The 62158-nt window shown below is 45.4% G+C and overlaps 1 long non-coding RNA gene across 1 annotated transcript; it reads right to left on the bottom strand.

Moving 5' to 3' along the window:
• Positions 1–2213: 2213 nt before the first annotated feature.
• LOC141173164 (uncharacterized) lies at positions 2214–31572 on the bottom strand. The gene is made up of 3 exons (XR_012252600.1): positions 31457–31572; positions 4797–4909; positions 2214–2326 (listed from the first exon to the last, which is right to left on the bottom strand). It is a non-coding gene; the product is annotated as an uncharacterized lncRNA (long non-coding RNA).
• Between the last annotated feature and the right edge of the window lie 30586 nt (positions 31573–62158).

The following is a 62158-nucleotide window of genomic DNA, read 5'->3' as shown; positions in this document are numbered from 1 at the left end:
CTTATCACAGGAGGGGGTGTGGTCGGACTACTGCTCACATTCTAGCTAGTCATAGCAGTGATAATGTCCTGGTGATAAAAAGTTCACTGTAAGTAAACGAGAGCACACAGCTTGATAAGTGACACATCGCTGAATTCAGTGTTTTAACCCCTATCTCATGCGGTCCTCAGATTACATAGCAAAAACCTGCAAACAGATTCCCTTTAATGGCTATTTTAGACTGGCATCTTAGACTTCTATGCACGCAGAACATTCATTTATATAATTATTCTGTGTTTACAGACCATCATGTTATCGGCAGCACATCACTTGTTTACACATTACAATGTGCTGCCAAGAAGAAAAATTTTTAAGCTTGCTTAAAAATTATCCGACCCAAAGAACAAGCACTGCGCTCATTCGCCGGGTGATTTCTAGCCTGTTTACACTTGGCAAATAATAGAGAATGTTTCAAAGCTGTAGCAAAGAGAAAAGTTCATATGGGGTAATGAAACATATGGACAGGAGTTGTCACTTTGGTCAGAGGATTCAGTAGCGGCAAATATGCACACTAGCTTTTCCTTAGTAGAGAATCTCATAAAACGTTTCAAATTGGGTTTAATAATCACGGAAGTCCCATTCTGATGTGTTGTTGAAAAGCTAATAACTTCACAGGTAGACCTTCAATTGATTGTGGAGAAGTCTCTCCTTAAAGGCTTTTTCCATTACTTTGATATTGATGACAATGAGAATTGTGGGGCCGACCCATCAGTTGTTCTAAGCGTCTTGCGAATATGTAATTCTTGATGAGAGGTTCTATAAGCTTCTGCCTTCTTCTAAGTGGTTATACCTGAGACAATGAGATCAAAGAAGCAGGAAATTTATCTCTTCCATGGAAAATTCACTTGTAATATTCTCATGGAATCAAAAGCACAAAAAGTACAAAAGGTCTTTGGGTGTCCATAATTTATTACTTTAGATCTACTATAGAAATGTGTCGATATTCACATAATAGCTCCAAAGGACAAGTCTCCATTAAAAGCTTTACTGTATCTTGAGGGAGTATTGACAAGGAGGCACTTGACCAATTCTAGGTATCTTTCAGGTAAAGTAAGTCCGAGAGCATGTATTACAAAAAACGAGGATTTTGCTTCAGCATTGACGTTTTAGGTGCCCCATAAAACCAAAGAGTTCCCATTAATCTCACCATTGGAAGAAACTTCTAACCAACACCATTTTTTTAGAATGAGTAGTTCAAAGTTTAACTAAACTTTCATTTTTTTTATTTAACAATGTTTTCCAGCATGGAAAGTTCTGAAACTTTGACAATCACTTTATAAGGGGATTTGTAAAAAAAATTAATGTAAGTGATTTCCAGAAGATTTTAGATTGCCCACCACTACTCAATGAAGCTCCTTGTATTACCAGACTATAGAGTTGAGCAAAAAGATTAGCAGGACGCTGGTCCAGCCACCAAGTTAGTAGTCTGCGGCCACCGGACCAGAGCACCGAGAAGCTCCTACTATCTACATCGGCAACTTTTCTGGTTAATATGCCTTGCGACGTGATTATATCGTGGCACAAAACATGCATGATGCTGTGGAGAAGAGGTACCGGAGAAGCTGCAGGACAAGCGAGTGGCAGCTGGACCATGGTCCTGCAAATCTTTTGCTCAACTCTACCATAGTGAGAATTTAAATTTGTAGTGTCGTTAAATATGAAATTTTCAATTTTGCATTAAGCTCTACAAAGCTGGAATCGGACCGTCGTTGGCGCACAAGGAGAAAATTACTATTTATTTTTTATATAAATATCAATTTATTTCTTACGATCAGGCTCGAGGAAGCCACATTCCACCTTAAGATATAGGTAACAAACATTAACGAATGACATGCGTTGAAAGCATGGGACTGTAAAATGTGCCTATTGAAGATAATGATACGTAACTGAAAACGGTATTCAATGGAAATTACTAGTAAACATTCAGATTGCAATTAATGGGCTTTGCCCATCTCCAGTCCCCGACAGAATTTTTAATGCAGCATTCTTTCCAGGAATTTCAAGTCTCCACCAAATATATCCTAAACCGAGTTCAGATTTAAGTTCGATCTGCGCTTGCCAAAGCGTAACCCAAAAGAGTTAATGTTGTAACCAACTTGGGCTTGTCGTGACTGTCGACCGTTTAGGTAATTGGCCAGTAATTCCTCCAGTGAATGCTTTAAGTTTTCCGTGTCGTCTGTCTCGTAACGTGGACTCTGGAATTCCACACATGAAGCACTTTTGACAATTTCCATCAGATCACAAATGTTTAACGTTGGCCCCACATCTCTCTCGAAAACTGTGTTCACTGGAAAAAAACGAATAATGGCTTGTCATTGATAAAAATTTATTCTTAAAAAATATACTGCAAACAATTACCTAAAAAAAATAAGTGAACCCTAGTACATACTGTAGGCCACATTTGGCCTATAAGACTGTGTGACACTGAATGCAGATACAGCTGGAAGCAATGATGGAAGAGGGAGCCTTCAACTGACGCCTCCTCCACCTTCATTCTCCCTGTGTGTCTGATGCCACAGCGTAGCAGGCACAGTTACGTCATTACATTGCGACCGCTGTGCCAAGCAGTGCAGACCACATGCTGCAAAGACCAGAGCAGTGGGGAGATGTGAGTTTTTTTAATCAATTAGTACTTTGTGGGGGCCATCATACTGTTTGTAGGGCCATATACTATTTGGAGGGCTATTTGTGGGGGCACCATGCTACTTTGAGGTCCATCATTCTATTTGGAGGGCTATTTGTGGGGCCATCATGCCACTTGGAGGGCATCATACCATTTGGAGTGCTATGTGGGGACCATAATACTATTTGCATGGCTATGTGGGGGCCATCATACTATTTGGAGTGCTATGTGGGGACCATCATACTATTTGGGAGGCATCATACTATTTAAAAGGCTATTTGCCGGACCATCATACTAGTTGGAGGGCTATTTCTGGGATCATCAAACTATTTGGAGGGCTATTTGTGGGGCCATCATGCTACTTGGGGGCCATCATACTATTTGGAGTGCTATCTGGGGACCATCATACTATTTGGGAGGCATCATACTATTTAAAGGGCTATTTGCAGGGCCATCATACTAGTTGGAGGGCTATTTCTGGGATCATCAAACTATTTAGAGGGCTATTTGTGGGGCCATCATTTAATTGGAGGGCTATTTGTGGGGTCATCATACTGTTTGGAGGGCTATTTGCAAGGCCATAATGCTATGGGGGGCCATTAAACTGTTTAGAGAGCTGTGTGGGGCCAATTATATTGTTTGGAGGGCTGTGCAGGGTCCATTATACTGTGTGGAGGGTTATGTGGGGGCCATTATACTGTCTGAAGGGCTATGTGGGGGGCATTATACTGTTTGGAGGGTTAGTGGATGCCATTATGTGTGCAGGTCATTATACTGTGTAAAGGGTTGTATGGGGGCCACTATACTGTATGGAAGGCCATCATACTGTATGGAGGACTATGTAGGGGCCATCATATTGCGTAGAAGGCTGTGTTGGGGTCATCATACTGTGCTTGGGGGGCATCATACTCTGTTGGGGTCACTGTGGGAGTTTAATTATTTGCAGGGGGTACAGTATGAATATTTTTTGGAGGGGGGAGGAAATCAGGACTTCTGCTATGGGACCCCATGATTTCTGTGTATGCTCCTGCAGGAAAGGAATTGCTTTACCCGATAGAAAGAATCACCTGCGATTCAATGTTGTAATGTCTGTATATCTGTATAGTTTTTTGCTTCCTCCCCTGCCCAGGAGATGTGGTATAATCAGACCATGTTCCTGTACGGTCAGACGCAGCCATTACACAGTACACAGCAGGGGCACATGTATAAGATTATCTCAGCACAGGAACATTTTTGTTTAACACATCCAATTGTGGAACCAGAGATCTTCTCTTTGGGCATTTCTTTTTTCCCCTCTGACATTGGTCAATCAAAAAATGGCAGCACCCACAAAACAGTTATGTGGTACATTCCCAGTTGGTTGAAAGGAAATTATGCTTCTTTATTTACAGGGGAGGTAACTTTGGAATGAAGGAAAAGAAAAACTGTTCCAAAGTCAGTGAAGCAGCGACAACTGTAGGAGATACTCAGTTTATCTTAAAAAATCCAATGAAAGGTCTCCTTTAAGGTGCATTTAGATAAGTTGATTTAGGTCCGTTAATGAGCGCTGATCGAACGTATACAAGTCAATCAATGCTCGAATACATAGGCCAACGATTACTGTTAGAAATAGAATAATTCTTAATATTATCCTTCTGTCCCCATATGGCTCCATATCATTGGCAGCACATTCCTTGTTTACACAGGTTTGATTTTTATGTTGGCCTTAATGATCTAATCACCCAACTTATGAGTCCATCTAAGCCCGTCTAAATGCACTTTTAGGCTGATAGGGCTTAAGTGATAATTCAGAGTAAAGGCTCATTCAGATATGCCTACAAATCGGTCCAATCCACAATGCGCAGACTAACCACAGCTCTTCTGACCCAAGCATAACAGCCATATAGAAATATATGAAGCCGTCATGCTCCGCTCAGGAGGTCTGTGGCCAGTCCATGCATTGTAATCCTCGATCGGACCCATTTGCACAGATGTCTGAATGAACCCTAAGACACATTGAACCTAAAGGATTTTGATTTTGGCTGAATAGGTCTAAGGTTGCACATCTTTTTGACATCAGTATTAATTATATATTGATAAAAAAAATTGATTAAAAATATATTATTGATTTAGAAATACTAGTATTGCTACTCACCTACAGTCCTCAGGTCAGATCCAGGTAATATTGGTATGGCTTTTGAAGAACAGGTCAACCAGCAGATGGCCATTACTGTCACACTACGTAGTAGTCTCATGGTTATTCTGAGCCTTTGTATCACAAGCAAAATTGGTATAAAACATACCGTAGTTAGTGGAGGAGTCAACAAAAAGTATCAATAATATGGAAAACTATTAAAGAAATGAATCTAATGGTTAAAATCACAAGGCTAATAACTAGAATAAAAAGGGTTTGCTAAACTTTTTTTTAAAACAATCCATGATTTTAAAATGCTCAAATATTTTTCCTTTTTAAACCTTCCCCTAAGGAACACTCCAAAACTGCCTATTTTGGGTGTGTTTTTTCTTAACCTCCCCTATTTTGCAAACCTATTTCTGAAATTTTTTTGAACTTTTAGCAAGTATGCTGATCTTATATTAAACGTAAAAGAAATCATTCATGAGTATGAGTAGTGTGTGAACCACGAACCATCTATGTGTGACACGGAGAGCACATGGACCCATTATAGCCAATATGGCAGTGTATTATGGTGGTTTTCCGATGTTCTGCATGGAAAATATTGCAGCAAGCACTACTTTGGTCTGTTTTACGGACAGGTATAAGTCATGCAATGAAAGGCAGCTCCGCCACCCATCTCAAACATGGATGATCCAACATAGCTGCATGGTACCAGTTACAGCCACAATTTATGATTGTTAGCAGCCTGATTTTCAATATGGCCATCCGAACCCAGCCTTTGGCTATACATTGCACAAAGTAGACACAGGGGTCTACTGTACTGTAATAAGACAAGTAAAATGTTATGTTAAATTTCTATAAATATAAGCTTTGCATGGTTCCATTTTTTTTAATAAATCAATCAAAGGATTTGTTCAAGATTGGAAAAACAAGGCTTTTTTTTACAAAAATAGAGCCACACTAATCCAAAGGTGGTATATGACATTGTAGCTCATCTCCATCACCTTCAATGGTGTGGTCTACTTTATATAGATATCATATAGAAATGTTCTTATTGAGAGCACCAAATTGGCACAGAGTGAATTATAAGCCATGCAATGCTCCTTTGGAAAAAAGTATGCAAATCGCCTCTTCAAAGAGGAAGAGAACAGGGTATCCAGTGTCACCTACTGGAGGTAGCAATCCTAGAAGTTAATATTGACCGTTTAACAACTTAGCGCAAATGGATGTAATTGTATGTCTACGCTGGGGTCCGCAAGTAGGCAGGAGCCGAGTTCTCTCCACATGCGGTAGATTCTGGTTATGATACATACAGTATTTGCCATCTGTCAATAACAGCAGCAGCCGGAGCTGAGCTCTGATCTCTGCTGTTAACCATTTAGATACCGCTGTCAGAAATTGACAGCGGCTTCTAAATGGTTAACAGCAGAGATGCCACTATCAATCTCTGACAGCAAAATTTAAATGGAACGCTCACCGGTATGAGCTGATGGGTTACCCTGTCAGTCAGAGGCCTGCTAAAGACCCCCGCGGCTGTCATCTTGGTACTCCTGTGAAGTTCAGCCACAGGCTAAGTTTCATAGGAGTCTACAATTTACACTATGTACTATAATACAATTATATTGCAGCATATAGTATAATCAATCAGGCTATCGCAGGTTCAAGTCCCGTAGTTGGACTAAAATATAAAAACATTGTATTTACCCCAAAATGGTATCAGATTGGCATGCAAAAAACAAGTCCTCACAAAGCTCCATTGACAGAAGAAAAATGTCTTAGTAAGTGGAGTCACAAACCACATTTTTTTAGAAACTTTTTTTTTTTAAATAATAATAATAAAAAAAAGTCCATGCAAGTTTGGTATTGCAATAATTACACAGATCTGTAAATTAATGGTGTTTTTTTTAACCATACTATGAACACTGTAAAAATAAAAAACAAACAAAAACCAATGGAAAAATTTGCACTTATTTCACCATTTCATCGCAATTGGATTTTTTTAGCTGTTTCCTGGTACATTTTATGGCAAAATGAATGGTGCGTTTCAAACCTACAACTCGTTCCACAAAAACAAGCCCTTAAATAGCGATGTCAACTAAAAAATTGGAAAGTTATAGCTCTTATGAAAAGGCAGGGGAAAAAACAAAAGAGCAGAAATGAAAAGTGGCCTGGGAATGAAAGAGTTAAAGGGAACCTGTCAACTGACCTAGCCCCACCAAAACCTCCAGCATGTCTTTATTGCCCCATTTATCTACTCTCTAACAAGCCCCTTTTCATGTCTTAGCGATTGGTGAATGACCATATAATTAATTTTAAAACCGCATTACTACAAAATACTATTGTCTCTCCACAATCTCAAAATCATCTCCTCCCTCTGTCTGCAATCTTTCCTCAACTGAATTCCTCTCTCTAATAACCTACCTACTCCTGATATTGCCATCTCCGTTTGTGGTTCTACCATTACTCCCCAGCAGCATGCTCGTTATATTTGGGTTATATTGACTCAGGTCTTTCCTTCACTCCCTTTATCTAAACAATTGCTCATATCATCTTCACCTCAAAAACATCTCCAGAATTCGTCTTTTTCTTATTTTTTACTTAAAAGCAAAAACTCTTACTGTTGCTCAGATTCATTCTCATCTGGACTACTGCAAAGCTCTATTAATCGGTCTCCCTCTTACTAAACTCACCCTCCTCCAATATATTTCAAGTGCAGCAGCCAGGATCATATCTCGTTCCAGCCGTTACACCGATGCCTCTACCCTGTGCCAGTGCTTGCACTGGTTGCCCATCTACTATAAAGTACTGTACCATATAGAATTATCTCTCTCAACCACAAAGCTCCCCACAGTTCGCACCACCCAACATCTTCTCCCTCATCTCTGTCTACCACCCTACCCGTTCCTCTAATGGCCTAAAATAATATCCTTAATAATCCGAAATGCATCCTACCATATTTAAAACTTCTCTTGAGCTGCAATAGTGCTCAAGAATGCACTACCCCATACAAATCAGTAAATTTCTAGTCTTCACATGTTCAAGTGTGCTCTACAAATACAGTTCTGGTTAAATGTTGAATTATGTGTTAGTCAAGGTACTCATAGTGACCGTCCCGGGTATTGAATGCCGTCTTCCACTCGTCTCCTTGACGGATACGGACCAGGTTATATGCTCCTCGTAGATCCAGCTTGGAGAAGATCTTGGCGCCCTTGAGACGGTCAAACAATTCGGAGATGAGCGGCAGGGGGTATTTGTTTTTTACTGTGATGAGATTGAGTCCTCTGTAGTCAATACAGGGACGTAGCGAGCCGTCTTTCTTTTTGACAAAGAAGAATCCGGCTCCAGCCGGGGAGGTAGATTTTCGGATAAATCCCCTAGCCAGATTCTCTTCAATGTACTCAGACATGGACCGGGTCTCGGCTGCAGACAACGGGTAGATACGCCCACGGGGAGGAGTGGCGCCAGGTACCAGGTCGATCGGGCAGTCATATGGCCTATGGGGTGGCAACGTCTCTGCTTCCTTCTTACCGAAGACGTCCGCATAGGGCCAGTAAGGAGCCGGAAGACCTGGTAAATTAGCTGGAGTAGGCGGAGGGCGAGCTGGGCGAACCGGAACCAGGCAGGTCCTATGGCAGTCTGGACCCCATCGGAGTACTTCACCGGATCGCCAGTTCAATACGGGTTCGTGTGTCTGGAGCCAAGGTTGACCTAGCAACAGGGAGTGAGAAAGTCCGGACAGCACATGGAATGAGATTTCCTCAGAGTGCAGCATTCCCACCTGCAGGGTTATGGGTTCAGTGACGAGCAGGATGGTCTCCGAGAGAAGTCTTCCATCCACGGAGGCGACTGACAATGGTTCAGCCAGGGGCTTGGTGGGAATACGGTATCTCTCTACCAGAGACTGGGAGATGAGGTTTCCAGCAGCTCCAGAATCCAGGTGGCCGAGTTCAAAGTGACAGTTTTCTCCCCAAGCAATAGAGACCGGTAAAGTCAGAGACGGAGAGGGCTTACTTTTGTCTAGGACGACCTCTCCGAGCGGTTCTAGACACTGGCGTTTCCCGGCTTTTCCGGGCAGGAACGGATGAAGTGCTCCATACTGCCACAATAGAAACAGCTTCCCTCGGCTCGGCGAGATTCTTGGCGAGATCTGACCATCTTGGTCTGGTCGATCTGCATAGGTTCAGGTGAGGGCGCCCGCGGAGTGACTGGTTGAGAGGCAGGTCTCAGGGAAGTAGGAGCAGAGCAAGAAAAGTCTTTCTCCCAGGCAGTCTCTTTGGCACGTTCTTGGAACCGGATGCCAATCCGGGTAGCTAGTGACACCAGGTCATCCAGAGTGGTAGGAATGTCCCGACCAGCTAATTCGTCCTTAATCCGACCGGAAAGACCCTCCCAGAAGACGGACACCAGAGCCTCATTTTCCCAGGTAAGCTCAGAAGTGAGGGTGCGGAACCGTATGGCATATTGGCCCACGGTGAGACTCCCTTGGCGGAGACGTAGCAGAGAGGAGGCAGAAGAGGTTTTCCGTCCAGGTTCATCGAAGACTTTCCGGAAAGCAGCGAGGAAAGACAGCAGGTCGGACACCAGGGGATCCCCTCTCTCCCACAGGGGATTTAGCCATGCCAGTGCCTCCCCAGTGAGATGGGACATGATGAAGGCCACCTTGGCCCGGTCGGAGATGAACTGGTATGCCAATAGCTCAAAGTGCAGGGTGCACTGGTTTATGAAATCCCGAGCTAAAGTAGGTTCGCCGGCAAAGCGTGGAGGTGCCAGAAGCCGAGGTCCATAGTACCATGAAGGGACTGGATTGCGGTACCGCAGGAATGGGCACGGCTGGACCAGAGGTAGACAAAGACGAGTCACACAATGCGCCTAGATGAGAGTTAACGGACCGTAGATAGGACAGTACCACCTCCTGCTGAGTTTTCTGACGTAAGACTTCCTGGTGCAGATTGGAGATCTGGGGACCACCGGGTTCCATGGCCCGAGCAAACTGTAATGGGTCTGGGAGGTGGAACCTCTGAGCAACTATACATGGGGGCAGTCCTTGTAAGGAAGCGGGTGGCTCCCAGGGAAGGCGGGCAGGTAGTCACGGCTAGTGACGGGGACAGTCTCTGGGTAGAAGGGCAGGAGGTCACGGCAAGTGACGGGGACAGTCTCTAGACAGGCGGGTGGTCACGGCAAGTGACGGCAGAGCCTCCAGGTAGGCTAGCAGGCAGGGAGCAGGTGGACGCTCCCAGGTGAGCGGGCAAGAGTCTCTGGACAGGCAGGTGGTCACAGCACGTGACGGCGGAGCCTCCAGGTAGGCTAGCAGGCAGGTAGCAGGTGAGCGCTCCCAGGTGAGCGGGCAAGAGTCTCTGGACAGGCAGGTGGTCACAGCACGTGACGGCGGAGCCTCCAGGTAGGATAGCAGGCAGGTAGCAGGTGAGCGCTCCCAGGTGAGCGGGCAAGAGTCTCTGGACAGGCAGGTGGTCACAGCACGTGACGGCGGAGCCTCCAGGTAGGCTAGCAGACAGGTAGTAGGTGAGCGCTCCCAGGTGAGCGGGCTGGCTGGTCCATAGACAGACTGACAGGTGTCGGAAGGCAGATCGTCGGACCGCAGGCTTGCAAGCAGGTAAGCGGATATCAGGCAGGTATCAAGCAGGAATCTGGCAGGTGACTGGCAGGTAACAAGCAGGAATCTGGCAGGTGACTGGCAGGTAACAAGCAGGAATCTGGCAGGTGACTGGCAGGTAACTGGTAACGGAACCTGAGGGCTGAAGCAGAGTGAAGGCTTTGCAACAACATTGCTCGGGCACCTCCATTTTGGAGGAGGTGCCTTATATATGGGAGGTCCTCCGGCAATTGGCCGGGGACTCCTTAGGACGGCGCGCGCGGTCTCTTTAAGAGAGGGGGAGCGCGCGCGCGCGCGCCCTAAGCACACTGCCGGGGAAGGAGCGCGTGCCGGAAGCAGTGGGGAGAGAAGCGCTGGAGGACGCCGCGCCTGGAGCGGGGAGGTGAGAGGGACGGCGTCTCTGCCTAGTACGGGGCAGAGACGCCGATGCTACAGTCTGTAATGTCTGATATTGTCTGTAGATGTCCCCTCTAAATTTTTAAGTGCTGCGGGATATATTGGCTCTAAATAAATTATTATTATTAATTGCGCTTGCGATATGCTAATTAGTGGGTGAGTAGTAGAGCATGATGGGAGAAATTAATTTCCCCAGGCCACTCCTTCCTATCATCATGTTATCACACCCATATGGGCAAGACTCATATGATTTGCAAGAGTAACTGCACTGCTGTCTCTTTACAAATCTCACGCAGACGCGCAATGTTCTGCCGTGGTGGGAAAGCGCATTGAGGCTGTGTGCCCACGTAGCATTTTTCAAGCGTATATGCTGCGGAATTTCCGCAGCGTAAACGCTTGAAAAACGCATGTATATCCGCACCCCATGGTCCCCAATGGCATTCCGCAATGTCAATGCCCATGCTGCGGATTTTTCCGCAGCGTATATGCTGCGGTCAAAAATCCGCAGCATGTTCATTAATTTTGCGGAAGCGCAGCGGAATCAATGTGCGGATGGTACCCAAGTCTAGATGAGAGGAGACTCTCATCCAGACCTGGGTACCAAAGAACCTGTAAAAAAAAGAATAAAATAAAGTTTATACTTATCTTCTGATGTTTTCCCTCCGTCGCGCTGTTGTCTGAAGGACCTGCCACGTCATTGAGTCATGTGACCCACCACATGACTCAATGACGTCACCGCAGGTCCTGCACACAACAGCGTGAGCCGCTCAAGCCTCCGGACGGGGCAGAGAATGCATCAGAAGGTGAGTATAAAGTTTATTTTTTTATTTTTTACCATTCTGAACAAGTTGTCAAGCACTTTTCCAAGTGATGCTTGGAGAAGTGCTTGATAACCCGCATGCGGAAATGCATGCAAAGACGCCTCACAAACGCTTCTACCTGGCGGGAAAACCGCATGTAATATCCGCATGCGATTTTCCCGCCAGGGAGAAGCGTAAAAAATATGCTTCAGGTCCGCAACGTGGGCACATAGCCTGAAACTTGTTGTATGCTCCTCGGCTTCATCAGCGCTCTGCACATTCCCATGGAGGCAGCCTTAGTGCAAGACTCACAAGCCAGCTGCGGAGATCTTATAGCCCCTATATTCCACCATTGAAACTCACAACCCGTTCATTGTGTGTTTCTTTGGTGGTATATAGGGGCTGTAAGGCCAGTCTTACATTCATTTGCAGATAAATTTGGAACTTCTCAACTGCTGGCTGACTCCACTGGCTCCTTAGGCATGCACAATGCACCAATAAATCCAGAGAACATTCCCAGGGATGTAGATTATAATGTGAATGCAGAAATTTTGCAAATCATGTGATGTAAATTTTGCAAATCATGTCAGCAACAACCATAAGGAAAATCAACGCCCCTATGACTAGTCACCCACTAATTTGCATATCGAGAGTGCTGTTTTTAAATTTATTTTATGATTATTCCCCAATCGCTAAGCCACGAAAAGGGACCTTCTAGGAAGTAGATATTGGGTGCAATTGTTACGCTCGCGCCCGGACAGACTGGCGTGAGCGTGATTAGTGATCCCACTGTACCATGAACCGAGGAGTGCCTGGAGGGGCGTAACTAAGTATCAACGCGATCCGACCAAGGTCGCACGGCGGCTCAGTCGACTCCATGAACCAAGGAGGAACCGAGCAGAGGGACCTGGTGCTACACCAGGTCAGACCCCGGTCACAGCTGTTGACCCACACCGGGGAATGCAGGAACAGACAGGTTAGTCTGGCATACAGGCAGGTATGCAGACAGGAGGATACTGGTAAGCACGGCTGGTATGCAAACAGGTGGGTACTGGCAAGCACAGCTGGTATGCAGACAGGTGGACACTGGCAAGCACGGCTGGTATGCAGACAGGTGGGCACTGGCAAGCACGGCTGGAGTGCAGACAGGGAGATACTGGCAAGCACGGCTGGAGTGCAGACAGGGATGTACTAGCAGGTTGGAGCGCAGGCTGGATAGGGTCCAGTACAGACTGGGAGACAGGAACAGAGCCGCAGATGCGGTAGACAAGCAGAGTAAAGCGAAAACGCCGGAGCGGAGGACGAGGCAGAGCAGAGAGGAACCGCCGGTGCGGTGAGCAAGCAGAGCGGAGCGAAAACTGCAGGTGCGGTGGGCAAGGCAGAGCAGAGCGGAACCACCAGAGTGGTGGACAAGGCAGAGCAGAGAGGAACCGCCAGAGCGGTGGTCAAGGCAGAGCAGGGAGGAACCGCCGGAGCGGTGGACAAGGCAGAGCAGAGTGAAACCACAGGTGCGGTGGACAAGGCAGAGCAGAGCGAAACCGCAGGTGCAGTGGACAAGGCAGAGCAGAGCGGAACCGCAAGTGTGGTGGACAAGGCAGAGCAGAGCGAAACCACTGGTGCGGTGGACAAGGCAGAGCAGAGTGAAACCGCAGGTGCAGTGGACAAGGCAGAGCAGAGTGGAACCGCCGGAGCGGTGGGCAAGGCAGAGCAGAGAGAAGCCGTCGGAGTGATGGGCAAATCAGAGCAGAGGGAAACCGCTGGCGCGGTGAGCAAGAAGAGCCGAACAGGGCTGAGGGTGCAGGCAGAGAGGACAGGACTCTGTTCACATGGAACAGACTGGAAAATACAGGAAGATGGCTAGAACACAGGAGGTAGATACGGAGGAAGGGAAAAGGGACAAGCAGAACCAGATACACACAAGGTACTTACTATGAAGCAGCGAGTGGACACAAAACTCACAAACAGAAGTACAGAGACAACGAGTTGGAGTTAGGTGCAGGTTGAGACACTGCAAGAAAAGGGAAGGTATAGACATAGAGACAAACAGGTAACAGGCTAGGAGACAGTTCAGACAGGAACTGATACTGCAATGAGATACAAGAACGAGCCTGGGTATACTGCCCCCAGGGTGGCGGAAACAGACTAGAAATCAGAGATAACAGGTCTGGGTATGCAGCCCCCAGAGTAGCGGAAGCAGACTAGAAGTCAGAGATAACAGGTCTGGGTATGCAGCCCCCAGAGTGGCAGAAACAGACAAGAAGTCAGAGATAACAGGTCTGGGTATGCAGCCCCCAGAGTGGCGGAAACAGACTAGAAGTCAGAGATAACAGGCCTGGGTATGCAGCCCCCAGGGTGGCAGAAACAGACAAGATACAGGACAGGACCTGGTAATACAGTTGCAAAGACAAACTGAGTGAAGTTATTGCTCAGGCACCTCCTTCTGGGTGGAGGGGGTTTAAATATCCAGTGACTCACAGCAATAGGCTGGGGATGCATTAGGAGAGTGCCCACAGCAGCTATAAGAATCAGGAAGTAACCGGGCCACTGCCCTAAGCAATCAGACAAGAGATATGCACACAGCATGAACTGGAGCAAGGTCTGCAGGCTGGACTGATGGGTAAGATTGCGGTCTTGCATAGTGGGAGGTGGTGCACTATGCAAGCACACCGCCAGGGATGTTACAGCAATAAAGACATGTGGGAGTTTTAGGGGGCTAGAGAAGCTGACATTTTTCCTTTAAATACCTTTGACAGATGACAAAGGATATAAAGCCAAATGAGAACCTTCATGAAAATGCAAAGAACTCATTTTGTAAAACAGCTAATTGGATCTTGCACCTCAGCAGTAAAAAGAAGTAGAATGCTTGGCTTGGTCCAATCGAATTTGAGTCAAATTTTATGAAATTCACGGGTCTTGGTGAATTTGAACAATTTGCACGCTACCCAAAAAAATGCTTGCCACTATTTTACACATTGCAGAAGATTGTATCAGTCACAGAAGTCTTACTTGACCTCAGGGGTGGCCACACTGGTTTCCTTATAATGCCTTGCCGTCTGTATAAAAGCCACAGCAGTAGTGCCAGACTCAGTGTGATTGATTAGTGATATTGTGTTGCTAGCATCTGACCTGCTTCATTTGAATTATACATTTTTTTCTTCATTCGTGATTCATAATGCCCTAGAGAGCAGCAGCAAGCCAACACACTATGTTTTACAAAAAACATCTAAAATCAGTGTCAGTGAGAGATGGCGTGCTTGCTTGTTGCAATTGACTGTACAGAGTTTTCACATTTCCCATCCAATCCTACTACTGGGATGCCAGTGCAGGCCTAAGACAGTTGGATATCTCCTTGCCTGTTCCATCATACTTTATACTGTGCGGTTGCTGCCATTTCCACTGCCTCTACCATAGACAGCCACGCATCTCCTGCTGTCCATTGTGTTCTATAGCTAACCTGTACTACTGCTGGGAATCCGACTCTGTAGAGGGTAAATAAACCTACTACCTCTCCCCCAAAAAATTACTTTCTAAACAGCAAACCTGTTGCAACTCCAAAAACAAAGATAATTTTTGAATCACTTGATAAAAAGGCATTGTTTCTTAATTGTCTGAACAACAAACCTAGTGCAGATCCCAAAATAGGAATACATTCTAGATGGTTTGTTAAAAGGCATTTGCTTGTTCACTTTTCAAACAGCACACTTGTTGCTGCTGCCAAATATGGGATAATTTTTGATAGGCTTGATAAAAAGCTATTGACTCATTAACAAACAACAGACCTCTTGCTACTCCCCAAACATGGATAATTTTTGGACCACTATAAAAAATATGTGTCTTCTTCTGTGTACACCGCCTATCTATAAACACCAGAACAATATTTGTCAATGCTGTGCATTACTAAACTGGCATTTGGTTATCACCAGTTACCATATGGTCATCTATATACAGTTGAAACCAGAACTTTACATACACTATATAAAAAGACACATATTCATGTTTTTCTCAATATCCTACATGAAATCAGAATAAACCTTTCCCGTTTTAGGACAATTAGGATTACCATAATTTTTAATATTTGCCAAATGCTAGAATAATGAGAGAGAGGGAATGTTTTAAGGCATTTTTATTACTTACTGCAAAGTCAAAAGTTTACATACATTTCAATAGTATTTGGTACCATTGCCCTTAAACTGAATGACTTGAGTCAAACGTTTGGGATATCCTTCCACAAGCTTCTCACAATAGTTGGTCGGAATTTGGGCCCATTCCTCCTGACAAAACTGGTGTAACTGATCCAGGTTTGTAGGTCGCGTTGCTCCCACCTGCCTTTTCAGCTTTGCCCATAAATTTTCAATAGGATTGAGATCAGGGCTTTGTGATGGCCACCCCAAAACATTGACTTTGCTATCCTTAAGCCAATTTGTTACCATTTTGGCAGTATGCTTCAGGTCATTGTCCATTTGGAAGACCCTTTCTGCCCCAGGTTTAACTTTCTTGCCGATGTCTTGGGATGTTGCTTCAGTATTGCCACATAATCTTCTTTTCTCATGATGTCATCTATTTTGTGAAGTGCACCAGTCCTTCCTGCAGCAAAATAACCCCACAACATGATGCTGTTACCCCCGTGTTTCACAGTTGGGATGGTGTTCTTAGGCTTCCAAGCTTCTCTCTTTTTCCTCCAAACGTAACGATGGTCATTATGCCCAAAAAGTTAAATTTTAGTTTCATCAGACCACAGGACATGTCTCCAAAATTTAATGTCTTTGTTTCTGTGTGCATTTGCAAACATTAATCTGGCTTTTTTATGTTTCTTTTTTAGTAATGGCTTCTTCCTGGCAGAGTGGCCTTTCAGTCCATGTTGATACAGTACTCGTTTTACTGTGGATATTGACACAATCTTACCAGCTTCCGCCATCATCTTCACAAGGTCTTTTGCTTTTGTCCTTGGGTTGATATGCACATGTCGGACCAAAGCATGTTCATCTCTGGGACATAGAACCCGTCTCCTTCCTGAGCGGTATGATGGCTGGACATTCCCATCTTGTTTGTACTTGCGTATAATTGTTTGTACAGATGAATGAGGCACCTTCAGGTATCTTAAAATTGTACCCAAGGATGAGCCAGACTTGTGCAAGTCCACAATGCTCTTCCTGATATCTTGGCTGATTTCTTTAGACTTTTCCATGATGCTACACAAATAAGCAGTGTGTTTCAGGTGTGCATTAAAATACATCCACAGGTGTGTCTCTAATTAACTCAGATGTTGCCAAAAAAAGAAGCTTCCAAACACATGACATCATCATATGGGCAGTCCAGAATTGTTTAAAGGCATAGTAATCATAGTGTATGTAAACTTTTGACTTTGCAGTAAGTAATAAAAATGCCTTAAAACATTCTCTCTCTCTCATTATTCTGGCATTTGTCAAATATTAAAAATTATGTTAATCCTAATTCACCTAAAACGGGAAAGGTTTATTCTGATGTCATGTCAGATACTGAGAAAAACATGTATATGTGTCTTTTTATATAGTGTATGGAAACTTCTGGTTTCAATTGTATGTTGAGATCAATTGGTTGTATTTGTGTTAAAGAGCTTGAAAGGGGTTTAATGCCGAGATTCATATACAGTGCCTACAAGTAGTATTCAACCCCCTGCAGATTTAGCTGGTTGACACATGCGGAATTAACTTGGCATTGTGACATTTGTACTGTAGATCAGCCTGGAAGTGGGAAATGCACTGCAGCAAATTTTTTTTTGTTTTGTTTTGTTTGTTTTTTTTTAAAACGTTAAAAGTTAATTCAGAGTGTCATTTATTATTCAACCCCTCAAACCACAAGAATTCTGTTTGGTCCCCCTAAAGTATTAAGAAGTAGTTCAGGCACCAAGAATAATGAGCTTCACATGTGTGGATTAAAGATCTCTTTTGCCAGCCTTTTCTGACTATTTAAGACCCTCCCCAAACTTGTGAACAGCACTCAGACATGGTTAACATGGGAAAGACAAAGGAGCATTCCAAGGCCATCAGAGACAAGATCGTGGAGGGTCACAACGCTGGCAAGGGGTACAAAACCCTTTCCAAGGAGTTGGGCCTACCTGTCTCCACTGTTGGGAGCATCATCCGTAAGTGGAAGGCTTATGGAACTACTGTTAGCCTTCCACGGCCAGGACAGCCTTTGAAAGTGTCCTCCCGTGCCGAGGCCAGGCTTGTCCGAAGAGTCAAGGCTAACCCAAGGACAACAAGGAAGGAGCTCCGGGAAGATCTCATGGCAGTGGGGACATTGGTTTCAGTCAATACCATAAGTAACGTACTCCACCGCAATGGTCTCCGTTCCAGACGAGCCCATAAGGTACCTTTACTTTCAAAGCGTCATGTCAAGGCTCGTCTACAGTTTGCTCATGATCACTTGGAGGACTCTGAGACAGACTGGTTCAAGGTTCTATGGTCTGATGAGACCAAGATCGAAATCTTTGGTGCCAACCACACACGTGACGTTTGGAGACTGGATGGCACTGCATACGACCCCAAGAATACCATCCCTACAGTCAAGCATGGTGGTGGCAGCATCATGCTGTGGGGCTGTTTCTCTGCCAAGGGGCCTGGCCATCTGGTCCGCATCCATGGGAAGATGGATAGCACGGCCTACCTGGAGATTTTGGCCAAGAACCTCCGCTCCTCCATCAAGGATCTTAAGATGGGTCGTAATTTCATCTTCCAACAAGACAACGACCCAAAGCACACAGCCAAGAAAACCAAGGCCTGGTTCAAGAGGGAAAAAGTCAAGGTGTTGGAGTGGCCTAGTCAGTCTCCTGACCTTAACCCAATTGAAAACTTGTGGAAGGAGCTCAAGAATAAAGTCCACATGAGACACCCAAAGAACCTAGATAACTTGGAGAAGATCTGCATGGAGGAGTGGGCCAAGATAACTCCACAGACCTGTGCCGGCCTGATCAGGTCTTATAAAAGACGATTATTAGCTGTAATTGCAAACAAGGGTTATTCCACAAAATATTAAACATAGGGGTTGTATAATAATTGACCCACACTTTTATGTTTAAAATTTAATAAAATTCAACTGAGCAACATAACTTTTTGGTTTGTAAGATTTATGCTTCTGTTCATAAAACCTACTCTCGTTTGCAGTTTGAAGGCTCTAACTTATTTGCATCTTATCAAACCAGCTAAATCTGCAGGGGGTTGAATACTACTTGTAGGCACTGTAGGTTTTTTTATGCTTTACTACTTTTGCACAAGAAAATCATTTTATTATTTTTTTTATGTGGTTTGCATCACATTCTGAGAGTCATACCTTTTTTCCTTTTTTTTTCATTTACAAAGCTTTTTGAGGAATTCTTTTTTGTGTTACCACTTTGAGATATATTACTTTTTATCACATTCCATTTTATGTCAAGCAGGATGACAAAAAAAACTACAATCTATGCATCTATCTATCTATCTATGAATCTAGAAATAAAAATTGGAACAGCACAAATACCTTGTAGAAAAAATAGGGTGCCCTCAAGGAAATATCCAGTTATAAAATAGATCAAAAAAATGAAAAAAAGAGGTAGCACTCCAAAATTAGCAAAAAGAAAAAAGGACCTTTAATAGCCCATGTGGCGTGTCCTTTAGTGATGAGCGAGCATACTTGCAAGTACTCGGTACTCGCCCAAGTATCTCAGTACTCGAGATGCTCGGAGCTCGCCGAGTACTTGCGAGATGCTCAGGCGGATGCTCAGGTCCCCTCCCTGCATGTTTGGTGCTCTTTAGAGCGCCAATCAACATGCACGGATTGCCTGCCACTCATTGTAATGCTGCAGTCATGGTGGTTGTGGCATTACAGTGATTGGCTGGCCGCACAGCATCATCAGGTCTATATCAGATCTGGCGCCGCTGAGCTCGTCAGTCTACTCCGCAAATCAGGCAGTGTAGGGAGAGGTGCTGCTGAGCTAGGGAGAGTTTTGCTTGTGTATTAGGTAGTGTAGGGAGAAAACCCGTACATTACACATATCCATCTTAACAAACAGTCCTTCTGAGGACTAATCCATCTGTAGAGATATCAGGCAGGCAGTGTATATAGGCAGGCAGTGTATATAGCAGACTGCAGTGCATATGTAACATGTTGACATGTCTTTTTAGACAGAGAGCAGTGCCACCATTTACACCATTAAGGCCTGTTCTGGAGAACCACCATCTGCAGTGCCCGGAGCATACAGTCATTCACCCCGTGGCCGGAGTTCATATTACTGACAGTATAAATTTCTCCTGCAATGACTTAGTCCGGCCATTAGGGGTCAGAAAGAAACAAGTAAAGAAAAAGCCCGGGAAACACAGAACCAGGAAGTCCTCTGAGGAGTCGAGACGTGTCTGATGCCCAGGGGGACGTTTGGGAGCTTGTACAGACTGCAGCCAGACGGTGTGTCCAAGAAGTAGCTGTGCCTTGTGAGTAATTGAGATATGTGACCGGTCACCAACTGTGTAGTCAGTTAGGGAAAGCTATTAGTGATTCCAGTAGTGCTGAGAACTGCCTGGTGTATATCACTGCTGATGGACTGATCAGGCTTGATCCGGAGATTGTGAAGGATCTGGTATACTAAGACTGTGTACATGGATACTACAAAGGAGCCTAGTTGTGAACTACACTTTGAGACTGAGATTGATTCTAATTCCTGCTTACACCTGGATGTGCTGGAGAGCTTGGTGAGAAAGAGAAGCTGATCAAACCCTGTGGCCAGAGATCAGGGTCTAATGATAGGTTTAGTTTGTTAACTGTTTGTATATGTATTAAGTCTGAGAGATTTCTCTTTGCTCTTGTAAGAAGAGAAACTGTACACTGTATAGGTAACGCATTGGCTAAATATATAAATTAGTGTTTTCTAAGGGGAAAACAAGGGTACCCAGATCCCATTGTATTAGTGTGGGAGGGGGGTGTAAGGTTATATTCCTGGGAGGACCACGTGCCACATCCGCAGTAACATCCTGGGTAGGCCCTGTACTGAATAAGGGTGGGAGAGGCATAGCCCAGGGGTAGTTTGGCTCATTCCTGCGAGATTGGCACTTGGGCTCTCTCGGGCTGCATAACTTGTATTTTGTGTTAGTGGCTGTTGTGGTCCATGTTTTGTAGAATCATTTAACCCTGACATTTGTGTGACCAGTATAAAGAAAATAATTTGCCACTATATGAAGTCGGAGTCATTCATAGTAGCGCCATATCCTTCATACACATTCGACCGGCATTAGGGTCGTTACACATATAGCACAGGAGGCTCCATTCCAGTTCTGCCTTCTGCTGCTGTTAGATCTTTTTTGACAAAGGCCCAGGTCTCAGGGGCCAGGAATACTTTTTTTTGGATCTTAATCCTCATTATTTGCTTAAAAAGCAATCCAGAGAACACAGTTTTTCTGTGCCATTTGCTTGTTGGCACTGCAGAACACAGCCAGGTCCTTTCCATATTACAGCGCTAAAAATCCAGCTATTTAAAACTGTGTTTTCTCCATCACACGGATTACATATACGTTTTCAGAAAATACTGCCATTTCTAACCTCCATTACAAATTTGTTTCTGTGTGTCAGGGAAGCAATTGATACCAGTTTGCTGTTCAAAATAGTTACCTACAGGCCAGGTATTTAAAACTGTGGTTTTCTCCGTCACACGGATCACATATAAGTTCGCTCCAAATTCAGTCATTTGTAGTGAGCGTGGAAGATACTGTCCTCCATTTAAAATGGGCGAGGCACGTGGCAAGGGATGGGGAACTGGACGTGATGGTGATGGTGCATGCAGAGGCCGAGGAAAAGGCCGTGGGCAAGCTGAAATTGTGCCACAACAAACACCCACATCTTCTCGTGTGACCTTCCTCTCCCAATTCCTAGGGGACCGCAGCAAACCACTATTGAACCCAGAGCAGTGTCAAAAGGTTGTTGTTGGATAGCGGATAATGCTTCCAGTCATGTAGCCACCACCACCACCCTGTCTTCCACACGGTCAAGTCTCAGTAGCCGTGAGTCTGGACCGCATATTCCTCACCCTGATCCTCCTTCCTCCCACCATGCCGAGTGCCCGGAGACAAATGATCCTACACTTGGACACTCTGAAGAGCTGTTCACTTTTCCATTTTTAGATTAGGGCCTCTCGAACGGTCCACTTGAAACGGGGCAAGAGGAGATTACAAGTAGCGATACCAAAATATTTGAGCAGCCACGGTCACATGAAGGCGACGGTGGGAAAGTGTCACAACAGGTGGACGACGATGAGACACAATTGCCAGAAAGTCAGGAGGAGGACCAGAGTGCGGAAGTGGAAGACGAGGTGGTGGATGATATAGTAACTGACCCAACCTGGCAGGAGGACATGCAGAGCAAGGACAGCAGCACACAGGGGGAGGGAGGCAGAGCACCCCAATAGGCAGAAAGAAGCAGTGTGGTGACCGCAGACAGAAGGCAGGCAACCGTTCCCCGTAACACCAACACAAAGAAAGTTGCCAGTACAACTTTTAGGTCTTCCCGAGTCTGGTTGTTTTTAAAGACTCTGCCAAAAAACCCAAAAAGGCCATTTGCACCACCTGCCAGGCCAGCATCAGCAGGGGTGGCAAAACAACCAGCCTGACCACCACCAGCATGATCAGGCACATGGCAGCAAAGCTCCCGACTTTGCTGGCCGAACCCCAGGGTCCAGGAATAGTGTCTGCAGGTGGCACCATTGCTTCTTCCGCTGTTGTGCATGCAATCCAATCCCCTGTCCATGGTGTATGCGAAGATGCCTCCTGCCCTGCACCTGTCGTTGCACACTCTCAAGTAGCAGCATCAGGAAGCACGTCCTGGTCCTTGCCCCAGTGCAGCGTTCAGTTGTCCATACCCTAGTCCTTGGAATGCAAGCGCAAATACGCAGCCAATGCCCCACAGGCCACACTACTAAATTCTTACATTTCATGACTGCTTGCTCTCGAAATGTTGCCTTTTTGGAGACGGAAGCATTCCGCAACCTGATGGTGGCGGCCGTCCCCGGGCACTCGGTCCCCAGCCGCCACTATTTTTCCCAGTGTGCCGTACCCGCATTACACAAGCACGTGTCCCAAAACATTAGCTGTGCCCTCAACAACGCAGCTACAGGGAAAGTCCACCTAACCACGGACACATGGACAAGTGCTTGTGGGCAGGGACGGTACATCTCGCTGATGGTACACTGGGTTAACATAGTGGAAGCTGGGACCCAGTCGGACCTTGGGACGGAACACGTCCTCCCGACGCCAAGGATTGCGGGCCCTAGGTCAATCAGGGTTGCTTCCACGGACTACAGCATCTGCACCTCATCCTCCTCAGCCTCCCCCTCCTCTTCAGCCTCCATCTCCGAAATGACCACATCAGTCACAAGCTGGAAGCACTGCAGCACTGCTTCGGCCAAGCGGCAACAGGCTGTGCTGAAGCTAATACGCTTAGGTGACAAACCACACAATGCTGAAGAGTTGTGGACAGCTCTGAAAGGGCAGGCAGATCCGTGGCTCACACCGCTGAACCTACAGCCAGGCATGGTCGTGTGTGACAATAGTCGGAACCTGGTGGCGGCTCTGAGGCGAGGCAAGCTCACACACATACCATGCCTGGCCCATGTGCTTAACCTCATGGTTCAGCGGTTTCTAAAATCCTACCTGGATCTGCCGGATCTGCTTGTTAAAGTATGCCAACTGTGTGCACATGTTAGAAAGTCACCTACAGCTTCCACCGCCCTTGCTGGGTTTCAGCTTCTGGCTCACAGACTGGTGTGTGATGCCCCCACGCGTTGGAACTCTACACTACAGATGTTGGGAAGGATTTGTGAGCAGAAGAGGGCATTTGTTGAGTACCAGCAACAACAAGGCCATTGGTATTCAGTTCAGACTCCACACATAAGACTTCAGGAGTGGACATGGATGTCAGACATATGTACCATCCTCCAAAACTTTGAGGACTCCACCAATGTGGTGAGAAGCGATGACGCCATAATTAGCATCACCATCCCGCTTCTCTGTCTTCTGAAATGCTCTCTGCTCACAATCAAAGAGGATGCATTGCAGGCGGAGCACGATGAGATGGAGCAAGGAACCATGCAGGGTGATTACACACAGCCCAGCCTCATCTCATCCCACCGTGGATTGGGGGACAATGAGGAAGAGGAGGGGGAGGAAGAACAGGAGCTAGTTTCATGCGCTATAGACGGTACTACCTGCACAGCTGTCATACCGTCTGTTCAGCGTGGATGGCCAGAGGACAGAGAGTAGGACGAGGAGGAGAGCATGGTCAGTCATCCTCTTGGTGAGGACACGGAAGTCTTGCCTGTTAGTAGTCTGGCACGGATGGCTGAGTTTATGTTACGCTGCCTTTCCCATGACCCCCGCGTTCTCAAAATTTTTGGTGACATTCATTACTGGTCGGTGACACTTCTAGACCCACAGTACAAGGAGAACTTTATATCTCTTATTCCTGAGGCGGACAGGTCTGCAAAAATGGGGCTATACCAGAAGGCCCTTGTTGCAGAACTATTAAAAAAATTCCCATCTGAAAACGTTGGCAGCAGAGGTCACGCTTCGTTGGACAACCAAGGAGTACAGGCGAGAGAGACACAACTTCAATCCAGCAGAGGCAGGGGAACACTGTCAAAGTTCTGGGAGAATTTTCTCAGCCCCTCCCATCGCACAAGCCCTGTGGCGAGGGATACTCTCACAAGGAGTGCAAAGTTTGGGAAGATGCTGAGGGAGTACCTTGCCGACCGTACCAATGTCCTCCGTGATTCCTCTGTGCCTTATAATTATTGGGTATCCAAGCTGGATACGTGGAATGAACTGGCTCTCTATGCCTTGGAGGTCCTGGCCTGCCCTTGCCCCCAGCTTTTCATCAGAGCGGGTTTTTAGTGCCGCTGGTAGAATTATAACTGATAAGCGCATCCGCCTGTCAACTGAAAATGCTGACAGGCTGACTCTTATAAAAATGAACAAGGGCTGGATTGGGCTAGACTTCTCAACACCACCGAATGATAGCAGCATAACATAAACTCAAATACAGTGTATTTTCTTGGGAGGTGTTTTTCCCATGCACCTTTTCACACCCAGACATGGGTATACGCTTCATGATTTGGGCTATTTGCTCTTGTCCTCCTCCTTCTCCTCATCCTCCACCACCATATCACCATGGTGACCGTGGTCCATGATGCAACACCCAAATAATTTTTTTAAAGGGTGTTTATGATGCCCGTAAAAAAATCGTTTTATACAGCATGTTCATGTATACCCCCCAGGGGTAAATGTTTGTCAGACCATACACTTAGTGCATGGGCATTACAAGTATAGGAGACCCGCTCCTTTCTAATGGGAACATTTTTTATGAGGCCCTCCTCCACGTCTCTTCCAAGGGGCATTGGAGTGCCTCCCAATTTTTGGCAGCCCTTACATTCACTGCATAGATCAACACTTTGGGAGACCCACTTCTTAATGGGAACATTTTTTCATGAGGCCCTCTACGTCTCTTCCAAGGGGCATTGGAGTGCCTTCAAATTTTTGGGAACCCTTGCATTCACTGCACAGGCAAGCACAATGGGAGACCCACTTCCTAATAATGGGAACATTTTTTCATGAGGCCCTCCACGTCTCTTCCAAGGGGCATTGGAGTGCCTCCAAATTTTTGGCAACCCTTGCATTCACTGCATAGGCAAACACAATGGGAGACCCACTTCCTAATAATGGGAACATTGTTTTCAGGAGTCCCTTTGATCTCCACGTCTCTTCCAATGGGCATTGGAGTGCCTCCAAATTTTTGGCAACCCTTGCATTCACTGCATAGGCAAACACAATGGGAGACCTACTTCCTAATAATGGGAACATTGTTTTCAGGAGGCCCTCCTCTAAGTCTCTTCAAAGTGGTATCGGAGTGCGTCCAAATTTTGGGCAGCCCTGCCACTCACTGCATACGCAATAACAGTATAGGAGACCCACTCTGTAGTAATGGGAGCAATAAAACATAGACGGCTGATGGCTCACTAAGAATAGTGAGGGCCGACTGCTGGCCCTATAAAAATAGGTTTTGTGACTTTCAGAGTCCCTCCTTCATAACTTAAACAGGATGTGTCTGATGATGTGTCACACACCACATGGCCAGATAAGGTTGTACAATGTTAAAATGACATTTCCTGGTGAATACATTTGTCACGGTTGAAATCAATACAAAAGTGAAAAAACGCATCAAAAACGCTACGTGTGAACATAGCCCAAGGTGTGGAGGAGCATTTTTGTTTGTGGTTATTTATTTTGCTTTATATACAAGTTATTACCCTGGAAAGGATGTTCCTTAACATATTTCCCAGGAAAATCCATTTTGGTTTTGTTTTAGTATGTTTTATTCTGAGTCCGTAAAAGTGGTGTAATACTCTGACCACGTTCTTGACAGAAGTGATCTGGGAGTCAGAGATGCTTCCAGGGGTCTTCCCCATGCTGTCCCCATGTCATTTGAGCACTGTTCCCATCAATTTGGGCAATTTTTAGGCCCTCTGCAGACCGCTGGGGGGAGCTGCCTGAAAAATGCTCGAGTTTCCCATAAACTTACATTGGGCTCGTTGCTCGGATCGAGCACCCGAGCATTCCAATTTGCTCGACTCGAGCAACGAGCACCCGAGCATTTTAGTGCTCGTTCATCACTAGTGGCAATGTTTCGGTTACTTGAGAAAGGTTCATGGGCTATTAAAGGTCCTTTTTTCTTTTTGCTAATTTTGGAGTGCTACCTATTTTTCATTTCTTATCTATCTATCTATTATCTATCTATCATCTATCTATCTATCTATCTATCTATCTATCATCTATCTATCTATCATCTCCCGCCTCGATTACTGCAACCTCCTGCTCTGTGGCCTCCCTTCCAACACTCTCGCACCCCTCCAATCCATCCTAAACTCTGCTGCCCGACTAATCCACCTGTCCCCCCGCTATTCTCCGGCCTCTCCTCTCTGTCAATCTCTTCACTGGCTTCCCATTGCCCAGAGACTCCAGTTCAAAACCCTAACCATGACATACAAAGCCACCCACAACCTGTCTCCTCCATATATCTCTGACCTAGTCTCCCGCTACATACCCGCACGCAACCTCCGATCCTCACAAGATCTCCTTCTCTACTCCCCTCTAATCTCCTCCTCCCACAATCGCATACAAGATTTCTCCCGAGCTTCCCCTCTACTCTGGAACTCTCTACCCCAACACATCAGACTCTCGTCGACCGTGGAAACCTTCAAAAAGAGCCTGAAGACGCTCCTCTTTCGACAAGCCTACAAGCTGCAGTATCCACCACTCCACAAATAATGCTGCACGACCAGCTCTACCCTCACCTACTGTATCCTCACTAGTGTTGAGCGATACCTTCCGATATCAGGAAATATCGTATCGGATTGGATCGGACCGATACCCAAAAAGTATCGGATATCGCCGATTCCGATACCGGAAACCAATGCAAGTCAATGGGACACAAATATCGGAATGAAAATAAACCCTTTCTTTCCTTGTAGGTTAATTCTACATGAAGTAAAACAACTAAGAATAATGTAGAATGTATTACGTGAAAAGCCGGCAATTCATCAGCGGCATACACCGGTACCCGACAATTTACAACAGAAAGAATAGAGCTTCACACACAGATTAGATAGATAGAAACATGTCAGTCACATATATATGAAGTACAGTGACAGTGTTGCTTACTGTACTTGTCATTTAGTGTAAAGAATTTATTTAAAAAAATAATTGTGTTTTCATGCACTGTCTCTTTAAAAAAGCCGGCCGACAATTCAGCATCTGTACCCGACAATTTATAACAGACAGAATAGAGCTTCACACATAGATTAGATAGATAGAAACATGTCAGTCACATATATATGAAGTACAGTGACAGTGTTGCTTACTGTACTTGTCATTTAGTGTAAAGGATTTATTTAAAAATATAATAGTGTTTTCATGCACCGTCTCTTTAAAAAAGCCGGCCGGCAATTCAGCAGCGGTACCCGACAATTTAGAATAGAAGGAATAGAGAATCATACATAGATTAGATAGATAGAAACATGTCAGTCACATATATATGAAGTACAGTGACAGTGTTGATTACTGTACTTGTCATTTAGTGTTAAAATAAAGGATTTATTTAAAAAAAAATTGGCGTGGGGTTCCCCTTAATTTTAGTCTCTAGCGGAGGTTAAGCAGACGGCTGGGGCAGATGTTTGAAGCCTGGGAAGTGGGTAATACCCACGGAGCTTCCCAGACTACTAATATCAGCCCCCAGCTGAATACCTAGCCTTTACTAGCTATTAAAATGGGGGACTCCCCCCAAAAAATGACGTGGGGTACCCCCTATTTAATAGCTAGCAAAGGCTAGGCAGACAGCTGGGGGCTGATATTAATAGCCCAGGAAGGGTGCCATGAATATTGGCCCCCTCCCAGGCTAGAAACACCAGCCGTCAGCCGCCCCAGAAATGGCGCATCCATAGGATGCGCCAACTCTGGCACTTAGCCTCGCTCTTCCACGCTGCCCTGGTGTGGTGGCAGGGGGTAATAGGGTTGGGGTTCATGTCAGCGACAGCTGCCATGAAGCCCAGGTTAGTAATGATGGGCGTCTATAAGACACCCCCATTACTAACCTACAAAGTGTTAAAAAGAAAAAACACACTACACCCAGAAAAAAATAATTTATTTGAAATAAAACACACCATTTTATTTAATTCTTAGTTTACTAAAAAAAAATAGTTACCTGTCCACGTTCCTGCGCTGATCTCCCATGCACAGCTGTCACATCTGGAGATGGTGACAGCTGTGCATGGCTGCTGTAAGCTCACACTGCCGGGAACACGTCCGGGAGCCACTGACTGAGGTCACCGGAGTGCATTCAGGCAGCGCAGCTCCGGAGACCTCCTTTACGGCACTGCTGTACCGTGGGAATTTCTCACGATACAGCAGGGCCGTAAAGGAGCTAACCGGAGCAGCGCTGGCTGACTCCGGCGAACCCGCTTATGCAATGACGGGGCTGCTTTACGGCCCCGTCATTCTAGCGGCGGCAGCGGTTCAGAGCGGTCACATTCTATGTGGCTGCTCTAAACTGGAGATCTTCGTGGGACACTCGTGGACTACTACGGAGGGCTAAGGATAAGGTTGTGGTTTATTATTTTATATTTTATTACAGGAGATCGATGGCTTCGGGGAATTAGGTGTCTAGGTGAGTATAGGTGTAGTTTTTTATTTTTTACTTTATTTTAGGTGGCGATCGGCGGGGACAGGTAATGTATGAACTAATTTATTGTAGGCAACCACTGGCCACCAATGACATGTATTTAAAATTTATTGGGGACACAGTAGGGCAATTTAAATAGCAGGATCAGGCTGATGGGAACTACTGCTCCCATCGAGCTGATCCTGCTGGCACGAGTGGACGGGGGACAGACATAGGCCGATGGGAGTAGTAGTGTCACATCGGCCTATGTCTGCCTGCACGCACACACCCGCAGACATCGCACAGACACCGCACACACTCGCAGACATCGCGCAGACACCGCACACACCCGCAGACATCACACAGACACCGCACACACTCGCAGACATCGCACAGACACTGCACACACTCGCAGACATCGCACAGACACCGCGCACACCCGCACACATCGCACAGACACCGCACACACCCGCAGACATCGCACACACCCGCAGACATCGCACAGACACCCCGCACACACTCGCAGACACACGCACAGACACCCCGCACACACTCGCAGACACACGCACAGACACCCACACACACCAATCATGACGGGTCTGGGAGGTGAGGCTAACCTGTGCGGCCATGGGAAAGTTCATGTGAGTTCATGCAATGCAGTCAAGCATGAACTCACATGAACCCTCTGAGGGCACCGCGGCTACTTCAAATGAACAGCTGATCAGCATCACCTGATACCTCAGCTGTCCATTTGAAATAACCGGCGGGAAAGCGCAGCACAGAATGGGAAAGCCAGCGGTGAAGTCTTTTCACTGCCGGCTTCCCCGCCCGGGTCCTTCGCTCCCCGGTCCTTGGTGCTGCGCTCCCCGCCCGGTCCTAACTTATGATCGGGATGGGAGGTGGCGAGGGGAGCGGAGGATCGGGGTGGGAGGCTGCAGGGAAGCAGTATGGGGCTGTGTGATTGTTTAAAAGCCGGCGGCTTTTTACCGCCCGCCGGCTTTTAAAAGATCAGGAGAATTCTCCTACGCTGGGATGGCATTCTGATGACAGGCTGGATCTCAGCTGAGCGCTGCCATCCAGCTTGTCATCCTTCAGAGACACTGCAGAGAGCAGGCATTATGGGAACTTCCGATTCCGGTATTCGATATTGTAAAAGTATCGGAATTAAGTATCGGAATTCCGATACCGCGAATATCGGCAGATACCCGATATTTCAGTATCGGAATGCTCAACACTAATCCTCACCCATCCCTTGTAGATTGTGAGCCCTCGCGGGCAGGGTCCTCGCTCCTCCTGTACCAGTCGCCATCACATTGTGTTCAAGATTATTGTAATTGTTCTTGTATGTATACACCTTCTTCACATGTAAAGTGCCATGGAATAAATGGCGCTATAATAATAAATAATAATAATAATAATAATAATCTATCTATCTATCTATCATTTATCTATCTATCATCTATCTATATATTATCTATCTATCTATTATCTATCTATCATCTATCTATATATCTATCTATTATCTATCTATCTATTATATATCTATCTATCTATCATCTATCTATCTATCTATCATCTATCTATATATTATCTATCTATCTATTATCTATCTATCATCTATCTATCTATATATCTATCTATTATCTATCTATATATTATCTATCTATCTATTATCTATCTATCATCTATCTATATATCTATCTATTATCTATCTATCTATTATATATCTATCTATCTATCATCTATCTATCTATCTATCTATCTATATATTATCTATCTATCTATTATCTATCTATCATCTATCTATCTATCTATCTATATATCTATCTATTATCTATCTATATATTATATATCTATCTATTATCTATCTATCTATCTGTCTATCTATCTATCATCTATCTATTATCTATCTCATATCTATCTATTATCTATCTATCTATATATCTATCTATCTATTATCTATCTCATATATATCTATCTATCTATCTAGCACATATCTTTTATCTATTATCTATCTATCTAATATCTTTCTATCTTTTACATATAAGCGTAAGGCTGTATTCACACATTCAGTTTTTTTCTATTAGTCAAAGCCAGTTATGGATCGAAAAGGAAGTAAAAATGCAAAGGAAGGAAACATTTTACATCTTCTCTCTCTGCAACAAAAATCACAAGTGTGTGTCTCAAACCTGATGGAGCTTGATCTTAACAACATGATTAATTCTCATTAGCATTTAATATTTATGCCAATATTGCTACACAGAAAACAGAGAGGAATGCTATTGCAAAATATTTATTCTCGAGATTTGTCTATGGGGCTGAATTATTTTCATTCATATATCTTTTGATTCATGCAGATAATTATTGCATTATATATTTTTTGAATTATATTAAGCACAATACTAATTGGTTAATAAATAATATTATTTATTAGGGGTTTTGTCATATATATATATATATCAATCTATCTATATATATATATATATATATATATCTATATCTATATAGATAGATAGATAGATAGATAGATATGTCTATATATACTGTGTGTATATATATATATTTATATATATATATATATATATAAATATATATATTCTAATGAAATTAAAGATATATATATATAAATACATAGCACATTGATGTAACTTGTAAATGCAATTACTCACATTTAAATTCCAGAACTTCTTGCTCTGTTGCTACGAAGGCTTGAAGAACACGCGGAGCAGGGCACAGGGTTCCTATACTGGGGAGGGATAATGTCAGAGAAGTAAGCTGAAGCCTGGGAGACTTGTGTATCACTGTGTCTTTTATAAGGACAATAATAGACTCAGGAGAGCCATGCAACAATGAAATTGCACAAGGTATATATCATAGTTCAATGCAATGAGGTCCTCAGCACTTGCTATTTTCAAGAGTCTGACGCAAAAGGTCCTTACAATGGATTTGCAAGAGGTTGCACTCATTGTCTGTTCTTTGGTGGAGAAACATGCTCAGAAATGATACATCTGTTTATTTGTTAATGAACGGTCTACTTGGGTTCATATACTATGCATTTGGTGTGGAGTGGCCTAATGTATGGTTGCCGGACCCCTCTTTTCTAGACTAACTAGGATCTGTTTTTCAACACGAAAACTCCAGGCCGTATGTTGCTGTTGTTACTGTGAGCAGCCTGAGTGACTGCAGCGTCTCCTGACTAGTGTTGAGCCACCCCTGTAGTGTTCGAGTTCGGTTCGGTTCATCGAACACCCGTGTGTTCACCGAACTGTTCGTCGAACTGTTCGTCGAACACCTTCGAACACCGTTAAAACCAATGGCAGGCAAACAAAAACACATAGAAACACATAGAAAACATCTTCAAAGGTGTCCAAAAGCTGACAAACTGTTCTGAAGACACAATTAACACATGGAAAAGTGACAAGTACATATAGTCATGCGAAAAGAAAAGAGGTGGAGGAGTAAAAAGAGGGGGAGACACAGATATAGGCATGTCATGCCCTTCTAAAATCCAAAAAGTGAGAAGCCGACACGTTCAGTCTGCTCCTGCCCGTGCCACCTCCGTGTTGCCGGGTTTGTGCCAGAGCCGCGGTGAACCCTGACGGCCAGCCCCCCTCTCCCAATACTGGTGCCTGTCCGCTGGTGGGTCGAGCGAGCCCCCCTGTGGTGGAGGCAGCTCTAAGCTTTTTAATTTAAATTGTCTCTCTAATTTGAATGAGTACACTTTAAATCCATTTACAAGGATCTATTGGAGGGCAAGTCTCATGCCAGCAGCCGCGTAATTCCAGCTCCAGTAGCGTCCACTAAAGCTGCTTCAGTTAAAAAGCTTTTATAAGGATCAAGCTCGGCTGTCCACCGCAAGGCATCCTACTGCCAGTCCCAGCCCCTATGCCTTGGGGTGCCTCCTGATGCTCTTCACTGAGTATCCCGTGGTCCCGAAGCATTTCCTTTGAAAAAATTAAGTGTCAAAACTACAGGTGGTGTAGCTTGCTTAACAGCCGGGATAATCCGCTGACTAGCAGACACTGCTACTAGGCACAAAGTATTTCCTGGGCTAGATGCAGTTAAAAATTTGTAATTAGATACTCTCGTTGGATGCTGAGAAAGCATTCCATAGAGTCTCCTGGCACGCCATATATGATTCTCTTAAAAAGCTTGGGGTAGGGATCTAGGGGACCATTTTATAGCCAAAAGCACGGCCCTGTATCGCAATACGTCACCTAGGCTGAAGATAAATGTAACTGTATTACCCTGAGGGCTCGGTTGCTACAGAGGTATTGCACCTCACCCAGAGGTGTGATATCTCACTCTCAGGTAAGGATGGAGTGTGGATCAGGACCCGACACCTGCATGCATTACACCACATTGCCGTGGGGCAGGGCGACCAATATGCCCCTGAGATGGGCACGACAGTCCCTGTCCCTGGCTGGAGTGGGGGGAGGGAACACTGAGGAAGGGGAACCCTGTAGTGCAGGAGCAGGGAGGAAGCAGTTCCTGGGTGCATTGAGAAGGGAATATAAAAGGTGGGCACCATCTTAGTTCAGTGCAGAGAAGTATGAGCAGAAGTGGCAGGGAGCAGGGGCTCTGCATGAGCTCTGCTCCGGAGGCGGGCCTAGTAACAGAGGCCCAGGCCTGGAAGAGGGAGAAGGAAGGAAGAGGAGCAGAGAAGGCTCCAGGAACGAGGAATGAAGGGATCCCAGGGGTGCGGACGGGCGAGTCGCCACCGTACGCCCGAATCCACCTGCGTGGAGGGGTCAGGCCAAAGGGGGAGACCGGTCCCCGAAACTAGTGGAGGCAGGAAACGACCCTCAGCTAGAAACCGGAGGCTGTGACATTTTATGTGGCGCAGCCCCTCGCTACACCCGCTAGGAAGGCACCACATAGGGTCAGGGAAACTGGCGCCAAGTTTACCAAGAGGAGGCCCGAGGCAGCCGGACAGAAGGGTTGGTAAGAAAGGCCAGACAAAGGACACACAAAGGGGGTCCTGTGAAGCGCTCCAAAGTTATCTGGGAGTTGTCTGAGCCCCTCACCTGGTGAGCACAGTACGACGTGGGCAGCCGTTACCTGCAGACGTGGTCTGGATAATAAGAACTGTGAGTAAAGGCCCTGGACTGCATCACTGACTCCGTGTCGTTACTGCTGCTGCCCTGCACCATCACCCCCATCCTCCGCATACACTGCCCTGAGGCTATACTCCTCCCGTGGGGAGTTATGCTACGCTCTGCTGCACCCACAACACCAGCCTCAGCGGTCTGCCCTGGAGCGGCGGTTCACTCTGACCGCAATCCACGGGTGGTGTAGTCGGACATTTAAACATCAAAACCACATAAATAGTTCCGCCACTGGTTTGACCGCCCTGAGCCACGGAACCGGGTCGCCGCCACGGAGACTACAACCACCAGCATCCACCAAAAAGGGTCCGGCTCCGGGTGTCCCAAGGCCCAGGGGGCGCGTCAGAACATTTTCATCACCTTTCACAATCACCAATGGGACAAGGCAGAGATGTTCTCTGTCCCCTCTCTTATTCATCCTAGTGACGGAGCACCTGCTCTCATCAATTCGCCATAACCCCAATATTAGGTGGATTGAGGTGGGAGGCACCGAGTACAAGTGCTCTCTATTTGCTGATGATGTCCTAGTATATATCACTCAATCACATATATCCATCCATGCTGTTATGGCTGAAATAGATCACTTTGTTACATGGTCAAATTTTAAAATCAATGCAGCGAAGTCTGAGGCCCTCGATGTCTCCCTCCCCAAATCCATATAGGATTCCATCCAGTCCAACTTTCCCTTTGCCTGGCCCTCACAGGGTATCAAATACTTAGGAATTCCTATTCATAGAGACCTCTCCCATCTATGTTATCTTAATTTTGGGCCCTTTATTGAACAACTCCATACAGACCACGGTTGGCAAGTTAGAACTGTAAGATTCACTACGTGAACCACTGGTGTTTTGTGGAAAAGCACATGTACACTGTGTTCCAAATTATTATGCAAAAAGTGTTTAGGAGTGATAAGGGAAGAATTTGTTTGTTTGTCAGTTAAACTCATTGATGGTGATGTGTGTCAGGGCTCTTTATATCACTGTAAGCAATTGCAGACACCTGTGCTAATTAGTTTGGCAGGTGTGTCCAATGAAAGGCAAGACTACTTAAGAAGGCTGTCTCACATTATTAAGCAGCCTACATTTTCTGCCAAAATGGGAAAGAAAAAGGATGTGTCGGCTGCTGAGAAGCAACAAATTGTGGAGTGTTTAGGTCAAGGCATGACTACAATCAACATTGTGCGATGATCAGGATGAAGTGTCTTGGCAATCAAGAAGTATGTAGCTGATTCACAGTACACACGTGTGCGTGCTGATAAGGGCAAATTGAGGACTCTTTCCTACAAGCAATTACGTCAGGTTGAAAGAGCAGCGGCAAAAAAGCCTTGTCATAGCAGCAGACAAGTTTTTGAAGCTGCTGGTGCCTCCAACGTCCCCCGAACAACAAGATGCAGGGTCCTTCAGAGGTTTGCAGCTGTGCATACGCCATCCTGTCGACCTCCTCTATCCACTTCACACAAGCAGAAACGGCTCCAGTGGGCCAAACATTACATGAAGACTGATTTCAAAACTGTTTTGTTCACGGATGAGTGCCATGCAGCGCTCGATGGTCCAGATGGATGGAGTGGAGGATGGCTGGTTGATGGACACCCCACGCAAACACGGCTACAGCGCCAACAAGGAGGAGGTGGAGTAATGTTTTGGGCTGGAATCATGGGGAGAGAGAGATTGTCGGCCCCTTTAGGATCCCTGAAGGCGCTAAAGATGAACTCCATAATGTATGTGGATTTTCTCAAACAGCACTTCCTGCCATGGTTCAAGAAGAAGAACCGTGTATTTCACAGCAAGATCATTTTTTTGCATGATAATGCACCATCTCATGCTGCACATAAAACATCTGCATCTCTGGCTGATATGGGCATAAAAGGGGACAAACTTATGGTGTGACCCCCATGCTCCCCTGACCTCTACCCCATTCAGAACCTCTGGAGCATCATCAAAAGGAGTGTCTATGATGGCGGGAGGCAGTTCACATCTAAGCAACAGCTCTGGGAGGGTATTCTGTCCTCATGCAAAACAATTGAAGCAGAAACCATCCAAAACCTGACAAATTCAATGGACGAGAGAGTTCAGAAGCTCCTTTCGAACAAGGGGTCCTATGTGAAAATGTAGCATCACCTAGAATAAAGTTTTGAGTTGAAAACTGTTTGATTTCAGTTTCTAATAACCTGCTAATGCTTATAATTTCAAAAATGACCATTTTTTTGGTCTTTATTAAAATGAAAAGGTTGATCGAAAAGTTTGGCGGATCTAAGAGTGTGGCAACCCAGTAGTCATGATTACTTCGAATTCTGACAATATGAGGGTCATGTTGCAGGTAGTGCAGCAAGAAGGCACTTATGTGTCTTGCGCATCTCGGAGCCCCAAAATTATTTTCCGGGCTAGATGCAGCTAAAAATTATTATTAATTTTAAATCTGGTGGAGCTTAGTATAGATGGTCTAATAGGATCAGTGCTGCACACTGCTACAAAGCCCAAATTATTTTCCAGCCAAGATACAGATAAACATGATTAGTAATTTTAAATCTGGTGGAGCTTATTATAGATGGCCTAATAGAATCAGTGCTGCACACTGCTACAAAGCCCAAATTATTTTCCAGCCAAGATACAGATAAACATGATTAGTAATTTGAAAGCTTAAAACGGTTGGTAGGGTGATTTTAACCAATCATCCATCTTTTACTCTCCCCAGGATGACACAGGGGTAGAAAAGTCGTTTCGGATCCATGATTTGTTCATCTTTATGAACGTGAGTCTGTCTACATTATCAGTGGAGAGCCGCGTGCGCTTATCTGTCAGCACACCACCAGCAGCGCTGAACACACGTTCAGACAGAACGCTGGCTGCGGGGCATGACAAGATCTCCAAGGCGTAAGTGGATAGCTCCGGCCATTTATCCAGATTGGAAGCCCAAAAGAGCAAGGGTCCAGTGACACAGTCATGGCTTCAATGTTTACTTGGAGATACTCCTGTACCATCGTCTCTAGGCGTTGACTATGTGTCAGACTTCTTGTCTCCTGTGGCCTTGCAAAGGATGGGCTAAAAAAGTGGTGAAATGATTGCGCAAAATTGATGTTACCAGCAGATACTGTGGTTCTGTTATGGTTTGAGTGCTGAACACTTGACGGTCCCACGGTTGGCAAGTTGGAACTGTGAGATTCACTACGTGCACCACTGGTGTTTTGTGGAAAAGCACATGTAAGATTCTGCAACAGTCTCTGCTGATACTCCTGCATGCGTGCATCCCTTTCTATGGCAGGAATAATTTCTGCAAATTTACTTTTGTACCGGGGATCTAACAGTGTGGCAACCCAGTAGTCAGGATTATTTCTAATTCTCACAATTCGAGGGTCATGTTGCAGGTAGTGCAGCAAGAAGGCACTCATGTGTGTTGCGCATCCAGGAGCACCAAGTCCCTGTTGTGTTGGTGGCGAGGTAACAATCATGTTTCCTTCCTCTGTCCTCTCCCCCCAACCTCGCACAACAGAAATGTGATCAAGGTCTCCCTCATCTGATGAGTCTTCCATCAGTTCGTCCTCCACTTCTTCCTGGGCTCCTGCACCTTCCTCACTAGTTTGGCTGCTACCATGCGCCCTGGTAAAACCATCTCCCCCACCCTCACATGCCTGCCGCCTTGGTGCTGCCGACCGTCTGGACCTTGCAGATGTTAGCCCTTCCGCATACAACTCCTCCTCCTCTACTTCCTCCACCTCCTCTTGTGCCACCACCTGACTCCGAATTCTGTTTAACATGTGCTCCAGCATGTAAATCACCGGAATAGTCATGCTGATAATGGCATCGTCAGCACTAAACATCTTCGTCGCCATTTCAAAACTGTGCAGAAGGGTGCATAGGTCCCTGATCTGAGATCACTCCTCCAGCGTGATTTGCCCCACGTCTGGATCTCGTTGGCCCAGGCTATACGTCAGAACGTATTGCACCAGGGCTTGTCGGTGCTGCCACAGTCGCTGCAACATGTGCAGAGTTGAATTCCACCGGGTAGGCACATCGCATTTTAGCCGGTGAAGTGGCAGGCCCAACGACTTCTGTAGAGATGTAAGTCGCTGAGCTGCGGGATGCGAACGGCGGAAGTGAGCACACAGCGACTGTGCCCTCTGCAGAAGGCCATCTAGTCTGGGATAGTGGGCTAAAAATTGCTGGACAACCAGGCTCAACACGTGAGCCATACAAGGCACGTGTGTGACATCGCCCCGGCGAAGGGCCGCACCCAGGTTTTCAGCATTGTTGCACACGGCCTTCCCTGGTTTCAGGTCCAGTGGAGACAACCATTCATGAAATTGGTTCTCCAGAGCTGACCACAACTCCTCAGCTGTGTGACTCACATTTCCCAGACATTTCAAAGTAAAAACCGCCTGATGACGTTGAGCCCTACTGCCAGCATAGTAAGGAGGTGTGCAGGATCCCTTCTGCGCAGTTAGAAAGCTTGTGGCATGACCAGACAGGCTTTGGGTGCAGGTGGAAGACCGAGAGGAGGTTGAGGAGGCAGAAGCAGTGGAGGAACTTTGACATAAAGAGGATTGACGCACAACTCGTGGGGACGGCAAGACTTGGACAGCAGCCCCTTGTCCTGCTGTCACCATAGTTACCCAGTGCCCAGTCAGCGACATGTAACGCCCCTGTCCATGCCTACTCGTCCAAGTGTCTGTGGTGAAATGCACCCTGTCACACACAGAGTTTCTCAAAGAAGCGGTGATGAATCACTCCTTCCTCTCACAGACATAAATTCCTTGCACGATGCAGACGTTGCTGCTGCTTCATATAACACCACAATAGCTGCAGCTCTAGACTCGATCGCCCCTCTCACACACACCACACCTCGCACATTCAACAGGCAACCCTGGCACACTAAACTTACCAAAGAACTGCGCCGGGCCTCCAGGGTTGCGGAGCGGAGATGGAAAAGGTCTCACTCCATCGAGCACTTCATCGCATTCAAGCAATCCCTCACTAATTTCAAGTCCGCACTCACTACAGCAAAACAAACCTACTTCTCATCTCTCATATCCTCCCTATCTCACAACCCTAAACAGCTATTTAACACTTTCAACTCTCTCCTTCGTCCCCCAGCACCTCCTCCCTCTTCTCTCATCTCAGCCGACGACTTTGCCTCATTCTTCAAACAGAAGATTGACACCATCAGACAAAACTTTGGCCTAAAGTCCACACAACCCCTCCTCATATCTACTCAACCCTCCTCCTCCAAACCCCACTTCTCCACCATTACAGAAGGTCAAGTCTCCTCTTTACTCTCCAAATCACACCTCACCACCTGCGAACTTGACCCAATCCCATCCCACCTCATCACTAACCTCACCTCAGTCTTCATCCCAACCCTAACCCACCTCTTCAATCTATCACTAACAACCGGAGTCTTCCCCTCATGTTTCAAACATGCCGCAATCACACCCATCCTCAAAAAGCCCTCCCTTGACCCTTCCTCTCTGACCAGCTACCGCCCCATATCACTCCTCCCCTTTGCCTCAAAACTTCTAGAACAACATGTCCACCTTGAACTGTCCTCCCACCTCTCCTCCTGCTCCCTCTTCGACCGTCTACAATCTGGCTTCCGACCGCATCACTCGACTGAAACTGCCCTGACCAAAGTCACCAACGACCTGCTAAATGCCAAATCCAAGCGACACTACTCCATCCTCCTCCTTCTGGACCTGTCATCTGCCTTTGACACAGTGGACCATTCCCTCTTACTCCAGATTCTCTCATCTCTTGGCATCACGGACTTGGCTCTATCTTGGATCTCCTCATACTTAACAGACAGGACATTCAGCGTCTCCCACTCACGCACCACCTCCTCATCTCGCCCCCTATCTGTCGGTGTCCCCCAAGGTTCAGTTCTAGGACCTCTGCTCTTCTCCATCTACACCTTCGGCCTGGGACAGCTCATAGAGTCTCACGGCTTTCAGTATCACCTCTATGCTGACGACACACAGATCTACCTCTCTGGACCCGATATCTCCTCCCTACTAACCAGAATCCCACAATGTCTGTCCGCCATCTCATCCTTCTTCTCCGACAGGTTTCTAAAACTCAACATGGATAAAACAGAGTTCATCATCTTTCCACCCTCTCATTCACATCCCCCATCCGACCTATCCATCAACGTCAATGGCTGTTCACTCTCCCCAGTCCCACAAGCTCGCTGCCTTGGGGTAACCCTGGACTCTGATCTCTCCTTCAAGCCACATATTCAAGCCCTTTCCACCTCCTGCCGACTCCAACTCAAAAACATCTCCCGGATCCGTGCATTCCTCAGCAAAGACTCTGCAAAAACACTAGTGCATGCCCTCATCATATCCCGCCTCAACTACTGCAACCTCCTGCTCCGTGGCATCCCTTCCAACACTCTTGCACCTCTCCAATCTATCCTAAACTCTGCTGCTCGACTAATCCACCTGTCCCCCCGCTATTCCCCGGCCTCTCCTCTCTGTCAATCCCTTCACTGGCTCCCTATTGCCCAGAGAATTCAGTTCAAAACTCTAACCATGGCATACAAAGCCATCCACAACCTGTCTCCCCCATACATCTGTGACCTAGTCTCCCGGTACTTACCTGCACGCAACCTCCGATCCTCACAAGATCTCCTGCTCTACTCCCCTCTTATTTCCTCCTCCCACAATCGTATACAAGATTTCTCCCGTGCTTCCCCCCTACTCTGGAACTCTCTACCCCAACATATCAGACTCTCGCCGACCGTGGAAACCTTCAAAAGGAACCTGAAGACCCACCTCTTCCGACAAGCCTACAACCTGCAGTAAACACCACTGCACGACCAGCTCTACCCTCACCTACTGTATCCTCACCCATCCCTTGTAGACTGTGAGCCCTCGCGGGCAGGGTCCTCGCTCCTCCTGTACCAGTCGCTGACTCGTTTTGTTAAGATTATGTAAATGCTTTTGTTATGTATATCCCTATCACATGTAAAGCGCCATGGAATAAATGGCGTTATAATAATAAATAATAATAATAATAATAATAATGTTGTGTGCGACATGCTGGTGGAGCGCAGGCACACTTTTCTTTGAGAAGTAGTGCCGACTGGGCATCTGGTACTGGGGCACTGCGACGGACATAAGGTCTCAAAAATCCTCTGTGTCCACCAGGCGGAAAGGCAGCATTTCTGTAGCCAAGAGCTTGCAGATGGTGAAATTCAACCTCTTAGCTTTCTCATGGCTAGGAGGAAATGGTCTTTTACTTGTCCACATCTGAGGGACCGAGGGCTGGCTATTGTGCTTAGACGGGGTTGATAAGGGTGTCCCCGGCAAACTGCCGGTCTGTGAGGAAGATGCAGGCGGACATGTTAGGTTGCCTTGATCCAAAGGTGGTGCTATCGATGTCGGACAGCGCTCAACACCAGCTGGTGTTACCACCTCCAAAGAAAATGATGACCTGCCAATCACGCTGGCTGTTGCGGGTAAAGAGGTGGCAGGTCTGCGCCCCAAAACAGGTGTGACTGCTGTCCCCCCAGTCACAGAGGATGAAGAGGCCGCGGATGCACAAGATATGGCAGACGGTGGTTGGCCCGGCCGGCTAGGCCGCATTGTAGCACACTGAGCTTCCCACTGCAACTTATGCTTCATGTCCATGTACCGGTTCATGCATGAAGTACTCAAACTATGTATTTTTTGGCCTCTACTTAGCTTTTGCTGACAAATGTTACAGATAACACGAGTTGGGTCATCTTTATCGATCTGAAAAAATGCCCAGGCTATGCAAGGCTTAGCACCCATGCGACCTGAAGAGCCACCACGACTTGTGGTGAGAGGCAGAGTTGTGTTTGAGGATGCAGTTGTTGACGTGCTTCCAGTACTACGTCTCTGTCCAGGAAGGCGCAACTTGACCTCGTCGTCACTAGCATCTTCCTCCACCTCCTCTGCTGACCTCATCTCTTGGCTGACTGTGGGTTGACAGTAAGTGGGATCTCCAACCTCATCATCATCGCCCTGTGCGTTATCACACCCGTCGTCCTCAGAGCCAACCTGTTCCTGCCCTGACAAAAAACTAAAGTTGTCGCTCCAATCAGGTATTTGAGTCTCATCATCGTCTTCCTCATTGTCTCCACCAACAGGAGTTACAGTTTGGGAATGAGGGTCTACATTATGGTCAGAACCTTCTGCGTCTGGTCCTGGATCCGACTCATAAAGATTCTGGGCATCAGTGCAGATCATTTCCTCGTCTGGATTCACAGAAGCGCTGGAGTCGACCTCTGATTCCCAGGCTATAGTATGAGTAAACAGCTCTGCAGACTCAACCATCTGTTCTACCTCATACTCAGACGGACAGCTGGAGATTTGGGAGCTGCGAGGAAGCAAGTGCGATTGGGGTGACACCTTTGAGGACTGGAGTATTTGTGATGTTGAAGTTGATGTGGAGGAGAGCCCACTTAAAGGAGCACTTGATATCCGTTGAAGCACCTGCTGTTTTTGTGCCTCATCTGGAATTTGTAGCGATTGGCGTGGCCGTAAGAAAGGGATCTTATCACATTGTCCGCTAAAAGAAGTAGACATTTTAGTTTGGCTGGAAGATGGTCTTTCTTCTGCAGATGTTACTGTTGCTTTAACACCTACCCCACGAACACAACCTTTTTTCCCCTTCCCAACACGCCTATTCCCCTTTCCACCAGCAGCAGGCCTTTTTCCACTCATTTTGGTGGTTAACTAATTCACAACTATGGAGTTGTTTGCACAAAAAAACAATGGATGGGAACCGAGCAGAGCTGAGTGGCCAAACTGTGGTATTAGGCCAAAACTATTGGCTGGGTTAGATGCAGAAAAAAATTATATTCAATTTGCAACCTGATGGAGGTCAGTATAGATGGACTAATAGAACAAGTCCCACACACAGCTAGAAGCCCAAATAGTTTTTCAGAGGTAGATGCAGAAAAAAAAATATTCAGTTTGCAACCTGATGGAGGTCAGTATAGATGGACTAATAGAACAAGCCCCACACACTGCTAGAAGGCCAAATATTTTTTCAGAGGTAGATGCAGAAAAAAATATATTCAGTTTGCAACCTGATGGAGGTCAGTATAGATGGACTAATACAACAAGTCCCACACACAGCTAGAAGCCCAATATTTTTTCAGAGCTAGATGCAGAAAAAAATTATATTCAATTTGCAACCTGATGGAGGTCACTATAGATGGAGTAATAGAACAAGTCCCACTCACAGCTAGAAGCCCAAATATTTTTTCAGAGCTAGATGCAGATAAAAATTATTTTTAATTTGCAACCTGATGGAGGTCAGTATAGATGGACTAATAGAACAAGTCCCACACACTGCTAGAAGGCCAAATATTTTTTCAGAGCTAGATGCAGAAAAAAATTATATTCAGTTTGCAACCTGATGGAGGTCTGTATAGATGGATTAATAGAACAAGTCCCACACACAGCTAGAAGCCCAATATTTTTTCAGAGGTAGATGCAGAAAAAAATATATTCAGTTTGCAACCTGATGGAGGTCTGTATAGATGGATTAATAGAACAAGTCCCACACACAGCTAGAAGCCCAATATTTTTTCAGAGGTAGATGCAGAAAAAAATATATTCAGTTTGCAACCTGATGGAGGTCAGTATAGATGGACTAATACAACAAGTCCCACACACAGCTAGAAGCCCAATATTTTTTCAGAGCTAGATGCAGAAAAAAATTATATTCAATTTGCAACCTGATGGAGGTCAGTATAGATGGACTAATAGAGAAAGTCCCACACACTGCTAGAAGGCCAAATATTTTTTCAGAGCTAGATGCAGAAAAAAATTATATTTAGTTTGCAACCTGATGGAGGTCAGTATAGATGGACTAATAGAGAAAGTCCCACACACTGCTAGAAGGCCAAATATTTTTTCAGTGGTAGATGCAGAAAAAAATTAGATTCAGTTTGCAACCTGATGGAGGTCAGTATAGATGGACTAATAGAGAAAGTCCCACACACTGCTAGAAGGCCAAATATTTTTTCAGAGGTAGATGCAGAAAAAAATATATTTAGTTTGCAACCTGATGGAGGTCAGTATAGATGGACTAATACAACAAGTCCCACACACAGCTAGAAGCCCAATATTTTTTCAGAGCTAGATGCAGAAAAAAAATATATTCAATTTGCAACCTGATGGAGGTCAGTATAGATGGAGTAATAGAACAAGTCCCACACACTGCTAGAAGGCCAATATTTTTTCAGAGGTAGATGCAGAAAAAAATATATTCAGTTTGCAACCTGATGGAGGTCAGTATAGATGGACTAATAGAGAAAGTCCCACACACTGCTAGAAGCCCAAATATTTTTTCAGAGCTAGATGCAGAAAAAAATTATATTCAATTTGCAACCTGATGGAGGTCTGTATAGATGGACTAATAGAATGATGCTATGCCCAAAAGATTTTACTTCACTAGGTGCAGTAAAAAAATTGGTATTCTATACACAGGTGGTATATCTTGCAACACAGATAGGCTACTCCACTGACTAACACACTCTGCAATAGGCCAAAAAGGATTAGTTTTGCTAGATTCAGCCAAATGCTGTGAAAAAAACTTGCACAGCACTGGCACAGACCTGCCTGGCAAAAACTGATAGGAACTGATGTAACCTAGTCCTGAAAAGGACTCCAATTACAATTAGTCTTTACTCCCACAACCTATCTATTTAACAGCACAGACCTGCCTGATAAAAGTCGTAGGAAATGCTGTAACCTAGTCCTTAAAAGGACTGCAATCACAACTATTCCCTACTCCCAAGCTATCTGTAGATTTGTGCGAAAATTGGCTTGAAATTAACAAGGTATAGCGCACACAGCAACAGCGGTGCCGTCTAACACGCAGCTGCAGCAGTGAGAAAATGGTGGCGACGGGGAAAATGGCTTGGTCTTATAGGGCAAGGACATGTGACATACACTGCCAATGACACATGCCCTTGCTTGTGTGAAAAAAATCACTTCGCTCCGTGTGTGCGCTGCTGATAGGCTGACAGATTGCACCTCCCCACTGCAAATGCGGGAAAGAGAAAAAAAAATGGAGATCTTCATTATTCCTGAAGAGATCCATCCCCTGCCCCTCCCCCCACCCCGCTGTACACTCAAACTGCGTATTAACATTAATTTTCATCATTACTGAGAAAAAATCCAGTTATGATTTTGGTGCACGAACAGTTATCGAACATAACCTCAAACAGCCGAATTTTTCTCAAATCGTTCGTGTTCGCCGAACGGCTCGAACACCTCCCAAAACAGCTCGAATTTGAGATTGGCGAACAGTTCGAGTAGAACAACGCTCATCTCTACTCCTGACTTGTCTCCCATCGAGCACATCTGGGACGTCATTGGTTGGCAATTGCAAAGGGAGCTGCCAGCAGCGGATCTTGATGATTTGCACAAGCGCAAGGTTGTAAGTGTAGGATTTCTGCACGAGGCGCTCATACTCTAGACTGGATAAATCAAGATGTTTTGAAAATTTTGTTCCATTTTTCATCATTTACAGATCAGTAACATGTCTATTTATCCTTTGATTTCCATCACTCCACAACTTTTCCGTCTTGGTGTTGTAATTTCGATGTTGAGGACACAGAATCTATCAGCAGGTGTTTGCTATGGAGTCTGACAGCAGCATGATGCTGGGACAGAGACCCTGATTCCACCACATTATGGTGTCTAAATAAAGACAGGTAACCACTAACCTGATAATGTCATTGTAACACTCTAAAGTAGTGGATGTATCCAAATAGGTTGAAACAGACCCTGTGTGTCTCCTGTTAAATCGAGTGCCAACAGTATTTATATAGTGATCACACAGGCTCAACTAACCATATGGAAGGTTAAAAAATATTTTCATATTATCTATAAAAAAAACATATAGAAAAAGCATTTACAATGTGCTACTCATACAAAACTACATAAAGCTTCAAGTAGATGAGTCATTCTCCCTCTTTACTGTGCATTATCCCTTCACAAGTGTCTGAAAGCCTTTCTTCATCAACCCAGTCTGTGAATAATGAAGATTATATAAATAGGATACATAGGATGATTCACGTTTACATAAACACCCTGGATATGCCTCGAGGATGGGGGAACATACCAGGATTAAGGACAAACTGCAGCCTAAGTGACCGTATTTTTTTTTAGAATCCCACATTCAGACCACATGGTCTGAGCGTAGTCAATCCCTGTGTCCATTCAAAACTCCTTTTGAGTAATCATTCTTTATCTTACCCTTTCCTCAGGGGTGGATATGCCTTAAGGATGGGTGAAGATAGGATGAAGGTCAAACTGCAACCTAAAAGACCGCATTTATTTTAGAATCCACATTCAGATGACATGGTTTGAGCGTATTGAACATCCGTATCCATTCGAAGATTCTTTCTTTTGAGCAATCGTTCTCTATCTTCCTCTGGGGTGGGTATGGCTTAAGGACGGGGGAACATATCAGGATTAAGGACAAACCGCAACCAAAATGACTACATTTATTTTATAATCCACATTCAGGCCACGTGATCTGAGCGTGTTGAACATCCGTATCCATTTGAAGATCCTTTCTCTTGAGCAATCATTCTCTACCTTGCCCTCTCCTTAGGGGTGGATATGTCTCAAGTAGTGATGAGTAAGCATGCTCAAGATGCTCGGCGAGTGCTTCCAGGATGTTCGGGCGGGAGCTCGAGTCATTTTTGGCACTGTCTTAACAGAGAATAAACATGCGGGGATTGTCTGCCACTCACTGTAACGCCGCGGCCATGTTGGTTGTGGCATTACAGGGATTGGCTGGCCGCACAGCGTCGTCAGGTCTATATCAGACCCGGTGACCCTATGCTCGTCACAGTCTACCCCGGAAACAGGCAGAGTAGGGAGAGGTGCTGCTGAGTCAAGGAGAGAATTGACGGTTTATTAGTGAGGTATTAGGTATTCCACAGCTGTATATACACATCTGATCTAACAGTCCTTCTAAGGACTAATCCAGCTGCGTATATTATTAATCCTAGTGACAGCAGGAGTTAGGCAGGCAGAGTTTGTGGAGACTGTATACAGCAGAATAGGATCCATTGCCCGTTTTGTCTGCTGCTGCTGTTACAGATATCCATAGCCCTAGATATCAGGGCTAATTTATTTTTTTTGCTCTTAATCTTGATTATTTATATCTCTATTCCACTGCCTAAAACCGTGGTCATCAGACGTGATCCGATATTACTGCAGTAATAATCGTCACATTCTTTGGAGTGTGCCAAATATTACACTCCAGTTAAAGTCTGCCAGTTGTGTGTTGTTCAACCTATTCACACTGACCAATACCATATCTACAGTTATATGAAAAAGTTTGGGCACCCCTATTTATCTTAAGCTTAATGTTTTATAAAAATTGGTATTTTTGCAACAGCTATTTCAGTTTGATATATGTAATAACTGTTGGACACAGTAATGTTTCGGCCTTGAAATGAGGTTTATTGTACTAACAGAAAATGTGCAATCTGCATTCAAACAAAATTTGACAGGTGCATAAGTATGGGCACCCTTATCATTTTCTTGTTTTAAATACTCCTACCTACTTTCTACTGACTTTCTAAAGCCCTTTTTTTGGTTTTGTAACCTCATTGAGCTTTGAACTTCATAGCCAGGTGTATGCAATCATGAGAAAAGCTGCTTAAAGTGGCCACTTGCAAGTTGTTCTCCTGTTTGAATCTCCTCTGAAGAGTGGCATCATGGGCTCCTCAAAACAACTGTCAAATGAAAACAAAGATTATTCAACATAGTTGTTCAGGGGAAGGATACAAAAAGCTGTCTCAGAGATTTAACCTGTCAGTTTCCACTGTGAGGAACATAGTAAGGAAATGGAAGAACACAGGGACAGTTCTTGTTAAGTGGCAGGCCAAGAAAAACATCAGAAAGGCAGAGAAGAAGAATAGTGAGATCAGTCAAGGACAATCCTCAGACCACCTCCAGAGAGCTGCAGCATCAACTTGCTGCAGATGGTGTCACTGTGCATCGGTCAATTATACAACACACTTTGCACAAGGAGAAGCTGTATGGGAGAGTGATGCGAAAGAAGCCGTTTCTGCAAGCACGCCACAAACAGAGTCGGCTGAGGTATGCAAAAGCACATTTGGAGAAGCCAATTTCTTTTTGGAAGAAGGTCCTGTGGACTGATGAAACCAAGATTGAGTTGTTTGGTCATACAAAAAGGCGTTATGCATGGCGGCAAAAAAACACAGCATTCCAAGAAAAACACTTGCTACCCACAGTAAAATTTGGTGGAGGTTCCATCATGCTTTGGGGCTGTGTGGCCAATGCCGGCACCGGGAATCTTGTTAAAGTTGAGGGACTCATGGATTCCACTCAGTATCAGCAGATTCTTGACAATAATGTTCAAGAATCAGTGACAAAGTTGAAGTTATGCAGGGGATGGATCTTTCAGCAAGACAATGATCCAAAACACCGCTCCAAATCTACTCAGGCATTCATGCAGAGGAACAATTACAATGTTCTGGAATGGCCATCCCAGTCCCCAGACCTGAATATCATTGAACATCTGTGGGATCATTTGAAGAGGGCTGTCCATGCTCGGCGACCATCAAACTTAACTGAACTGGAATTTTTTTGTAAAGAGGAATGGTCAAAAATACCTTCATCCAGGATCCAGGAAATCATTAAAAGCTACAGGAAGCGACTAGAGGCTGTTATTTTTGCAAAGGGAGGATCTACTAAATATTAATGTTACTTTTCTGGTGAGGTGCCCATACTTATGCACCTGTCAAATTTTGTTTGAATGCAGATTGCACATTTTCTGTTAGTACAATAAACCTCATTTCAAGGCAGAAACATTACTGTGTCCAACAGTTATTACATATATCAAACTGAAATAGATGTTGCAAAAACACCAATTTTTATAAAACATTAAGCTTAAGATTAATAGGGGTGCCCAAACTTTTTCATATAACTGTATAAGGCCACTGTCCAAAACTGTGGTCATCAGACGTGATCTGATATTACTGTGGTAATAATTGTCACATTTTTATGGAGTGTGCCAAATATTACACTCCAGTTAAAATGGTAGAGGCACATGGCAAGGAACGGGGAAGTGTAAGTGATGCTGATGGTGCACGCAGAGGCCGAGGCCATTGGCAAGATGACACTGTGCCTGCTGAGGGAGCACAACAAACACCCACATCATGTCAAACTACCTTCCTGTCCCAATTTCTAGGGGGCCGAAGAACACCACTCTTGAAGCCAGAGCAGTGTGAAAAGGTTGTTGGTATGATAACAGTTAATGCTTCCAGTCAGTTTGCTACCACCACTGTTATGTTCTGCTACCAGAGCTAAGGAAAGAGAGGAGATCTGTCCCTACGATAGAACTCAGCTGAATCCCTACGATGTAACAGGGAACCTGATCCTGCGATCAGACCTGCTAAAGTCCTAAGCTAGTCTGTACGGAGACCTATAGATGTGGGGAAGGAATCCCTACAAGTACTAAGGACTGGGAGGAAAATGGGACACCTCCTAACAGAAATAGTAGCAGACAGACGAACAAACAAAATATAAAGAACACAGAGGTCCGTAGACCAAGCAAACTAACAGAGTAGATACAGAGCACAGGCTAGCTAGAAAGTAGTTATACAATGAAGTCCAGCAAAGCCAGAAGGGCGGAGCAGGATTAAATAGGCCAACAAGGTCATGTGACCAGCAAAGGAAAAAACCTAAGAGCAAGGTTCTAACAGTACCCCCCCTTCTAAGAGGATCCTCCGGATCCCCTAGGACCAGGCTTATCAGGAAATCTCCTGTGAAACGCTCTGATACGTCTGGACGCGGAAACATCATCAGACCTCACCCAAGAGTTATCCTCGGGTCCGAAACCTTTCCAGGCCACAAGATACTGCAAACTACCTCTATACCGTCTAGAGTTAAGGATGCGAGAAATTTCATATTCCCCGTCCTCCACCACCGGAGGAACAGAGGCAGAGGCGTCACAATCCGATACAACCGCTTTTTTCAACAGAGAGACATGAAATACCGGATTAATTCTCCAGGAGGTAGGAACCTCCAACCTAACAGCAGATTGGTTGACAACCTGAAGCACCTTAAAGAGCCCTACAAACTTGGGACCCAATTTCTTAGAAGGAATCCTCAACCGCAGATTCCTAGAGGACAACCAAACCATGTCACCAACAGCGAACAAAACCTCCTGTCGTTTCCTATCAAAGTAGTCTTTAGATTTTCTGTTGGCCTCCTGAAGATTACAACGCACATCCGTCCAAACTCTCTCTAAATCACCGGAAAAATTCTCCTCCTCAGGCACGGCAGATCCCAACTTGGAGAACGACCCAAACGACGGATGTCTCCCAGAACAACAAAAAAAAGGCGAACAACCAGCAGAAGAAGATGTATGGTTGTTAAGAGCAAATTCAGCAAGTGGCAGAAACTCAGACCACCCCTCTTGATTGTCTGCCACAAAACAACGCAAGAACTGCTCAACATCCTGGTTTTTCCTTTCCTGTCTGGCCATTAGATTCAGGATGATATCCGGACGAGAACGACAAATGAACTCCCAACCTGTCACAAAAGGCACGCCAAAAACGAGCCACGAACTGAGGACCCCTATCAGAAACAATGTCAGTAGGAACGCCATGAAGTCTGACAATTTCCTTGACAAAGGCCTTAGCGAGAGTTTTAGCGCAGGGCAGTTTGACGAAGGGAACCAAGTGACACATCTTGCTAAAACGGTCCACGACCACCCAGATGACAGTAAAACCCTCAGAGGGGGGAAGGTCAGTTATAAAGTCCATAGCCAAATGTGTCCAAGGAGCACTGGGAAACTCCAAAGGACAAAGCAACCCCGCATCAGGAGTATGTGAGGACTTAGATCTAGCACATATAGTACATTGACGCACCCACTTAATGACTTCCTTCTGCCATCCAGGCCACCAAAAACTGCGACCCACCAGTCTCTTGGTCTCAGAGATTCCGGGATGACCTGCCAACTGAGATTCGTGACACTCAACAAACAAATCTCTCCTAAAGGTCCCAGGCACAAACAACCTCCCATGAGGAGTGTTAGATGGGGCATTCTCCTGTGCTTTAAGAATCTCATCTTCCAAAACGGAGTCCAAAGCAGCTATCACAACACCTTCTTGTAAATTGTTCTCCTCTTTCTCAGCACCGACTATGGGAGAAAAACTGCGAGACAAGGCATCCGCCTTAACATTCTTAGTACCAGGGATGTAAGTAACGGAGAAATTAAACTGCGAGAAAAACAGTGCCCACCTAGCCTGACGGGCATTCAGGCGCTTGGCAGCATCAAGATATATCAGATTTTTATGATCCGTAAGAACCTGAACGGGAAATTCCGCACCTTCCAAGAAGTGGCGCCAGTGTTCAAATGCAAGTTTAATAGCCAATAATTCCCGATTACCAATATCGTAATTCAGTTCAGTCTCCGAAAAAATTTTTTGAAAAAAAGGCACAGGGATGTAATCCATCCCCGTTATCCTGAGACAATACTGCGCCAACCCCCACAGAGGAAGCATCAACCTCAACCAAAAACGGCTTAGTCACATCAGGCTGCATAAGGATGGGAGCAGAGGTGAACCTCTCCTTGAGATACACAAAAGCTTCAATGGCCTCAGAAGACCACTGAACCGCATCAGCACCTTTCCTGGTGAGATCGGTCAGAGGTTTGACAATACTAGAAAATTTTTTTATGAATTTTCTGTAATAATTGGCGAAACCTAAAAACCTCTGTATCGATTTCAAACCAATAGGCCTAGGCCATTCCTGTACAGCTTGAAATTTAACCGGGTCAATCTCAAAACCTTCGCTGGAGATAATGTAACCCAAAAAACTAATTCTCTGTACAGCGAACTCACATTTCTCCAGCTTAGCAAAAAGCGAATTGTCCATTAATAACTGTAATACCTCACGTACGCTCCGCCAATGAGACTCCAGATCCGGCGAATAAATCAAAATGTCATCCAAATACACAACCACATTTTTGCCGATCAAAGGTCTAAGGATGTCATTAATAAGATTCTGAAAAAATGCAGGAGCATTAGTAAGACCAAAAGGCATAACCAGATTCTCAAAATGACCCACAGGAGTGTTAAAAGCAGTCTTCCATTCGTCACCCTCCTTCATGCGCAACAGATTGTATGCCCCCTTAAGGTCAATTTTAGAGAACCACTTGGCCCCCATTAACTGGTTAAACAGATCAGGAATCAATGGCAGTGGGTAAGGATTGCGTACAGTAATTTTGTTAATCTCACGAAAATCCAGACAAGGACGTAAACCGCCGTCCTTTTTTTTTTACAAAAAAAAATCCAACCGCCACAGGAGACTTAGAGGGCCTAATGTGACCGGCGGCCAAACTTGTCTGTATGTATTCCTCCAAAGCCTTCCTCTCAGGAATAGTAAGGTTAAATAAACGACTTTTAGGAAGAGTCGCTCCAGGGACAAATTCAATAGAACAATCATAGTCTCTATGGGGAGGCAAAACCTGCGATTCCTTCTCAGAAAAAACTCTCCAAAAATCCTGAATAGGAACAGGCAATTCTCCCCTATCCAAAGCTGCAATACGCCCGTTACAACACTTGTCATAACATTTATGGCTCCAGGATTTAATTTCACTGGTAGACCAATCCAGTAAAGGATTGTGAAATTTTAACCAGGGCAATCCCAATATTACTGGAGAAGGCAAGTTATTTAAAACTACCAAATCCAATTTCTCATGGTGAACACCATTAATAGTGAGAGGAAATTCACAGACCTTGAGAGTAATATTCTTCAAAGGGGAACCATCCACAGAAACCACAGCAATGGGGGATGATAAAGGTTCGGGTTTTAAATTGAGTCTTTCCAAGAATCCCCCATCAATTACATTCAGAGTAGACCCACAATCAACAAACACCCGAAATTCCATTAATTTTTCCTGAGCAATCGTGGAAGCAGCTAAAAATATACCCTTGGAATTTAAACAGGCAATACGGGCATGACTGACCATTTTTTTTTCTTTCTTCATACGAAGCTCACAGCCTTTAATCAAATGACCAGATTTTCCGCAATAGAAACACAAGCCTTCAGAAAATCGACGGTCTTTTTCTTGAGAGCGAGGTGCCACCGATCCAATCTCCATCGGTTCACCACTGTTAGTACACACATTCTCATAACCAGAAACTGACATAGCAGAGGATTTGCTCTCATTAACCCTTGCACGCAGTCTCCTATCCACCCGTATAGCTAATTGCGTAGCCTGTTGCAAATCTTCAGGTGTAGGATAAGCAATTAGCAGGTCTTTAACCCTTTCATTGAGCCCAGCAATAAATAGACTTTTCAGAGCAGAATCGTTCCACCCTGTTTGAGTAGACCAACGACGGAAATGAGTACAATATTTTTCCATATTACCTGATCCCTGTCTCAAACGTCTTAACTCAGTCTCAGCTGATGCGACACGGTCAGGATCATCATATAATAGCCCCAAAGCAGAAAAAAAACTATCCACTGATCTGAAGCATGTATCACTAGGTTGCAAAGAAAAGGCCCACTCCTGAGGCTCTTTGCGCAAAAGTGACATTGTGAACCCTATGCGCTGGGATTCATCCCCAGAGGACTTGGGTCTCAAACGAAAATACAATAAGCAAGCATTTTTAAATGAAAAAAATTCTCGGTGTTCACCAAAAAATAAATCCGGCAAACATACCTTAGGCTCCAAGAAATGTGCTCCAGGACAGTTACTCATGTGCTGACGGAGCTCGGCCACCTCCAGAGAGAGTCCCTGCAGGCGATGAGCCAAATCCTGAACCGACACCATGATGGAACAGAAAAATCTTTCCTTAGAGAATTTGCAGGCTGGACTTACTGTTATGTTCTGCTACCAGAGCTAAGGAAAGAGAGGAGATCTGTCCCTACGATAGAACTCAGCTGAATCCCTACGATGTAACAGGGAACCTGATCCTGCGATCAGACCTGCTAAAGTCCTAAGCTAGTCTGTACGGAGACCTATAGATGTGGGGAAGGAATCCCTACAAGTACTAAGGACTGGGAGGAAAATGGGACACCTCCTAACAGAAATAGTAGCAGACAGACGAACAAACAAAATATAAAGAACACAGAGGTCCGTAGACCAAGCAAACTAACAGAGTAGATACAGAGCACAGGCTAGCTAGAAAGTAGTTATACAATGAAATCCAGCAAAGCCAGAAGGGCGGAGCAGGATTAAATAGGCCAACAAGGTCATGTGACCAGCAAAGGAAAAAACCTAAGAGCAAGGTTCTAACAACCACCACCACCCTGTCTTCCACATGGCCCAGTCTTAGTAGCCGTGAGTGTGGACCACATAATCCTCACTCTGATCCTCCTTCCTCCTACCATGCATGGAGGCAAGTGATCGCACACTTGGACACTCTGTTCACTTTGCCATTTATAGATTCGGGCCTCTCGCCAGGCCTGCTTCAAGCGGGGCAAAAGGAAATCGCATGTAGCAATGACCAAATATTTGAGCAGCCCCGGTCACACGAGGGCGACGGTGGGAAACTACAATTACTGTTGCAAGAGGTGGATGATCATGATGAGACACAATTGCCAGCAAGTCAGGAGGAGGCCCAGGGTGCATACATGGAAGACGAGGTGGTGGACGATAAAGTCACTGGCACAACCCGGCAAGATGACATACATAGCGAGGACAGCAGCACAGAGGGGGAGGGAGGCGTAGCACCACAACAGGCAGGAACAAGTAGTGTGGTGGCCACAGGCACAAGGCTGACAACATTCCCCGGAATATCAACACAACAGAAGTTGCAAGTCCAACTGTTAGGTCTTCCAGAGTCTGGTTCTTTTATAAAGACTGTCCAGATAACCCCAAAAAGGCCATTTGCAACATCTGTCATACCAACATCAGCAAGGGCAGCAAAACTACCAGTCTGACCACCACCAGCATGGTCAGGCACATGACAGCAAAGCACCCGACTAGTTGGGCTGAACGCCAGGGTCCAGAAACAGTGTCTGTGCGTGACACCACTGCCTGTACCACTGTTGTGCGTTCACGCCAATTCCTTGTCCATTGCGCAGGCAAAGATGCCTCCCACCCTGCACCTGTCGTAGCACACTCGCAACCACCACCATCAGCAACCACATCCACGTCCTTGTCCCAGCGCAGCATTCAGTTGTCCCTACCCCAGTCCTTTGAACGCAAGCACAAATACGCAGCCAACCACCCACAGGCCAAAGCACTAAGCTGACACATTTCTAGAATGCTTGCACTTAAAATGTTGCCTTTTAGGCTCGTGGAGACAGAATCTTTCCGCAACCTCATGGTGGCAGCCGTCCCTCGGTACTCGGTCCCCAGCTGCCACTATTTCTCAAGGTGTGCCATCCCCGCATTACACAAGCACATGTCCCAGAATATTACCAGTGCCCTCAACAATGCAGTTACTGGGAAGGACTACCTAACCACGGACACATGTACAAGTGCTTGTGGGTAGGGACAGTACATCTCACTGACGGCACACTGCATTAATATAGTGGAAGCTGGGATCCAGTCGGACTCTGATACGGAACATGTCCTCCCGATGCCGAGAAACTAATATGCTTAGGTGACAAACCGCACACCGCTGCAGGGTTGTTGACAGCTGTAAAAGAGCAGGCAGATATATGGCTGTCACTGCTGAACCTACAGCCAGGCATGGTCGTGTGTGACAATCGCTGGAACCTGGTGGTGGCTCTGAACCTAGGAGATGTCACACACATACCTGCCCCATGTGCTCAACCTAGTGGTTCAGCGGTTTCTCAAAACCTACCAGGATCTGCCTGAGCTGCTTGTCAAAGTATGCCGTGTGTGTGCCCATTTTCAAATGTCACCTACAGCTTCCGCTGCCCTCGCCGTGCTTACGCAGCATTTGCTGCTTCCAACTGGTGTGTGAAGTCACCACGTGTTGGAACTCAATGCTGCAGATGTTGGGAAGGATTTGTGAGCAGCAGAGGGCAGTTCTTGAGTACCAGCTTCTAAACGCCAGTCGTTATTCAGGTTAGCCTCCACATATAAGAGTTGATGAGTGGGTATGGATTTCAGACATCTGTGCCGTCCTCCAAAACTTTGAGGTCTCCACCAAGATGGTGAGCGGCGATGACCCCATAATTAGCATCACCATCCCGCTTCTCTGTCTACTGAAACGCTCGCTGCTCACAATTAAAGAGGAGGCATTGCAGGCAGAGCACGATGAGCAAGGAACCATACAGGGTGATGCCACACAGCTCAGCCTCATTTCATCCCAATGAGGATTGGGTGATGCTGAGGAGGAGGAAAAGGAGGAGGAACAGGAGCTGGTTTCCTGCACTACAGACGGTACTACCCACACAACTGTCATGCCGCCTGTTCAGCGTGGATGTCCTGAGGAGAGGGAGAATGAGGAGGATGAGGAGGAGAGCATGGACAGTCATCCTCTTGGTCAGAACAGGGTAGACTTGGCTGTTGGCAGTCTGGCCCACATGACTGACTTTATGTTCCGCTGCTTTTCCTGTGATCCTCGCGTTGTACACATTTTGGGTGACAGTAATTACTGGTTGGTCACACTTCTAGACCCGCGATACAAGAGAACTTTCTATTTCTCCTTCCCGTGGCTTAGAGATCTAATAAAATTTTACAGTACCAGAAGGCACTTGTAGAATTATTAAAAAAATTCCCATCTGAAAATGCTGGCGGCAGAGATTACAGTTGGTTGGACAACCAAGGAGTACAGGCGAGGGAGACACAAATACGATGCAGCAGAGGCAGGAGAACACTGTCAAGGGTCAGGGACAGTTTTCTCAGCCCCTCCCAGCACCCAAGCCCTGATGCATGGGGTACTCTGACAAGGAGGGAAAAGTTTTGGAAGATGCTGAAGGATGCTGACAGACTGACTCTTATCAAAGTGAACAAGGGCTGGATTGGGCCAGACTTCTCAACACCACCAGATGATAGAAGCGGAACATAAAGTCAACTCCAGTGGCTTTTGTTGGAGAGTCTACTCCCATGCACCTCTTCACACCCAGACATGGGTATACACTTCCTGATTTTGTCTACTTTCTGTTGTTCTCCTCCTTCTCCTCATCCTCAAACACCATATCATCAGGGTGACCGTGATACAAGACCCACATAATTTTTTAAGGGTGTTTATGATGCCCGTTGGAAATTTTTTTAGAAGCCTGCCTCTAACATTCTTTATGTTATACAGTATGTTCATGTATACCCCCAGGGGTAAATGTTTTTCAACCCATGGACTTAGTGCATGGGCATTGCCAGTATAGGAAACACACTCCTTAACAATGGTAACAGGGTTTTTTTAATGAGGACCTCCTCTATGTCTCCTCAAAGGGGTATTGGAGTGCGTCCAATTTTTGGGCAGCCCTTGTGTCACGCAGGGTGTGGGAAAGACTTAGTGCAACACACAGAGGGAAGAGGGAAAGTGAGCCCAGATACTAGGGAAAGGGGGGAGTGGAGACCTCCTCGTCTGGTCTAGTGTCACCCTGTCTCAACTACCATCCCTATATTGGCTCTTCACCAATCGCCGCACGCGTGCCTCGCCCTTACTTTTCCTAGCGTATGGCTAAGGCTAGGGAAGGGAGGAGATGAGCACTAGTCGACCTCCACTAAACTCTATAGATAACAAGGGTAGACAAACAGGGGGGATTGCTTAGCTTTAGATGACTCCTGCCAAATGCGCACACGGCCTCAAGCTCCAGAGAGGATAAAGTACTGCTCTTGCTAAAGCCTCACAAGTAGTAATGAATATTGGCGGTACCTCTCTCTCAGACACACCAGGGATTTATACACTCAGGCCAGGGAGCTAATTAGCCAGAGGGAGGTAGCCGCTGGGTCCTAGAGACAGCCAGCCTCTAAGTTGATGTCTGTAATGCCAAACGTAGAGATCTCCTGCAACCAACTGCAGTGCGACTGCCTGTCACCTCTGACACACCCGTGACACCTTGCAGTCACTGCATGGGCATTACCACTATAGGAGACCCACTCTTTAATAATGGGAACAATTGTTTTAATAAGACCCTCCTCTATGTCTCTTCAAAGGGGTATTGGAGTGCGTCCAAATTTTTGGCAGCCCTTGCAGTCACTGCATACGCAATAACAGTATAGGAGACCCACTCCTTTATAATGGGATCATTTTTTTTACTGAGGCCCTCCTCTATGTAGGTCCTCCTCTATTGCTGTCCTCCTCTCAAAGGAGTATTGGGGTGTGTCCAAATTTTTGGCAGTCCTTGCAGTAATTGTATACGCAATAACAGTATAGGAAACCCGCTCCTTTATAATGGGAACATTTTTTACTGAGGTCCTCCTCTATGTCTCTTCAAAGGGGTATTGGGGTGCGTCCCAATTTTGAGCAGCCCTTACAGTCACTGCATATGCAATAACAGTATAGGAGACCAGCTCCTTAATAATGGGAACAACAAACCATAGCCGACTGGTGGCTCTCTAACAATAGTGAGAGCTGACTGCTGGCCCTTTAACAATAGTAAGGGCCACCTGATGGCCCTGTAAAAATAGGCTTTTTGACTTTCAGAGGTCCCTCCTTCATAAATGAAATAGGATGTGCCTGATCATGTCTCACACATCACATGGGCAGATAAGGTAGTAAAATGTTAAAATGACTTTTACTGGTGAATATTTTTCACCGTTGAAAGCAATGCAAAAGTGCAAAAACGCATCAAAAATTCTACGTGTGAACAAAGGCCAAGGTGTGGAGGAGAATTTTTTTTGCCTTATATACAAGTCATTTCCCTGGAAAGAATGTCCCTTAATGTTTTTTCCAGGAAAATCCATTTTGGCTTAGTTATTTTTTCTATGTTTCATTCATTGTGAGTCTGTAAAAGTGGCGTAATACTCTGACAACATTGTTCACAGCAATGATCTGGGAGTCAGAGATGCTTCCAGGGGTCTTCCCCATGCTGTTCCAATGTCATTTCAGCACTGTTCCCATCGATTTGGGCAATTTTTAGGTCCCCTGCAGATCTCTGGGGGAGGCCATCGGAAAAATGCTCGAGTTTCCCATTGACTTACATTGGGGTTGAGCACCTGAGCATTACGATTAGCTCGTCACGAGCAACGAGCACCAGAGCATTTTAGTGCTCACTCATCACTAATCGTGATATAAGAAAAAATATATTGTCAAAATAAAAAAAATACAAGAAACACAAAAATAAATAATAATAGGTAAATAATAGGTAATTTTCTGATTATAACTTCCCTTCAAGTATGTTTGGCTACTTGTCTTAAGTGAGTCAACAACAGAATGGGCTAACCCTTAAAAGGGTTATTCCTTAGGGTACAAATCTGCAGTCACTCTGTGTGACTGCAGACTTGTGAATCCTCACAGTGCGCACACTGCACACGGTGAGGATTCTACAGTGCCGGCACCAGGAAAGGTGGGCACGTGACCGCAAATATGTGATTTGTATATATAGTATGTAGTCATGTGCCGACTAGATGGGTGCGGCTTCGCTCAATACAAGTGTATTAAGGGAGACCACACATTTTTAGGAAGTATACAAATCGCAAATTATGGTCACATGACTACCCGCTGCTGGTGCTGGCACCAGAGAATCCTTACAGCATGCAGTGTGCACACTGTGTGGAGTTATATGTTTGCAGTAACATAGAATGATTGCAGACTTGTACCCATGGCCCTTCTATATAAAAACAAAGGAGGATTAAGAAACTTTGGAGCATCTAGCATCAGACTGTATTTTCGAATTACTCCTGCAATGAGGTTACTTTGTTCACTAAAAGTTGACACAATTGGTATCTTGCACAAGTTTCATCTCTCTGTGCGTGTCTTCAATACCATATCACATTCCATCATATCAATCCTATTCCTATGGTTACAATGTACAAGGTCGGGATAACCCCTATCTAGTAGATTAAAATACATTATTGAAAGGTAGTTATCTAACTCCATTTCATTACTTACAATTCGCTTTGCTCTTAAAAATTTGTACATGGAAGACGGTCTATTATGCGTTTAGGATGATGACTCTCGAAATGCAAAAAATTATTTCAATATCTTGATTTAACTACGAGATTTTCAAGCCTGTGTCTGTCACAGTCACCAATACATCCAGAAACTGTATTCTCTTATAGGGGTTAATCAAAGGGAGTTTATTATCGGGGTCTATCCCATTGATAAAAGTATACAATTTGTTAAATGATCACAGTCACTTCAGTGGGGAGCACTCATCACAGTGAGAGACATAGACTTTTGTTGCAGATTCAAGCTACTGTGCTGTGCTGGATTCACAGCCACACCACTCAATACTGCTGTATAATGTCCTCCATTACTGCTGAATATTGTCTTCCATGCTGTTGCTGCTTCTGAACATGTGTTACACAGAGAAAGAAGAGCAAAAATCCCTCTGTGTACTGTGGATCAGCTGGTCTCCACTCACTAGCTCAGAGTGAACTGGAAATTAGAGGAAGTGTATACAGAGGGGAAACCTGGTGAAAAATGCAGGATTCAAGTCATATATTGGCAAGAGATGGTGTTATTCCTCAAGTATACACATCACAGTTAATTTTGAAAGGTTACCTGAAATGACAGGTGCACTTTAAGATCCTCAAGGGTACTATTCAATAAGAACAAGACATTGTCCTCTTCCTTGATGACCATGATATTAACAAAGGTACAGTAGGTGCCGTATTGGCCCCAATGACAGTCCTGTGTGTGCAGCTGCCTAGAAAATCCTAGAGAAAGTAGTTCATTTTTCATAGCAATTCAAGTAGACATGATAAAAAGACAACATATTCTTTGGTGTACATGGCTTTGGATAACTTAGAGGGGCCTGTGAAGAAATACCGGCCGGTGGGTGCAGCTCTCTGGTGCCACCTTACCTCTCAGGTGAGTCAAGGTACTGCACCTAGAGTAAGTAGTGCCAGGAAGCTGCTACCAGCGGGGGAAAACACGGTGGTGTGTTGTCCCTTACACGTCACCAATCCGTAACGCCACGATACAGGCACAACTCTCTGGCGCCCCCTTGCCTCTCAGGTCAGTCAAGGTACTGCACCTAGAGTGAGTGGTCACCGGAGAGGTCGTCCTGTAGTTCTCTGGGTATTTGAGGCCCTCTGCAGTGAGGGCGGTATATATATATTCCTCTGGCTGCGCCCGTAATACATATCCACACCTCCGACCATCACTGCCAGCCTTCCTCAAATCCCCCAGATGGTATGCTGCCACCAGTTCTCGTTTGATACAAGCCCGGTCCGTTAATAGACTTTCATTGGATCAGGAACCAACCCAGTAGCGTTTCAGCCAAGCATTTCCGGACCAATGGATTCGTATATGCAGAGTAAAGGATACAGCCCCCGATTAATTTATGATTTAATCGATTATAAGAATACACTAGATTACAAGGCTATACAATTAACTATACAACGGTATTTGGCCAGAATAAGAGATATAACAATTTGAATTACAAAACACAGGAATAACAACGATAAATCAGTTACCGTTCTTGTGGTGCAAGGGAGGTTCTCCTATCCCACAGGTTCAAGCTTAGTTGCAGTCGTCCAGGCCTCAGTAGCACATGGCAAAGGTGCTCCTCCCACTCAGAGACCTGGACCTGACGTTAGGAGTTGTTCACATCATCTCCTGGATCAAAACTGAGGGGGTTTCTGGCTGTCGGCTATACTAAAGTCCTGTCACGCCCACTCTTGGTGATGTCAGTTTACTAAGCCCCGTCCCCCTACCAATGCCAGTTTTGGCTCCATTTGAGAAAAGTACCCATAACTTTCCATGGGGTGATCTCATCGTATCACCAGAGGTCTCGTCGTGATCCCACTGTTCTGGGGAAGCTATTAACTCTAAACATGCCTCCCCTGGGACCTTGTATATGGTTCTTCTAAATATCTAGCTTTCCAGGCCACTCATGGATTTATAAGTCCCATGATTGTGTCCGCGGGCACCTTCCCCACATGATACATTTTATTTGGGTTCCCTAACTTGTATCGTGTGGTTATGAATTGATATTATGTCTGTAGCTTTTGGTGGCCATTTTTCACATAGAAAGCACATGGTTTCTTGGGACAATAGAGAGGTTTTCAGGCTTGCACAAATGGTTTGCTTCTGGTTTCAAGTGACATCAAAGTGTTAATAACCCCCTAGGGTCTCGCTGACTCTGTCCTGCTTGGACACAACAGAGCTGGCCCATCTCTTTACCATATCAAAGAAGTTCCTGGAGACTGATCTCCAGAGGTGGGGTGAATTGCTCTGTTTACCAGGGGCTGGAGAGAT

This window comes from Phyllobates terribilis, unplaced genomic scaffold (assembly GCF_046119375.1).
Source record: "Phyllobates terribilis strain yellow unplaced genomic scaffold, ASM4611937v1 Scaffold_12__6_contigs__length_324123572, whole genome shotgun sequence".
Classification (NCBI taxonomy): domain Eukaryota; kingdom Metazoa; phylum Chordata; class Amphibia; order Anura; family Dendrobatidae; genus Phyllobates; species Phyllobates terribilis.
Note: the sequence above shows the minus strand (reverse complement) of the source record. Positions and strands in the feature narration are given on the sequence as shown.